This window comes from Semicossyphus pulcher, unplaced genomic scaffold (assembly GCF_022749685.1).
Source record: "Semicossyphus pulcher isolate SPU_LCO1_2020_fin unplaced genomic scaffold, fSemPul1.0.p SCAF_5, whole genome shotgun sequence".
Lineage (NCBI taxonomy): Eukaryota > Metazoa > Chordata > Actinopteri > Labriformes > Labridae > Semicossyphus > Semicossyphus pulcher.
In genome coordinates this window covers 23,005,122-23,065,230 of record NW_027211726.1, presented here as the reverse complement: position 1 = coordinate 23,065,230, position 60,109 = coordinate 23,005,122, and the positions used below count along the sequence as shown (strand labels likewise).

General features: G+C 40.4%; 3 protein-coding genes across 3 annotated transcripts; 2 read left to right on the top strand and 1 right to left on the bottom strand.

Moving 5' to 3' along the window:
* Positions 1 to 19,243: 19,243 nt before the first annotated feature.
* On the bottom strand, positions 19,244 to 30,782 carry nsun2 (NOP2/Sun RNA methyltransferase 2). The gene is made up of 19 exons (XM_069682031.1): positions 30,589 to 30,782; positions 29,722 to 29,879; positions 29,235 to 29,339; positions 29,044 to 29,149; positions 28,820 to 28,891; positions 28,206 to 28,290; positions 27,815 to 28,007; positions 27,185 to 27,259; positions 26,889 to 27,019; positions 25,642 to 25,715; positions 25,321 to 25,451; positions 24,442 to 24,538; positions 24,009 to 24,217; positions 23,566 to 23,658; positions 23,342 to 23,477; positions 21,128 to 21,208; positions 20,548 to 20,686; positions 20,052 to 20,091; positions 19,244 to 19,943 (listed from the first exon to the last, which is right to left on the bottom strand). The coding sequence occupies exons 1-19, from the start codon at positions 30,652 to 30,654 to the stop codon at positions 19,622 to 19,624; spliced, it is 2,313 nt and encodes a 770-aa protein (XP_069538132.1). The 5' UTR covers positions 30,655 to 30,782; the 3' UTR covers positions 19,244 to 19,621.
* A 519-nt stretch (positions 30,783 to 31,301) lies between these two features.
* srd5a1 (steroid-5-alpha-reductase, alpha polypeptide 1 (3-oxo-5 alpha-steroid delta 4-dehydrogenase alpha 1)) lies at positions 31,302 to 39,199 on the top strand. Its single transcript, XM_069681551.1, has 6 exons — positions 31,302 to 31,686; positions 31,795 to 31,961; positions 33,290 to 33,391; positions 36,535 to 36,685; positions 36,807 to 36,903; positions 37,471 to 39,199. Exons 1-5 carry the CDS (start codon positions 31,376 to 31,378, stop codon positions 36,871 to 36,873), a joined length of 798 nt encoding a protein of 265 aa, XP_069537652.1. The 5' UTR covers positions 31,302 to 31,375; the 3' UTR covers positions 36,874 to 36,903; positions 37,471 to 39,199.
* A 2,277-nt stretch (positions 39,200 to 41,476) lies between these two features.
* Positions 41,477 to 59,368, top strand: tent4a (terminal nucleotidyltransferase 4A). Its single transcript, XM_069681639.1, has 13 exons — positions 41,477 to 42,409; positions 45,333 to 45,456; positions 47,472 to 47,518; positions 47,624 to 47,744; positions 48,614 to 48,721; positions 52,178 to 52,306; positions 52,573 to 52,786; positions 53,552 to 53,678; positions 53,766 to 53,863; positions 54,040 to 54,221; positions 54,555 to 54,707; positions 54,879 to 55,052; positions 55,934 to 59,368. Exons 1-13 carry the CDS (start codon positions 41,580 to 41,582, stop codon positions 56,090 to 56,092), a joined length of 2,466 nt encoding a protein of 821 aa, XP_069537740.1. The 5' UTR covers positions 41,477 to 41,579; the 3' UTR covers positions 56,093 to 59,368.
* The last annotated feature ends 741 nt before the right edge of the window (positions 59,369 to 60,109 follow it).

Below are 60,109 nucleotides of genomic sequence, written 5' to 3'. Positions count from 1 at the left end.
TTATCAGTTAGGATCAAAATGTTCACCAATTTCATTGCAGGGAACCATCATTTGATTGAGGTCCAACATGAGCAAGGACAACCAGCTGACTTGCAAGCAAACCTACATTCTAACTACTCAGAATCAGAATCAGAAGTACTTTATTTATCCCTCTGGGAAATTTGGGCGTTACGGTTGCTGTGACAGAGGGAAGCATGGAGAAATATATGGCATAAAATAGAAGTAAGAAGTAAGTATAACTTTAAAATCCTGTCCTGCTGTCATCCACCCACTGTAAATACCAATCAGGATTTTACAGACAGCAATGAACTGGGTTATTTTAAGTGGCATTTCTCGGCTGCTCACTTTTATTTTCAGTAAAAGAAAATTGGTGAAGAAGGCTGCACGGTGGTGCATTGGTTAGCACTGATGCCTCACAGCTAGGTGGTTCTTAGTTTGAACCCCAGTTCGGACGAAGTGGACCTTCCTGAGTGGAGTTTGCTGGTTCTCCCCTTTCATGCGTGGCTTCCCTCTGGGTACTCCGGCTTCGTCCCACGGTCCAAAGACATGCTCGTTAGGTCAATTGGTGACTCTAAATTGACCGTAGGTGTGGAAGGTTGTCCATGTGTCAACCCTGTGATTGACTGTTGATCAGTCCAGGGTGTACCCCGCCTCTCGCCCAATGACAGCTGGGATTGGCTCCAGCCCCCGTTACCCTGAACAGGATAAGCGGGATAACTGATGGATGGAAATTTGGTGAAGAAATTATGGCCTTAAGGCCTATGTTCTGGCCTTGTTGGACTTGGTTAAATGTTATCATGATCATGATCGACAACACACACACACAATTCCTGGGTTTAAAATGGATCCAGCGTGGGTCAATACAGCACCAAGCCAATATTGGGTTAGCTTTACCCAGAACTAGTGGGATGTTTTAAACTAATGTTGGTAACTGGTTTTACCAATTTATACTGAATGAAATTAACATCATAACACTACTGGGATACTGGGTAACAACACGCCATTGGTACTGGGTTAAGTTAACCACAAACTGTGCCAGTTCTCTATTGGCGGGGTTTTTACACAGGGACTTCAGTAAGAAGAAAGACAGAAAATATCTCAGTCAGTAAGTCACTTAGAGTAGTGCAGCCTTTAGCACCGAGTTTGCCTAATCCATGATCTTCCATTAATTCGTTTTTGGATAGTCCAGACAAAAGCCCCAGATCAAATCCAAACCGGCGCTCGGTCCTGTGATTGAGGATCACCTGGGTGTGAATTTTCAAAGTTATTATTTGATGCACTGCAGATGTCGTAGAGATATCCAGCAGGTGAAATATCTGGACCTGCGTGCATGTCCATATCCTTTATTGTGGAATTTTTTTAACTGCAACTGACAGCAGCCACAGCCTAAAGCCATGACAGTGAGATACAGTGAGGATGTCAGGCAGAGGAACTCTTCACACCTTCAGCAGAACATCATATTATTTCGACTGTTGGCAGTTTTCTCACTCTCATCAGATTTGTTTGACCCATTCAGGTACGACAAATGTCACCTCTATCTATTTTAATGCATGGTGACTCACGCAATTCCAGGTTTCAGGACTAATCATGGGTCTGCAGTGAGTTACAGCAAGTTTAAAACCAAGATGATGATGAAGACAGCGTGTTTTTATTTGTACAGTGATGTATTTGAAGTTGAAGCAGATTAAAAAGGCTGATTGTTTTTATCAGAAGGACCTGAAATGATCACACTTCAGTCTGTCAAAATGTCTGCTGTGAAAAAGACCACAACACAAGCTGACAAGCACTCAGCAGTGGATCTGTTTTATCAACACTTCATTCCTACTATCAGGCATCACGTCATCAGAATGGATCCAGATGATTTGATTAATCATAGCACGATCACAGCATTAACAGCACAGATGTCATTAATTACAATGATGATGACTACAATCCATCAAGTAATTCCAGATTCAGGTTGTGTGCATGCTTGCTCACTAATATGACATATTGTGAAAAATGAAGGCATCGTACATTTCAGTTGTTGTGCCTTTTCCTCGTGCTAAGTTTAAATGTCTGTTGTGAAAGTCTATTATATTATATTATAAGGTCTATTATATCCAAGTATCCAACAAACATTATCTACACAGTAACAAAGTTCAGGATTATTCAGAAATACACTTTTTACATTTCTTGCAGATATTCAGATGAGAAGATTGGTGTAGCTTAGCATATTGACTGGAAAGAGGGGAAACAGCTAGCCTGGCCTTGCTAAAACATTTTATCTCCTTGTTTTGTTGTGAAAACTTTTTCACACTTGTAATGTCAAACTTGTCTTTGTCAGCACCTGTTCAGCAGATGTTAGACAACACTTATCTGCTGAACAATGCAAAGTTGCTAAACTAAATGAGCACACATACGCCCACCTTTACACGAGCGCGCACACACAAACACACCGCTATCATCATTGCTGACATATCCCAATTAATTGATCCCTGAGCACTCTTGTTTTTGTCTAGTTGATATTTCCCTGCTGCTCATTAGGCCGGCAGAGAGACCAAGCAGTGTATAGATCAGAGAGAGTGAGCAAGATATTGATGACACCATTCTGAATCCTCTGGGGCACCGGGGCAGGTTGACTGATTAGTTAACACCGTTAGCATACAGAAAAGGCAGTTGTGTTTGTATGTACGCGCATGTGTTTGCGTGTACTCCTGCTTGAGTGGAAGCAACAGACAAAAACATTCATTATTCAATTGTGAGACAACCAAGCTCAATCCCCTGAAGGTTACCTTGACACAGAAAACATCCAAAACAACTTTAGTGAGGCTCAGAGAGACAGAAAAAAACAGGAGGCAGAGTGAGACAGCAATAACAAGCGAAGATGAAGGCGACCGAATCTGTGTTTGTATTCAGGTTATTGCTTTTATTTTAAAAAAATGACAAACCCCCCCACAGAGGAAGCTGTTTATGTGATTTGTAAAAGCAACATGCTGCATGTTGAAACATTCTGAGAGATACGAGCATATGGCACCTGTTTTCCTGGGGCAAGCTTAGCTGGAATGAGATTTAAACAGGGGTGAGGAAATGTTGATAAGCTGTTTTTAATGGGTGGTGTTGTACCTGGAGTACTATTTTATTCAGAATTATGGATATAGTGGAGAGTAAAACCTCTTGCCTTGTTTGTATCAGTAGTTACCTTACTTCCCAGACTGAACGTAAATCTATATGATAAAGACAGATCATAGTACATCACTGTGACTAGCGCACTGTGGTGATAAGAAGGAAAATGTTTGTTTTAGGCAGAACAGCTTAAATAGAGTTGTGTTTATTATTTAATAATCTGTCATTTGTGTTTGTTTTTTTATTTATTCCAAAGGAATCATTGGACAACCTCTGATATTTGCTTTTGGGCATTCAGGTCAAGTGTTAGATGGGAAGACTGTTACCTATGTTATGTCTGTAGCATAGACCGTTAGCTTAGCATAAAGAGTGGAGACTGATCGAAACGGGTAGCATGGCTTTTAAACTTGTATCTGTAGTCATCGATCTGTTCTTTGTTTGTTCAGCCATAGTAGATTACTGTTTACTCACAACACTTGCAGAGACCGGAAAAGCAGCCGCTTAGTTCCACCTACCCTCTCTTGCAGACCAACCACTGCTGGCTGATGGAAAACGCGTCACTAACTGGGCTCCACTTGTGATTTTCTTTTTCGCGAAAGTCGCCACAGACACCCAGTCCATAATACTGCAAATGCAAAGGCTTTCATCAGTGGGCCATAGGCTCAATCCCCAATGTGTTACCTCATTCAGTGATAGATAGTGACTTAACAGACATTTAATTTAAATGAAAATCTTCGAGATTACTTTAAAAAAATCCAAATGACATGACCTCTATCTACACTCATTGGCCACTTAATTAGGTACACCTTGATGGACCCTCTTTTGCCTTCAGAACTGCCGTAATTCTTCATGGCATAGATTCAACAAGGTGCCGGAACATTGCTCAGTGATTTTGCTCCATATTGAAGCGATAGCATCACACAGTTGCTGCAGATTTGTCAGCTGATGTGAATCTCCCGTTCCACCACATCCCAAAGTTGCTCTATTGGATTGAGATCTGGTGACTGTGGAGGCCATTTGAGTACAGTGAACTCATTGTCATGTTAAAGAAACCGGTTTGAGATGATTTGAGCTTTGTGACATGGCGCGTTATCCTGCTGGAGTAGTCATAAGAAGATGGATACACTGTGGTCATAAAGGGATGGACATGAATGTGATAGTGTAGTATAGTGTAGATAGGGTAGTGTAAAAGCAGCTTTGAGTGGTCGCAAAGACTAGAAAAGCGCTATATAAGTACAGTCCATTTACCACATATCATTTACATGGTCAGCAATAATACTCAGGTAGGCTGTGGCGTTAAAACGATGCTCAGTTGGTACTAAGGGGCCCAAGGTGTGCCAAGAAAATATCCCCCACACTATTAAACCACCAGCAGCAGCCTGAACCGTTGATACAAGGCAGGAAGGATCCATGCTTTCATGTTGTTTACGCCAAATTCTGATAAAAGTGAAACTGGTGAATAAACCAACTGATAAACAAATTTCAAAGCAAGATAAAAGGATCAGTATTGATAAAAGGACAGAAGAATCAGTCTGCCAAGAAAGAGAAAGCCTATGGCGCATTCACTGCTCAGATTGCAGGGTGGATGAACGACTTGCATAGTGATTACTTTTACAAGCGGGTGAAAGATAATAACATCCTGATGACAACAGAGAAGATTTCCTCTACGAGAACATGAAAACAGAAAAGGCTAAAATACTTGGTGCTTCGGGATGGATTTGGATTTTAATTTAATAAGTTCTACTTAGATTAATAAATTATCAGCATTTTGTCCATATTTTTGTTATTTGATAAACTGATTAGTCTACTTATCATTTGATTTCTACTGGAAAACATAAACGGAAAAAGGACCCTCAATGAAGCCAGCACACAATGCAAGAGAGGGATTTAGATCAACAGAGGGGATGTAACAAGGCAGTGAAATAAGGCCCCACAGCCCGGAGAGCAGGGGTCAGACTCTCCATCTGAATTAAATTAGCTTCATTAGATAAGATGTGATTTGTGAGCCGCACATTTCCTCTGCCCCATCCTCGCTGAAACACACCATCTTGAGGACATTTCCCAGATTGTCTCCATATGAGATCAACCATTTAGAGACCTGGCCAGAGGACACTTGCTGCTAGCAACAAATGTGAACATACATGCTATTGGAAACACATTCTCACACTAAGATACACCTGCTCAGTTCAGTTGACATACTTATTGTGAAAAGACTCAGCGGAGGCTGGAAAAGACTGTAAAAGGGTCGGAGAAGAAAAACCAGTAGAGTCAGAAACCTCTGGGGAAAAGCCATCAAAAAGCCAGTGTTGAATTATAGATCGTTGCTCCCTCCCCATACATAGGCCAGTACATGATGCATATAGCTGTCATTCAAAATGCATGCAATCCTGGAGGTGCTGATATATGGATCATGTAATATATTATCTGTTGATCATGTTCATTCCGACAGGATGATTTGCATTGATGCTGTCTTGGAAAAATGAGCAGGAGCTGAAGGATGTTTCTCCACAGGATGAGAAATAATAGGAAATATATCGTGGATAAGTGATGCTATAGCTACAGCAGAGAATGCGATGAGGCTTTACTGTTAGCAGTGAGGAGACACTGAAGATGTGATTTCATTCTATACAGACTGTATGCATTATGCATCTATGCCCAATACACTGGTGTCTCACTTGGAAATATGGTGTTAAATAATGAATTTGTTTTCCCTGTTGATACACAGATGTATGGATATGATGCACTGTGTGTATATGTGCCGGATTTGCATGCTGATAATGCATGCATTGTGCATGTGCATGTATTAGAATAACAAGGCGATGTCAAATGTATTTTGCTTCATGAGCAAACGTGCCTGATAAATAATGATGCACTTAAAGCTGTGTGAAGAATGGAAGCTGTTTGCATCATAAGTGAACCTTTATCTAAGCACAGTTAGCATCAAAGATGTTGGTAATTAGTATGCCAGTGTCTCATTTCTCCAGCTAGGAGGCTAACTTGTTTGAATGTCAGGTTTCTAAGTGAAACCCAAACAAGGCAATTTTCTCCCATAGTTCTTTTCAGCATTTACATTTCTGATTGTAGTAAGGTCAGTGAAAGCAACTAACAAATAAAAATGTGCTGCAAAAAAGCTAAATGTATAAATAACCAGCAAACAACCTGCAAATACAGACGTGAACGTTTGAGCCCCAAAACAAATATTGAACAGAAAAATCCTGCAAAATCAGTCAATACAACACGTGAAAGTGAAACAGGATCATATTCATTGGCAGAATATATTCCCTGGTTTCCTTCTGATCCCTCCTGCCTGCTCTGCCTCAACTCTTTGTGATTACCGGAGTTTCCAGGCTAGATAACTTTGCTAAACATGTTGCTAACTGCTCCTACATGTAGCTGCCATCAGCTAGTTATTTCAGTTATTCATGCAGTTAGCTGTCCTATTTGCTGGTAGTCTGGGAACTCGGATTCTGGCACTGGGGTCTGGAAGCTTGGAGCTCCAGGGGGAGTGTTGGCGTTTACTGGGGCAGGTGGGTCGAGGAGGAAGTGGTGGCACTGGATTTGGCACTAAAACCAGAGCTGGTCAGGTGGGCTAAAGAACCACGCTCAGCAGCCATGCTTTGGGCTGTTGAAGAGTATTTACCCTTGGCAGCAAATGTAGGAACACCCACTATCAAAGGCTTTTGTTGTAACTGAGATGGTGTCTTCCAAGATAACACAGCCTCACACAAGTGTACAAGTTTTTCTGCAACTATGGTGTCATAATTGCAGAAAAACTGCACATCAAACATCACATAGCAAGAGCTTTGGATATTGTTTAGAACTGACAACAGATACATGGCATTCCCTATAGACAATTGAAAAATGTTTATATATATATTTACAAGGACTTTTGTGTCATATCTATGTTAAAGTAAACTTGTGATGCCCATTGAAGCTGAGGGGAACGAGCCAGACACAGCGCAATGCAATCTGCTGCATCAAAGCTGCGGGAGATGAAGGCAACCATTTGTGGGTGTGAGTGTGTTGGAGGTGGTAAAATGAGCATCAAACCATTTTTTTAAAGGTGTGAACAAGACATGTAATTAGTAACAAAAACTTGAGCTTTCGAGCTTGTTACCTTTTTGTGAACTGTCAACAACAGTGCATTTTTCCCCATGGACTTGATGACCAATGTGGTGCTACCTCTTATATTACTGTCCAGGCTCAAAAATCCAATACTATTTGTACATATGTTTGCTTGGTCAAAATACTGCATTAATAAATAAATGGGTTCAACAATCCTGACCCAGTAGAGCTCTTCTTAAAGACCTCTCCAGTTTTTAACCTTGTAAACATCTCCATGTGGTGTTTTTCATGGGCTACAAGACATATCAGAGACAACATAAGCAGTCATTGCAATAGCTGGGTCTGTCTGCTTTTAACCTGCAGTGTACCAAGGACAGGCTGAACAACACGTTTTCAGATTGGCAGGTTTGAGACGTCACAAAGCCAAGGAGCCAATCCCGCTAATTTGACGGGGTGACACTATGCATATCATTATTTTCAACCTATGGCAACCACTTCGGCGACGTGCATGCCAGCTGTAACCGTCCACATAATTTTTGCAAACTAACTACTGACTACTAACGTTAACATTACTCCTACTAATTATAAAATTTCAAGCTAGCTAAGTTTCAACAAGTTGCCACTAAATGATGGCAGAGACGTGTTTTGTTTTCAGCTGAAATTTTACGAAAGGAGAAACGTAATACATAGTGGGCAGGGACTGTGCAGATTCAGGAATTTTTAACGAGGGAGACGGAAGAGATGTCTGAAGAGATGATGAACATATCAGACACGGTTTTTTATTTCAAGCAGAGCATTTTATATGTATTAAAACATGACTGGAGCTGGTCTTTTAGTTATACAATTCTATTTAATCTGTGCCTCCTTCAAAAATAGCTGTTAAATTTATATCAAAATCAGATTGTTGATCAGAAGTTATTTGTACATGACTTTCTGTTGGATACAATGACATATCAACGTAAGGAAAAGCTTTCCCTCCATCTCTCTGTCATCATCATGTGTGTATTTGTGACTGAAAATAAAACTGATACCCCTATTAGGAAACAAAACTGAGGCACGTTCTCTGTGACGAATTCGTGGACAGACCAAACCTTTCTACAGGGAGTAAGTGCTTCTGCATTTCCAGTGAAGTTTGTTAAAGGCTTTAACATACCCAGAGTATGGACAGGTAGGTAGCACAATGATGTTTTCACGTCTATGTATTTTTGGTTCAACTGACTACATTGCATAGTAACGCATGGAATGTTATACTTATGCACCACATGATAATTTATTGCTCTTCACTTACGCGTCATGTCCTTGAGTGATGAAAAACACCCACGACTAAGCCTGCTAAAATCAGGACATGCGTAGTGGCGAGTATAGCAGTCCTAAATATAGATTCCTGTAGAAAGAACACAGTAGAATCAGTTCTCTGTCACCCTGTTTGAGCGTGTGTGTGTGTGTGTGTGTGTGTGTGTGTGTGTGTTAAATACAGATAGAGAGTGTAAAGCTCTGTACTACTCTCTTTCAAACTGCAGTTAGCTCTTATGTAAGCTCTGGCACTGAGATGGAAGCTACTGCAAGCTTTGGCAGCTACTTACCTCTCTGTCTCTCTCTCTCTCTCTCTCTCTGTAGCATCTTTGCCATTCTTAGCAGACTGGGGCTCACTATAAATATTTTATATGGCACAGTGCATGTGGGAAAATGTATTTTTAGCCTCTCCAGTGCTTTCACTTGAAGCCAGCTCTCTGTGAAGCCAGACAGCTTTTTTGGTGTGGATTATTGTGGCTCTCCTTGTCTGTGCTTGTGTAAGTGCATGTGCATCAGGGCCAGCCTTGATTCATTTGATCAATTCTGACTGCTGTCCACTGGCAGCAGTTACAGTATTGATTCTCACTGAGTTCTTTTAAGGTAGCATATGCTTTATGAGCTTTAAATTCAATAAAGTTCCACTTTTAGTGACCTGCGTCTCAGCATATGTAGTATTTTACACAAGGTGATCCCTCTCTCCCAAAGGGCAACTGCAAAGATAGAGACTCTGATGCTGTGAGAAGGTTACCGCGAAGGAAAATCAAAGAATAGAAAGAGAGATAAGCCTTTGCAGACGTCGCTAGTGAGCGATGGATGTTAAAATGCAAAGCACACCCTTCCCCCGGCCACCAAGACATGCATGCATGAACATGAGCAGCAGACAGCGGTCACACTCTCAGTTGCAACACTGAAAGCACCCGAGGATGTAGCTTTTTGCATCTGCTTAGACATCAGAGATCATAGATCAAAGATATAAAAACAATAGAGACGCTCATTAGTAGTCCGGGCATTAGACACATCCTTGGATCATTAGCCACATCACTGATGCAACTTGTGTGCATGGCCAGAGGAGGATCTATTTTTTAAGCACAACACAACATCATCATGGGAATTTTGAATGTGGAATCACCACAGGTACAATGTGATTGTTTTACTCTGCTCGTTCTTTTACACCTGAGAAGGCTGGGTCGATTACACACACACTCTCACGCCCAGAGTGCCCTCAGTCTAACCTTGATCAACGCTACAAAGGCTCATTATTGGATGCAGGATACAACGGCACACCAAGTGCTTTATTGAGCCGTATTACTTTATCATTTTAAAAGCGCTCCTGTAAGATCCAAAATATAAATCAGAGTCATAAAAAGCCATCATGGTTGGTTGGATCGTGGCTGTGTGTTCCAACTGCAGAATACCTGTACAAATCAAGCTTTCACTTGTGATAAGAAAGTGTAACGGAGCAACAAATGCTATGGCAACAACCTTGCTGGGTATTATTTTTTCACAGGAGGATTACACTGAATTTCCCCTCCATGTCTACTTTTCCTCCCTAATTCATCTCTCTCCTCCTGCGTCTCCTTGCCCTCCTTTCCTCGTCTTCCTTCTGACAGGAGGACAGCAGCCTTCCTGACTGCTAATGAGGGACAGAGCTTTTGCTATTTGTGTGTGTGTGTGTGTGTGTGTGTGTGTGTGTGTGTGTGTGTGTCTGCGTGTTTGTGTGTGACAGTCTGAGGAAGAAAGACACTGAGAGAGTGTCTTTGTTTGTGTGTAAGTGTGTGCGTGCCTGTAATGGGATTTTGGAAGAGGGTAAGGCCAGAAGCAGAAAGAGAAAGAGTGAGAAAGATAAAGGGAGATGTGCTCTCCAGCTCTCTTCCCTCGATCTGTTTCCTCTCTGTTACTAGGCAACACCTGCAGGCATGCACTAAATAAAGCCTTGTACCCACTATTCAACCTCCCCGCCTCCAACTCCAACTCTAACTCTCTGTCTCTCTCCTCATCAAGCTCATCTATCTCTCCTTCTCTCGTTCATCCCTTAACTCTAAAGGACCTTTACCCTTCACCCCATCATCCGAGCACTCGTTAATGTTCCCTTTACACATCCTGCTCTTTCCTGTGTTCAATTCTTCCTCTTATATCAACCTCTCCAAACAACGAAATACAGGGTTGTGGCACGCAAGGTAAATCTGATGACACACTCCAGTGTTTCAGGTCTTTCTCTCTTTGTTTTGAAAAGTGACTTAAATGTCCTACACTTAAACAAGAATTTAAAGTAACAATCTCAAAGATTTTCATTTAAATAAATGTCTGTTAAATCACTACCCATGGTCGAATGAGGTAACACAATGGTGATTGAGCCTACGGCCCACTGATGAAAGCCCTTGCATTTGCAGAATTACGGGCTGGGAGTCTGGTGCTGCTTTCGTGGAAAAATCACAAGCGGTGCCCAGTTAGTGACGCGTTTCCCATCACCCAGCAGTGGTTGGTCTGCCACAGAGGGTGGGTGAAGCTAAGCGGCTGCTTTTCCGGTCCACTCTGCAAGTGTTGCGAGTAAACAGTTAATACTATGGCTGAACAAACAAAGAAAAGATCGATGACTACAGATATAACTTCAAAAATAAGTGAAAATCCAAAGAAAAAGAAACAAATTTGACGCTCAGATGAAGGCAAACAGTCTAAAAAGGAAAGCGACCATCAGCGAGGATAATCAATAGTTACAACCGTTACAACCAGAACCAACCGTGGACGTCTTCATATCTGGGAAGTGTGCTCCCGCAAATACCATTTACCAAATACCAAAGAGAACGAAACTAAAACCTTCGAGATTATCACTTTAAACAAGAAATTACTATAGGAAACATGTGATGCACACTCAGTAGCTTTCAACTATGTAAACTAAATAACTTGGACAGTGGGTTAACTTTGTTACACTTTACTGCCAATTACTGTAAATATTTGGTCTCATTGAAACGTGTATAAACGTAGAAATGTGTTTTTCAGAGATGCGGTATTTATGCAGTTTGAATGAGAAAACCTGATTATGGTAACCTGGGAGTTATTAGATCATTTAGCAAAACATTCTAAAGTGTGCTGCATTATTTTTATGAAATGCAATTCAAAATCTTCCCTGTTGAAATTGTAATAAAAAAATATTTGAGCAAGCACCATGTTTCATATTATCTCCTTTACTCTCCTGACTCATCGCCATATTGGCTTTTAGCATACGTTTGCATTATAGCTCAGTGAGCGGGCAGTTACTGGAGTAAATATTTAGCCACAATTAATGTGTGCATAATGCAAAAACTGGCTTGTGTGGTGCAACTTTTGATTCAGTGATGCATAAGTCTCCTTTTAGTCGACTCTTATAATTAGGGTTGATCTGTGTCGTTCTGAAGAGGTTATAACCTAAGCATTTCAGACATGCCACTTGTACAAGCAAGCATATTTAGAGCTCTGTAACCCTGCAAATGTGCTTTATGGCACTTCATGACACAACAGGCACAACATGCTTTATTGGTTAATTCAAAAGAAAAGTGAAAGTGGTCTTCATCATGGATAACCAACCCGTAAAGAAAAGAAGGTGTGCAGTGGTCAGTTAGAAGTTTGTTGTATGCTTTTTTATCATTACCATTTTGCATACAATGTTCTTCAGATCTCCTTTGGAGCATCTATAAACAACAGCAACCACATCGACAAACCGCTTCCATGCACATCAACTGAAACACTTCATCCTTCTCTCTTTCAGACACTTTTCTTTTCATACTGTACACGGAGCATTTCATGCATTGTTAATGGCTTCTGCAGAGGTAAAAGCCTTCTACCTTCTTCTAGCACTGTACTTGTTGGAGGCTGTTTCATTTCTTTGAGTAGTAAAGTGCAGAAAAGTTGAGTGGTATGAGCTCATCTAGTAATAAAGATGGATCTAAATGGAGACTTTGCTGCCAATGTGTTGCTGGGGATTCCCAAAAGTATTCCCGTTCAGGGTGAACAAGTGACCTGAGGCTCACCTGGATTCTGCTCTGAACCCTCAATCCACTTGCCATGAGAATATTACTTATGTTTTGGTGCTTTGTCAGCAGAGACAGGATGAGGGCTGAGGTTACACAGACGCAGACAGAGACAGATAGAAAGAGAGAGGCGGTAGTTAAAGACAGCGCACTCAGGGACTCCAGCAGGTAAAAGTAACCCCAAACTGTCATTCTGACATAAAACCCCATCTGTCTCTGCGTGCTGCAGAGGAGGATACATTCTGCATTGTATATGAGATCAGTCAGCCTGACAGATAACACGTACAAGTACAGTTTGCAGGCAACGATCCTGGAAGGTGTTGTGATCTTGGCTTTGACCGATGCAAAGCAATTTGTGCTTTTAGACTACCATGGCCTTCTTCTTAAACCCTGGTTAATATTAAATTTACCAAATACATGTTAAACCCTTTACTCAATTAAAAAACACTATATGATTTTCATATTATTGATTTATTATATTGATTGATGACACACTGATATGGTCCTGATATTTACCCAATGTCTGACCTTTTTTTGCTGCTCACAGGGACACTGATTGGTGTGTACGCAGAGTGATTCATCGTGTTGTTCAGCTGCTGATTACAAATAAGTGTGAACAGGACTCAAGTGTACCTCTTAAGGCTTTCATTTGGCCTAATGCATGAGTGGGTGTTTGCTCACCCATGAGGGATGGTTTTACAACGCATTATGGGTAAATTTAGTTTGAAAACCCTAGACACAGTCCTGTGAGATAGCACATTCACACACACACACACACACACACACACACACACACACATACATATACACCTGTTTAAAGCAGACATGCACGCCTGTTTATCATGAGTCAGTGCTAGAAGAGGTAGAAGAGGATGAGAGCCTGTGAAAGATACAGCATCATGTGCTGGAAAACAGACTGTGTATCAGATAGGAAAAAATAAAATTAAAAATGACTGCCTCTGTGCATGTGTGGAGTGGGAAGGAAGCTGCCTTAAAACTGAGGGTGCACGTGCACACAAGGATACAAACACACAGGCTTTGCACAATAACACTATCAGACAGAGCCAACATCCATAACCAGAGATTTACCCGTGGATTTTAAAAGGGCGAGCGCTTGTGTATGTGTGTGTGTGTAGAGCTGAGTGGGATTTGGTTTAATCCAAACATGAAACACAAGATTCCCCCCACTACACACACACACACACACACACACACACACACACACACACCACCCCTCCTCTCTGTCACTCTCCCTCTAAGTGTGTGTGTGTGTGTGTGTGTGTGTGTGTGTGTGAATTTGCCTCCCTCAGTCTCTTTTAGCGTTGCGTAACAGCTTGATTATATAATCCCAAACATATATGCATGTCCACGAGGCTGAGCGCCGGAGTGCATGAAGCATGCAAGAGCATCAAACTGAGGAGGAGGAGGAGGCGGAGGAGAAGGAGGAGGAGGAAGGAAGGAAAGAAGAGGTGAAGAAGGGACAACATCTACAGCTCTTTGCTACTGAGTACAATTCTTGTCTGGATAAGAGCAGCAGTGACATCACATATTCACTCTTGTAAATCCGTTCATGTTGATGTGAACTCAAAGCGAGGTGAGGAGAGGAGTCTGCCTGTTTTATATCATTAGTTTCCTTTAAAAGTGCAAGTGGCAAGTCAAGGATAATGTGTTATATAAGGATGTAACAGCGTGTCACAATATCATCAAAAATGTCCATCAGGTTGACACAAAATAAAGGCTGTGAATGGATGAAATTTCATACATTAGATCTAAATTTTTATTTTATCTAACGTCTAAAAAGTCACAGCTTACAGAAGGATTTAAGGATTAGAACATTTATAAAACATTAGATCATCAGCAGACATGGAGCTACATAAGCCATCATTTGGAAGTCGGATGTTCACTTTTGTGTCAGCTCGCTTTTGTCTGTTCTTCACAAACTCTGTGTGTGTATGTGTCTGCTTGATTTTTGACTAACTTCATCTGGCCTGTTTGTAGCTGGACTGATTCATTTGGAACCACTAGGGATTGAATATTTGTTTTGTTTATTTTAATAAATCATAATGCAATATTACTTTTAGGTTGAAAAATCCAAGTAAGTTTCCCTATTAAAAAGTGTGTATGTCGTCTTTAATAAGAGGTGATGAGTTTGAATTTTCTGATAGTCCATTAAGTATGCAGCTTTTATAAGTCAATAAATACTATTCTTTTCAATTGTTAAGCTTTTCACTAGAAGGTAAGTGGTTGAACAGTCTGTCCCATACAGTTATTGTTCTGTCCCAATACTGTTACTGATAAAACAAAAGCTAGCAAGAGAAAAGGTTTGATCTTGGCTTATAACTGATGTATACATTTTGTTACAATGTTACAATTTCATTTAGGAGACACTTGTGTCCAAAGCAACGTACATCTGAGAGTTAATACAACACAAGTAGGAATCAAGACAGGATGAAACAAAGTCTGTAAGTGCCAACAAGCAGCTTCAAGTTCAATCGGACACAGGTGTCGACAGGCACAGAATCAGAATCAAGAATCAAGTTTATTGAGTTTATTTAGTAGGAATTTGACTTGGTGTTTAGGTGCAGAATAATTAACGCAGACGTAGAATAAAAATAAGTAAAAAGCTATTAAACAGTTGTACTCCGGCTGTCAGGGAGATAATTTAGTTAAAATTGACAAAAACAATAAAGAATATAAAAAAAGCAATAATACAAAATATGTATACCAGGTGTAATTAAAGAGCTGTACATATGTGCAGGATGATGGTAGTGCAAATATTTCACAGTATAAAAATAAAAACACTGTGGATTGTAAACAGACAATATATAGTTCAGTGTGCGTTAATGTAATCTCTATTTACAAATTCTACATAGCAGAATAGTGTACATAGTAGAATCAGGCAGGGACATAGATTTCCGGGGAAAGCAAGCGTTCTGGTTTCTGTTTGGACTACGCTTGTAGTCCAAGTAACACTGACCAATCGCGTATCAGCAGGCTGCGGCATATGCAAGAAAAACAGTCGGTGAGGAGAGCAAAGGCAGGCAGAACGCAGTCTGCTGTAATGACATCCCGGCTCCCATCAGCGTGATCTGACGACGATTTACCCTCTTATTAATCTTTATAAACAGACATCTGGGGGGAGACAGGAGACAGGAGACAGGTCAACATTAGCAAAAGGTTTATTTAATTAAAGCTCCTGTGAGGAACTTTCAGTTTGTGCCAATTTTGGTGCCCCCTGTGGACAAAGACATATCTATTATCTCTTTGCTGATCTTGTCCTGTACACATGTAAGGTGTGTTTTCTGGTAAAAAATCACATCCAGCTTTTTTTAAACTTTTAAACATATCACTCATCGAGAATCTTTGCCGTGGAAAACATAAACAAAGGCTGTTTCACCTATGTGCTGTTAATCCCCTCGTCGGACACCTACCCCCCCACCAGCAGTTTCAGGCATTCAAAATATCTATATAGAAGTAATCAGTCTTGTCGCTGATGATTTTGCTTGCTGTTGTAGGTCATATACAGTATGTATCATTATTGATTTTAGTCTGTTTCATAACCACCAAAAAACAACACAAACTGAATCTGTGAAAGTTCTACAGTACTAAAAATAATTTCAACTTGAGCTTTCACAATCAGGAGAAGTTAAATGTACTGTAAATGTAGAATATCAAATGTACTGTAAAGAGTTTTTACCTGGTTATAAAACAGTCTGGAATCAATACTGATGCCTATATGATATACAAAAGCAAACAAGACTATTAAGAAGAACACTGACTCTTTCTATATGTTTATTTGTAATGCCTGTCATCTCTGCCAGCGAGCCAGTGTAGGAGGAAGTGATTAGCAGCCCACTGCAGAAACAGCATTTGTTTATATTTCAACAAAGTTAAAAGGAAGTAGGATTAGAAGTGTTCGAAAATTCTACACAGGCAGACAGGATCAGCAAAAAGATAAGAACATGGGCCAACAGGGGCCGCCAGAATTGCAAAAAGTGAAAGTTCATCACAGTTGCTTTAATTTTATTTAATGTATTTTTATCAGGTGTTTCGCAACACCCAGTTATTTTTGTGCATCTCTGAGGCAATGTAGCTGAGGCCTTTGGAAATATCCCAGCGTACCATGTACACATGGAAGGAAGGAACAACAAAGCTCCAATGAAACATTGTATTGAGGGAGAAATAAAAGCAGAGACTTAAATTGAGAAGACAGTTTTAGAACATTTCAGAATCAGAGCTTTGGGAGGCAGTGAGTGCTTTTAAAAAGCTCTTCCAGGGAGAAAGATAATCAAAATGGAAAAAGAAATTGAGTGGTATGAATTGAGTTAGAGACAAGTACTGGACAGAAATGTAAATAAGAGTGTAAAAAACAGAATATAGAGAGAAAAGAAGGGACTGTATGATGGAGAAGACGACAAAGCTAATATATGTGTCCCTGTGCGGAGGTGATGTCATTACTAGTATTAGCTTGGCAGTAAACATTGAAGCTAAAAGGCAGAAGACATCGCTAATAGTGACAAACCAGCACATGCACTTTAAGCACACAAAGACGGGCTTAGCTGAAGCATACACACATATTCACACGCAGGCTTAAGTCAAACACACACTCCCACACACAGACCGGCCTCTGACTCAGTGACAACTTTTGCCTTATCTCCAAAGCTTTCTCTATCTGTCCAATTCAATTTATTGCTCCCCACCCTCTCTGTAACCCTCCACTCATCGCTCTTCATCCTCCCAAGGCTTTTATCATTTTCAACTCCTTCCATTTTCATACACTATCCTCTACTCAGCTTGAAAAAATTGAGCCTTTTTCTTTCTCCTCATTCATCCTTGACTGACTCCACCAGCGAACCCGCACCCATCCACCAACCCACCCTCCTCTACTGTGGCTTCACCTTCACTCTGAAATACCTTTTGAACAATTTCAGAACAATCTCCAACTCTTCTATTCTTTTGGTCTCTCCTTTAAAGTTCAGTCTTTCCACATCCTTACTTATTCATGTTGTTCAATAATCAACCAGTCTTTTATTTCTACCTGCCTCAATCATACAAGCTTGGAAATCAGTATATCATTGGTCACGAAATTGATCTTATTAGTTACGAAAAAAGGCTGGGAAAACATATTATATCTGGGTTAACTCCACTCAATTCTCACATGTAACCCAAGCACTGACTCTTGTCCCAGACTTGTCCCTTTCTGCCTCTGCAAACAGTGCTGTCACTGGCATATCCACAGCCGAGGGAATTGTCATGACAGCCACTCCACTGCATGGTTAATACCCACTGTCATGCACTTTAGAGGTCACAGATCACATTAAAAAAAGAAGGGAACAAGGGACAACGGAGGATAAACAAGGAAAGTGAGGAAAGAGTTGGGAGGAGAGCGGAGGAGTGCAGGATGCTCTCTGTGGTCCCTCTGTCCTCTTATCCCTCCCGTCACCAGAGAGAGGTGAGGGGGCTGGTTGTCATGACGGCTGTTGTCATGGCAGCTGGACTGGGTAATAAACAGGAGATATATCCGTCCATCCATTGCAGTAAAGCTATTGTAGTAACCGCAGACCAGATGCGACAAATATGCTGTTTTCATCTTAAGTCACATTTGGTGTTTCGCAGATTTTGATTGTCACTTCAACACATTTAGGGTTCCCTGTTGTCTGTTGTTATTGATACTTCTGTCTTTAGATAACATTACTTCCATTATGGCAGTGATTCCCCCACTTGTAGCCTGGGACTTGGCTCTGGGATGGTAATGTCAGTCGATCCACCACTTTGGTCAAGACTTAGATGCCTTGGTGACTTTTCGTCAGGTGACAAAAAATATCACAAAAATGTTGGTTCCCAGAGAGCAATTTCAATTGGCTTAGAGAACTTCTTTTGGCAACAGCAGATTTAAGTTGATATTCGTGATTTTGAATTAAATTTCTCAATAACTATAGGATGGATTGACATTCACATTAGGAGGAGACGTTTATGTCTTTCTAGGGATTAATTGTTATAAATTAAAGATTTTAGTTAGACCCATCAAAAAGTCCCATTTGTCCTAGGCTTATTACCAGATACTTGCAAGGATAATGACATAACCATCAGCCTGAGCAGTAATTTGTCTTGCCAAATAGCAAATACTAATGGGCTAAACAAAGATGGTGGACATGATAAACATGAACTTCTAAATGTCACCTTGCCGACACTTAAGTTTGTATCAATAGTCAAAGTATCACTTTACCCAAGTACTGCCTAATATAGCTGTTGGCATAGCTGCGGATTCTGGGGGCTTGTTTAGGATAACCCTTCATTAGGATGTTTTCTATGCTAGTTGGTTTAATTAACTTCCAGCATTTGGTTGAATGTTTTTAACAACAAAAAGACATATTGAATCACGCATTTGTCATTTAGCTTTTGTAATTGTTTTTAGACAAATATATATTTTTTGGCATACTTGGCCTGTATCTGTATCTGACGTATTGACAACCAGGAATCATCTTAGCTACAACAAACTGCAAATGTGTGTTTGTTTTTCTGCCTTTGAAAACGTTATACAGAAATGTAGACATTGAAATTTAAAATATATTTTTGACAACCTTTAGCCTGTCCTAAGGATGCCACTTCAGGAATGAATGTTGTAAAGATGTATACTACCTTAGAAATCTATTGAGTTCCTCTTACAAGAGATATGTCTGTAATTTGCAGAACCTAATCAACCCCTTTTCAAACATGCCTTATACATTTTAACAGGTCCAGAATGAAGTGAAAGTGAAATAATTTCCACATTGACACAGTTGACCTTCAAATGCTTTTAATCAACTCCACATGTCTACTTCATTACAGCTGTAGAAAATGAGATGGCAGTTAATATAAACTTCTCTGAATGAGAGCAACTGAAGCCACTTGGTCAGTGAAATAAATTTGTTAAATCATAAGAAAAAAAATCCTTTATAAAATAAGACAAGCCATTTAACTAAAAAGCTGACTCCTGGATTAAAAAACCCGAGGGAGTCCATCTCTGGGAGGGAATCCTTCTGCGTTGGCAGTGTGGTAACTCGTACAGGCACATCACCCTCCTCTACCACATGATGTGGTATTAGACCTGGTTAATAGCTCTTAGAGCTCTAATAAAACTTCAGTCAATCATCCTCTCCACTGTCTCCTCCATCTCCTCAGCTGCTTGTCACCTGGTTGCCAAAGTCCATCTTTGGTAGTGATGAACTGTTTCCATCACCGTTCTCCAAGTCCAGCTCTCCATCATTTTCCACCGCTCCTTCCTCCTGTGCATCCTTGTCCACCTCGTCCTCCACCTCTCCCTTTCCCTCCTTTTCTCCGTCCTTCTGTTTCTGCCCGAGGCCCTGTTTGTCTCTGAAGACCTCCACGCCTAACATTCGGAGGTAGTGAAACCTTTCGTTGCGGGGGACGAAGGCTCGGATGGATGTCTTTCCCCTCCAACCACACAGCTGGATAGAACACTGAGGCTCGTTTGAGTTACTGACAAAAAGAGGGTAACAGTGGGTGTCAGAAATGACGAAAAAAACAGGACATCACTTCAAAAAGACAATTAGAACATACACATGTGAAATATTTAGAACAACTTACTTTGGGTTGGGAATGTACTTCAGCACAATGCTCCCCATAACTGTTGTAAGAAGAGAAGATTAATAACGTGACAATAGATTATTCCAGAACATTATTTTATTATTTAGATACTCCAGCATCCTCGTCATGTAGCTATTAAGATGAATTTCTGAAAACCACCAGGAAAACTACAGTTTCCTTTTGCTAGGAATGCTCAGTTCCTCTTTCCGTTTTTGGGTCAGTACCTTGCTGAAGGGCAGCTTAACACTGTTGTTGAGGAAGATGCAGCATTACTCATTCATTTTCCTCTTTCATTTTATGCCAGCCAAGCCTGAAACCTTTAACTCGATATCCACTCCTCGAACCTTTATGCTGCTTCCCTGTCAGTATCTAATAGAAGCCCTTGGTAGTAAAAATCTATACTAATATTCATATTCGAGTCTTACTTTTGTGAAAGTGGTTAATTAGATGGAATACATCTCTTATTTTTTGGAATGAGAATATTTTGCCTGTGTACCCATTTTCTTGGCCTGAGCGTGAGCATCTTGCTCCAGCTTGCTGAGGAAGGGGTTCTCCTGGGTCAGCAGCACTTTGATGTCCTCCACACTCACTGTGATTATCCTGGAGCGGATATACGGCTGAAGAGTGTAGATACCCTTGTAGGAAAAAGAACATGTGGTTGAGAATTTGCAGACCAATATAAAACATACGTACACATACTTTTCAGTTACACTGTGGATAAAAAATAAGTTTAAGTGTGAACTCTGCTGTCTGGCTTTCTTGTTGATTAGCTGTTGATTGCATCGCTTATATTTGTAGGATTTCTGTCTGTATGTGAACACATGCAGTAAGTAACAGTTTATCAATGCACAACAACTTCAAATTATGGGGTTTCTTTGCATATAATGGGGAACTAAGGTGTGAAAAGAACGTTTTGTTTCTAAGTAAAACAGCTTTTAATGATTAAGATGCTACTCAAAAAGAACAAGCAGATCCGCAGAAAATTATTTTCTTTTCTTTGAAGACTGAATGTGTGAGGATGAGAAGTGATGTTCAAGTTTTGTCGGTGAGAAAATGTGTGTGTGTGAACGTGCTACCTCCTGAGCTAGTCTGAAGGCACAACCAAACTCCTCTCCATCACTGTTGCGAGACCACACCTTCACCCCCGTGTTAATGACCTGAGAAACAAATAGGAAAACATGCTGACATATTACTCTACAATAACATGGAAATGTCAAATTCCACTGACTTTCACTGCACTAATTAATCTCACCTGAATACATTATCAACGGTAATTTAAACCAAAATAAAGCACTAATCATGTTACTTGTTGTTCAGTAGTATCACTGGTAATGTTTATGTAATTACTGAAGCTCACTAAATTGCCTTGCTCAAGGCATCTAGTGAACAACATAACAACAAAACTGTGGGCAAACACAGTACAACCACTCTTTAGTGTCCCAGCAGGAGTGGGAGGCAACTGTCAGTGATGAGCATAGTAAAATACAACTTCACTTCTGCCAATGAATATGCATGTTGAACTCTTCAATAACCTAAGGGAAGTAGAGCAAATTAAATTAGCTTCAAATTATTATTTTATTGGAGAATATTGTGTATATAAATAATTAAATACTCATGAAATTAATATTAAAAAGGGAATGTTCGCTGAGTTTTATGTGGATGTCCAATCGTTATCGATGGTAAATGTAGTCAATTAAATAAATAAATTCCTTAGAGGCAACGTTTTCCTGCTCAGAGCTATGCTGGCAGTTCCTACATGTCTCTGGATTCATTCCACACACGCATCTGCAGTCAGTTTAACTCTTATACATTTCTTTGGCAAAAATTAAAACTAATACTTCTGAAATAAAAGAGTAAATACAAGCTGAAGATCTGATTCAGCAAAAACACGATAAAATGTATATAAAGGGCGCTGGTGTTGAAAGAGCGGATTTTGATGTTTCAACAAGCTGAGCCCGAAACACACAGACACAGCACAGCTGCAGGTATTTTCATACTATATACTACGAAATAGTCGGCACATTATCGGTATCTGCAAATTATGACTTGAAAATTACATAGACATCATTTTTCTGCTGATATTTTCCAACTAAAAAACAAAGCTTTAATTATACCTTAGTGTTCGATGATTCCCGAAAAAAGCTTGATGTAATGCTACGACAATAACTTTGTGTGAGTGGGCACCACGACACTTCCGTCAAGCGTGAAGAAGGGTGCAAGATGTCTGCGGTATAGCAGTTTTTCAAAGTTTCCAAAACGGACAGCAAAGTTGCTATTTGCAATGGCTGCTCAGCATCGGTCATGCCAGGAGGGGCTAAATCTCATTCATTCAACACTACAAATTTAATCGCCCATCTCAAGAATCTGCCAGTGGGCCACTACAATGAAAGTGGGTATGATATCAATTCCACTACAGGGGAGACTTGATGTTCCCTGCAATTAGGTGGAAAAAAACATGTGCCTAATTTATCAGTATCGAAAACAATATCAATCAGCAAAAAGGGTTGGAAAATATCGCCATATGGGATATCAGCAAGAAATCCAATATCATCCATCCCTTCTATATACCTAAAACAGGTACCTAGAGATAAAGTTAGAATATGCAAAATTGACAATATCATTCACATTGACATTCTGAAGGGCCTTTTTCTTATTTTCTTTGCGAAACTTGGGATCTTATAACAGGAGAAGCGAACATATGCCCTGATCTTCAATCACCACATCCATAATCTGTAATGATGATGGTGAAGACATGCAACTCATTGTGGTTTAGCCCAGTAGTAAGTGACTAAAAAGTAAGATACATCAAATACAAGATGGAGAACAAAGAAACTCAGGCACACAAGCAAACACATACACAGAGACGCACAGAGCCACCTGTGCAGGTGCTGTGGTGTGGGGGACTAGAGGGATTTTTGATAGGAGAGGGTCCCAGCTGTTAGGCTGCTTCCCTCTGAAGGGTACATGCGAGTACATGTACACATAGAAGCACACAAACCACGAAAATAAACTGATGTATCTATGTAAAGTATGCATAGTGTTACTACTAGATGCATTGTCTCCAGGAAAGATCTTAAATTTGTTGGATCACATTTTTTTAACGTTAAAAAGGCGAGGAGAGAGAGTGATGTCATGCAGCAAAGAGCGTTGGTTGGATTTGAACTCTACAAGGTTTTTTACCTGGGGGACTCAAGTTGAATCTATTGGAATCAGATTTCTGTATCATAATTACAGCTAGCTTTAATGTGTGCAATAAGCCAAATTCTCTGTTCCAAACGTAACACACACACCTTCATGCGCTCACTGTTGTTGAGCAGCACGTTGCGGAGCTCTTTGGACACCATGTACAAGTGTCTCTTCTTGCCCTCGTGGGTCCGGGTCAGAACATTGAGCTTGGGGAACTCAGGTGACATATCATAGAAAGATCTAGATAAAGTAGAAAAAAAATGTTTTTAGCTTCACCCAAATGCTGAAAACTATCATTTCTATGTCTGATACACAGAGAGGCACTTACTGTATAGTGGTGAAAACAGGGTCCTCTTCAGTAAGGAAAACAAAGGGGTCTTCTCTATAACCAAACAGCCTCATCTTCTTATTGGGTGGAGGCCTGTTGAACAGAGAGGAGAAATTCCTGACTCAAATATTTTACTCATGTTTATATAATTTCCAAGGACCCAATTTACTTCGATGGAGATGCACATATTTCATCACCATGTCAACAGTTTAAATAAAGCTCTCATGGAGGAAAAAAACATATCATGAACTTTTAATTATACCTTCATATAAATCATAGACATGGCAGATTATAAAGAAATAATGCATAAAGTAGCATATTCTTAAGGACCAGAGATGGGTTTGTTGATGCAATGCGTCATATCTTATTCAAAATAATGTATTTTCATTGACAATGGATCGAGGCCTCTTTGTTTATTAGCTTACAAAACCAACATGACTCACCCACACACTGCTTCTTGTTTAGCAGTGGTCTCTTGAGCTAATGAAGGTCCTTTGGGTGCCTCCTTCTCTACTTTTCCCTCTGAGACTTCTCCCTCCCCCTCCTCCTCCTCCACAGCCCCCTCCGGGAGGCAAGGAGTGTCTGCAGGGGACGAGGGGGCCGGTGGGCCTCCAGTCTGGGTCTCTGAGATGGACGAGACATCCTTCCTCAGCTGGAGAGGATGGGGGGGGGTGAGCAGACAAAAAAGTCCCAGATGTGGTTTGTAAAACAGGTGAGTGATGCGGTGCGTGTATGTGTGGGGTTTGTCTCTACTGGTTCAACAGACATACCCCATACCCACATGTGGGAATTCCGCTCCATTTCCCTCTTTAAGAAAGACTGACAATCTAATCACCCATTAAGTGTGTATGCGTTTGTGTGTTTGTGAGGAAGTACCTTGGGATATCTTTTGTTCCAAGGCATCGGGGCTTTCTTCACCAGCACAGCCACAAAGAAGCCGCCGGTGTTCTGGTGATGTGGCAGAATCCTCATACTGACATTAAAATACAAACATGCATAAATCTTGGATTTGAATTTTATGGTGCCACCTACTGTGAGGATAAACAAGCTTGTTTTCAGCAGTAAAAAAGGGAGCTTGAACAACGTGTGACAATAGCTCCCTCTGGTGTCCAGCTTTGTATCAGACTGTGCATTAAAGTAAACGCTGCAGAGTGGGAATGACATCATCTTTATGTGAGAGTGCAGGTGTGTATATGCATGTTTGACTTTGTGTGAGTGTTTGAGTAATGTGTGTGATTAATGTTGTTGGCTCAGCTTCACACGGATTATGAATTTGGCATCAGTGAAAACAAAGAAGACTGCAAGTGTGTGTGTTTATAGTTCTTTGCTGTCATAAGAACAAAATACTCCCAGGTGGAGGAAAAGAGGAGAATAATTAGCTGAATTAAGATAAAGGTTTAGCGAGTGGTAAATGGTTCTCCCTTTTCTATACACTGAAAGAAAAATCTACACTGGGGAAATTTAATAGATGGATAAAGATTCTTATAGTTCCCACTGGATTCTGAAATAAATTATTATGATTATTTTGGTACGCATTGGGGCGCTAAACTAGGCTTCTCGCTCCCGCTGCTCCAATTTACTTTGGCTAAAAAACGTTTAGCTAAAAACTTTTAGCCAAAGTTATAAAATCCAGCCGACCATACTATACTCAAAGATAACGGTTTGGGGGTATGAGTTCTAGAAAAGAAATAGAAAAGTCATACACAAAAAGCTCTATAATTTAAAAAACCGCTTGGTGTACAAATGTATACATACCATCTCTCCAGATGCATGCTAGATAGTTTCTCTGGATCTATTGGCGGGAACATGGTGGGGCGGATCTGTGTGTGACGACTGCTTGGAACCTCAGACCAGTCTGAGTACCACTGGCCCTCTTTGGTCATCAGCTAAAGAGAAAACAACCGTTTAATTTTGAAATTCAATCAAAGCATTTAACAGTCAAGACATCCACCTACATAATCAGTCTGACTTTGAAGCGTAAGCGCTCTCATGCCTTAAACACTGTTTTCCTTTGTGGTTTGTTGTTGGAGCTATTGGTTTGTCGTAATGACCGCCAAAGACTAAATGTTCCAGTACCTTCCAGGAAGTGACCCCAGGCATCCACTTCAGCCCTGGCAGATCAGCTGAGCTGTCGGCCAGCTCCAAGGCTCCTGCCAATGGGGACGGGAAAAACATTAGAACTTGGCAGAAAAAGACTCGGGTGGTTATATTTAGATATAATTTTCATGTACTATATTCTGAGATACTTAGCATCTCAAAAGAAGATACATGGCAGTTTTTAAAAGTATGCTACCATAACAAACGGTCTGTTTGTACATTCAATCATACCAATACAATATTTATTTGTTCCATCACAATCACTCATGGTATCGTTATAGTCACGCCACATTATAGTAGTATAGTAAGCTAAATAATGTTGTGTTCAACACAGTTTGTACGACAAATGAGACATTTATAATGTGACCATGGGAGGAAATTCAGATGTACATTGCCAATATTTTCTGCCACCTTGTACCAGCCCACAATTGAAAGATAAATGTAATAAAATAATCAACAATTAAAACAATTGTTAACTGCACCCCTAATCCTCGCACTTAAGCTAAAGGGTTAAGGGTTAAAGGGTTTGTGTGACAATTTTCCACCATTTATTTCGATGTCCAAGATATAAAGTATTAAAACACCTGCAGCTGTTGCAAATCAGCTATGTCGCAACTTGTGCAGCAGCAAAATGTGCTGACCCCCAGGCATTCAGGTCATTTGACATGTACAGTGACGTAGTTGGTGGCCAGAAGAACTACATCCGATTTCAGCTCTGATTTCTAGTCTCCCCTTGACTTATGTTGCAAATTGACAAGAAAACAAGGCTAAGAACTGTAAAAATGGTGCAATGAAATAAAAGAAATGCAACAGAGTAAAGCCAAGGCAGCTACAAAACAAAGTTAACGTTGAAGCTAACTTTGTTTTTAATATAATTACAGGGGAGGATGTGATAATGTCAGGCTAAATAAACTTGTCCAATATGTGGATGCATGTTCCCAACTTTAAGATATTTATAGAAGGATAGATATGTATAGTGTGAAATAATCACAGCCAAGGCTTTTGACTCATGTTTAAAGCGGGCATATAAAATATAACAGACAAAATAGGGAGTGAAACAAACACTAAACTAGAACAAAAACTAAGCCACATAAGGTCAATAGAATAGTTGTGAAAGAACATGGTAATAACAGCATATAAAAGTAAAACTAGAGTGCATAAAACAAAACTAAAACTGCGCTCTCTTTTTTGTAGCACTGGGATTGTTTGTTGTGTGTGTTTGTTACCTTCGCTCTTCTCCAGGAGGGCTGCAATGACAGCTTCGTCCTCTATAGGGTTGAGGGAACAGGTGGAGTAGACCATCCTCCCTCCCACAGCCAGCTGTTCTAAACCGCGCACTGCGATACGCAGCTGGAGCCTGGTGAACACAAACACACAAGCTCTATAATAGTGCCAACTTTTTTTTAATTAGCACCAGAGAACACACAACATTCCCTTGCCGTTTAGTCAATTTGGTCTACCACAGGAGCGCATGAATTCTCATGTTTTCTCGAAAGCACAAACGCACTCTCTCCCCACTCACCCGTGGAGATGCAGGCTGTTGCTGGTCGTCCACTTCTTCCAAACATCTATGTTCTTCCTCATGGTGCCATCCCCACTGCAGAACAGAGAGCAGACAGCAGCACCAGTCAGATACATCCCCAGTTTGGCCTGAGGCACTGAAACCACCAGAGATCGCCGACACTTCTCGCAAGGCAAAGATATCTGCCAAGCACAAACAGTCTAAACGCAGGGCTTTAGCTGACTGTTCACATCACTGCTGCCTGCCTGCCCTTTCTCTGTCTTCATTACTTCTTCCCTCTCCCTATGTTTTGTTTGGCCGGGCCTCCTGGCCTCAGCACTACAGCTGGCAAAATGAGGAAGCAATTTGCAAACATTTGTAGTTCTGTTTTGGAAAGAAGAAATATGTTTATCCACTAAGCTTTGAAACATAAAAAAATCATTGATGGCAATTTATAAATGACCTGTTAAAAAACCTGGGGGGGGGGCCCATCCCCGTCTTTCACTATAAGTCTCCTCTCAAGAGAAACAACCAGACATACAGCAACCATGTCTGTCTGTATCTACTTCCCCTCCAGACTTTCAGCCCCTAACTGTCCTGCAGTTCTCAAATATGTGATGGAAACAGAAAGTCCAGCAGTCCTTTGCTGACCTGCAGGGTACGTCACACAAGATGCGGTCGTAGAAGAGGATGTCCTTCTTGCCGTCTGAGTCGATCTTGAGCGTAGGGATGCAGGAGGCGTCATGGTTGACTACCATTATGCAGGGGCTGTTTAGACGCTTAGCTTGGTGCACAAGCAGGTAGCAGCGCTTATTATCCACATCGTTGGCAATGACAAAGCCCTCTGCAGGGTAGAGAAGTGCATTCATGTTAAAATGGGAGACCAGTGGCAGACAGACTGCTGATTTTTGAGCAGTGACTTTGTACAATTTCTTAGTTATATTCACAGATATTCTTCGTGCTTGAAAAAAAAAAAAAAAACCTGGATGAAATTAAAGTTTAATCATATAATCTTCACGGTTTTTAAATGTCAATTTCTGACCTGGAAAGGGCACATCCATGTCAGCATGGAGCATCTCAATCAACTGGGCTGTCTTTGATCCCGGAGCTGCACACATGTCCAAGATCTGTATAAAAATGTGTGTCAACACTTCAAAACAATATCTTTTTCAAAAGACAGCTGTTTTCGAAACACAGGGAAGACATTTTACCAGGGACACAAGGGAGGAAAAAATAGAAAATACAATATGTTCTTCCAGGCCCAATATTTTTGGCTGACCACCGGGGTCAGCCCTACACATGCGTCTGTATGTGACTGACTGACTGACTGTATTTTCAGAGCCGCAGAGAGAGAGTGTTGTGACATCGCAATGGCGGATCATGAAGCATATTGGACCTCCACTGACGCGACCCTCGGTCTATACGGCTCTGGATACTTTGTTCAGGAAGTAGGCGGGGCTGCTCCTCCGCTGCTCCTTCAATGCCCTCACCTACGTTCGCAGCACGCACCTGCTTTCAAACATGTTGTGTTCAGCCTCATAAAGGACAGTCCTTGTGAAACATTGCCCACAAAAGCACACATCTACCTAATGTGGTCAGCCACATACTAGGTTTTGACATAGTCTTGTTAACCTTTGGAGAAGGCATTGTTTTTACCTTGTGGTGGGACTCAATCTTCATGAGGAGAGGAGGGATCATACTGACAGCTTCCTGCCTGCTGATGTTACCCTGCAAGGACAGACAAAGAACATTATTTTTCTGACAAGTTCAGAAATTAAGTCTGTATTTTTTCATATCCTTAGCCAGGGTATAATTGTATGCCTTTAATAAAGCCACAGGTGTTTCTAGCAAGTTTTCTGTTCGGTTTGTTCATGACTTACAGACTCAGTCTCGCTGACTAGAAACTGGTGGAATTTCTCCAATAGGGGAGACTTCCTTATGATCTTTCTGCTCATGTTGGTGTGCCAGGCCTGCTCATCTGGATACCTGGAGGGGATAGGACACAATGTGGAGTGAGTTTTTTCTTTGAATATGCATGTCCTTTAAGCCTTGAAAAACCTTGAGATCTTACCAGCTCAGAGGCTGTGGAGCCTCAATCTTCTGGCCATCGATATCCAGCTCCTGAATATCCTTGAAGTATTTTTCCTTCAAACAGTTGAGGATTTCTTTGGCATGGCTGGGACAAGACAGGAAGGAGGAAAACATAACAGCCAATTAATGAAATCCAAGAGTCGCTAAGCACCCACAGTAAAACCTAAAATAAGGGCTTTTTTCAAGCATATGTGAGGTGAAAGTTGACCATTTTGGGTGTGTTGACAAATCAAAGGTAACCAATATTTTTTTAAAAGTACTACTTTTAACATTTCATTTAACTTAGAAAATTATCTTTACAAGTAATTCTACTGATTCAGGATAGTGCTGAATAATTATGGGGTGCGTCTGCTTTGCCAGACGGAAAAGGTGCATTCATTTTAAAGCATCTTGCACCGGTTAAGTGTGGCTGTTTTTACTAACAGGACAAAGAGCTTGAGTGCTGTTTATGAATCACTTGAGCTTACCTCTTGTATCCTGTGATGCGAATGGTTGCAGGCAGTGGTTCCCTCATTGCATCCATAAACTGTTCAAACTCTCCGCCAGGCACCAAACCTTGTTCCTTGTAGTAGTGCTCAAAGAGCTTATTCTCCTTGACAATGTCAGCATAACCAGCTCCCCAGCCCTGAACCAACAGAAGCATGATTATTAAAATCATTTATATAAACTGAATATTTTGATTGTCTTTCTGTGCAGAACTCACATGAAAAGCACCGTCTATATAGGGATGCAAAATGAGCCAGTATTAAAAGTCTTTTAAAATTCTATTATTGATATATTTTTGATTGTAGTCAATGGTAAATAACTTGTAGAAGGTCTAGAAACTGTTACAATTTAGTATGCTCTAATGGTCAATAAGGCAAGTAATGATTCACAGAAACTTATTTGTTCATTTTTTTGTTCCCTTGTCTTCCCTTTGTGCTGTTTTGGTGTTTCATCAGACTTGTAAGTGTTAGATCAATATCCCATCATGCACGCACTGACGGCCACTTAAAGTCAACACATTTCTAAGCTAAATCTGGTGAAGCCTTAAGTGTCTCACAATACAAAAAGGAATGGATCTAGAATACGGTTAAACGGGACGAACGGTGGTGGTCACACATGGCTTTGAGCTGAGTTAACAGTAGCTAACAGTGACGTTCTCTAATGTTGTAGCTGTGAGTTACTGCAGTGTCATAGCAGCATGACTGTATACGTTTTGTCAAGAAACCTTTTAAGAAGTATAACCATGCTCGCCCACGCTCACGTCGCATTTATTTAAGGAAATGTGGCCTGGCTCTGCAGTTTACACTTAATAGTAGCAAGCGTTGCAGCAGCAAAAGTGCGAATCTTACAGCGTTGTCTCTGTCGTCCCTGCCAGCATTCTGGTTTTTCTGCCGCTGCCTGCTTCTTTTCCCCATCTTTGAAAAGAGACAACTCTGGAGAAACCTGCGAAATGACGTGATGAGTGGATGCCGAGAAAAGTGACCTGCAACTCTGATCAAATTCAAGTGCAGTGAACGCTTAAGGAGGAAGGATGGACTGCTACGCTGTGTATCCTCGAAACGTGTTGCCTCTGACGCACATGAATAAGGACCCTTCTAGGATGCCCCGATCCGCCTGAAGTTAAGTTAAATCTCCTTCGGGGACGTTCGAGGCATTTTGCGCGATTTTAGAAATATTATGATGCCGATATATTGGTTCGATTTTTGTTGCTTTATTGTATTCTTAAATTTATCACAGTGAAAAAAAATGTGCTTAAGAAATCATACGTTATCCATATATGATTTTGCGTGTATTCTAGTTTGATTTGTCTCATTTTAATATGTTGTTAAATTTGTCACGGTGGTGACTATGTCTTATTTACAGCGCACGGTATGTGCAAACTGATCTATAAATACGGGTATTTATTAGTGGCAATATACAACACATGATATTTTGTAACGTGCACTAGCGAGCATTTTGATTGGTTGTTAAGATTCAACGTCATATCTGTTCAGGGATTGTGATTGGTTCTGGATGGGAAACCCATATGTCTGTGGCGTGAGTGTACTACTGGTCCCAATCGTTATGCACGTTGTCTAATAGTTGCAAATTTACATTATTTCTGTTTTTAGTTTTGTAGAGTAGCCTCCCGCCGTGATGGACTCACTTCTCTCCTGGCTTTTCTCATCGGAGGACGAAGAGATGTACATTTTGGACTGCATGGCTTACATTATGGTTTTCATGGCAGCCTGCACTTTTGTTACTTTGCTCTTCGAAAATGTGCCATACGGGCGATATGCTACCAGCAAATACGGATTTCCAGTAAATGTCAGATTTGCTTGGTTCGTTCAGGAGCTGCCTGCGTTCATGGTGCCTTTGTGTCTGGTATTTTGGACGTCCTCTGCAAAAACCTCAGAGCTGCCCAACCAGCTGCTTATTGCCATGTATTTCTGCCACTATGTTCAGAGGTAGGTAGGGCATTAGTAAATAAGGTGCATTATATCTTACGTCGGTCGCATTACGTCAGTAAATTTGAATTAACTATTTTGTGTATGAAACATTTTTCTCTCCTGCAGATCCCTTATTTATCCATTTTTAATTCGGGGAGGTAAACCAACACCATTTGCCTCATTTGCTCTGGCCATTGTTTTCTGCTTGTATAATGGCTACATGCAGATCAGGTACCTGAGCCATTATGCTGTATACCCTGAACATTGGGTTACACATCCGTGTTTCATTGCAGGTAGGTGTCCTATTTCTGCTACCCCTCTTTGTTCAGGGAAACGATTTGCTTTGCTTTTACACAAGATTCTTGGTGACACAATTTTCTGTGCAAAATAGATTGGATTTGTGTCAAATTGGTCTTTGGTACATACACATAGGAGACACAAGGAGTTTGGAATTTATATTTGTAGTTTTTGACATTAAAAACATTTATACATGGTCTACATGGAAAGGGGAGGATGCAGTGGTGTGTTAAGATCAAAAAAGTAATTCTCTGAATAAGGAATACTCAATTTACTCTACATTTGAATATGTATATATAATAACGTACTTAAGGAACTACTCAAAGAAGCCTACATGTCATTGTGTGTTAAGAGATAGTGTTCATTTGCAAATTATGGGGAAATATTGTTTAATTATTAGCACTTGATGAAACTAAATTTAATAAATTAGCACAGAACAGAGTACCTTCGGAGCAGGCATTGTTTTTACCTTGTGGTGGGACTCAATCTTCATGAGGAGAGGAGGGATCATACTGACAGCTTCGTGCCTGAGTAAGATGCACAGTCAGGATAAACATTTTCCCTTCTACACCCTTCATTCTACACTGTGCCTTCTCGTTCCCAACATCGTTATATTAAATAATTAACCTTTCTGTAAAAACACAACTGCATTTATCAGTAAGTAATCATTTGCTCTGTCATTGCTTGGCTTTTGCTTCACCACAGGTGCTTCTCAACCTCTCCAAACCTCAAAGTGCTCAGCAGTTTTTTCTTGGCTGGACACAGGAAGCTGTCAATTCAGAATACATGTTTTTTCAACCATTCAGCCCTCCACTCTCCTTACAAACCCCTTAAAACCCTAATTGTGCAGCAGATAAAATAAAGTGTAACAATCCAAATTCAGTAAATACATGATTGACTTTCTGGAAAGGGGGGCAGTGAAAAGGGGACTATATTAGCTCTTACATGACCTGCTCAGACAGTTTTCATGAAATGTGGCATGTAAGATGTACAAGACACAATGATACAGATGAACACTGTATCATTGCAAATTGATAATTTTCCCTCATTCTGAGAGTTGTATGAGAAAACTGCGCTGAAACTAACTTGTGTCTGTGCACCAAATGAGGACCAGAAGCTGGGAGGTTATCAGCTGCCGTTAAGATTAGAAACCGCTTTGTATTGCTCAAATATGACAGTGGTATTAATCTAATCACACTTTTGATAAGAGAGCAGGTTAGGGTATTTCCCACAGTGTAAAGCATTTCTTTCAAAACACAAGTTGGCTCACTGGCTCTTGGTCAGTAGAATGTTTTGGTAAAGCTTTTGGTTGGTTTGTCTCCAGGGTCTGTGCTGTGGTTGGTCGGTTGGATGATGAATGTGCACTCTGACCACATCCTGAGGAACCTGAGAAAGCCGGGAGAGACTGGTTACAAGATTCCGACAGGTAAGAGCTTTAGTCATGAATGATGGAATAATTTATCTGACCACAGCAACTAGTACAGTACAGCAAACTTTGATGGAGGAAAACATATGTATATATATATAGAACGTATTATATACATAAAGTATATACTTTTGCTGTATATAATTCAGTTGTAAATATTTACCGTAGCCAACCTTGACAACATACTATTAAAATATTTTTATTTGACAAGCTAAATGGAACCATTTATCAGAGTGAGAGCAAGTTTGAATACTGGTCACTAACTGTCAGAAGCACATCTTCCACTGTGATGCTGCTTGAGTTTGATTCCTTTTTCCACCAATGCTGTGGGGTGACAAGAAAGCAGCAATCACATGATGGCACAGAACTCTGTGGTCTTTGCACGCAGCCCTACATTCTAATTTTCCAGTGTGGTTACATGATTATACAGGATCATGCTGTTAGCAGAATCACAGGTTGTCAATAGTTGTCTTTTCCTCTCTGCATTGCTCTCTGTAAACCCTTACATTTGGGTTCTCAAAAGACTCTCGTTGCTGCGACTTTAACATGGTCCAACTCACAATACTTGTAGTGTTTGTGTAGAAAGTGAAATGATCAGTGAGTGTTGATAGTAATTATGCTAAACAGCAAGCAAGCCCTAAACTGTACGTGGCTCTTGATCTTGGACATAACCTGCTCCAGAGCAGGTTATGTCCAAGATAAGAGATCAACCTGAACTAAACACCAACCATTGACCAATCAGGTCTCTTGATTCAGGAGCTTTGTGAGCAGATTGTGAAAGGGAGGAGGGAGAGAGAGCCCTAAAACCCTTTACCGTTTAACTTCATGAAAGATGTTCATCAAGCTTTACTGATGTACATCTACAACATAGACTGATAACAGCACTGAAGCCTGAAGTACTTTTGTACTTATATGAAAGGAATTATTCGTACTGCTTTAAATTGCGGTTTTATATTTATTTTTATTTGCTCCACAGTTTGATACGGCTGGGCTGAGAGAATTTGTCTAAATCTGTCATTGACACAACAAAAATACATTTGTGCAACGTATCAATGTAATGTAACACATGAGAGTTATAATAAATGTATCGTGCTCTAATGATGGAGCAGTGATATTATAATTGCACACTTACACAGTCTGTGTTTTTTTGCTTTGTCCTTCCTGCATTTGGCCACTGCAGCTGCGTGGATTTTAGTCTGGATTATGTGTATTATCTTCATATCTTTATAAAATCATAGTTTGCTCTGAATTTGTAAACAATGTCGATCAGCTGATGGCAGACTTGCCTGTGTTAGGATTGGTCATTTGCTCCAAACAGCGCCCCTTTTATGTGAACCCGCTCATAGAAACCCTGGGTTGACTGGGTTGACCCCTGGTTGACTTATCGAGTTGACAACCAGCATCTTGTGACCACTTAGAGCGATCTCCTTTGTCAGGTCAAGTGAAGCCAGATCAAGAAAAGATTCCTTGGGCATGTTGAACTTGCTTTGTAGTATAGGCCCCAGGTCCTGTTGAGTAAAAAAAAAAAAAACAAGTTGTTTTGTTAAAGACAAGCTAGCTAATATCAGTCTAAGCTTCTGGGTGTCTCCATCTTCATATTAAAGTCGAGGTGAAATTAAAAATGTCATTTTAATCCTTTTAGATCACATCCCCGGTAATATTGTGCATCTATTAGACAATATAGGCCAAAAAAAATACAGAAAATCAATTTCTTCGTATTCTTATATCACAATTCGATCATTATTTCTTCTGGTAAAACTAAATTTCATGCGTGCTTACGTAAGTTAGCACCAAACAATTTCAACCAATCAATCTGCAACATTTAGCTGCAGAGCACCAAGAACGCTCGGTCTGTCTACGCCCACTTCTCAACGATCAAATCAAATCCCTCTAATGATATGTCCCGCCTGCACGTCCTGTTTCACTCGGAAATCCGTCACGATACGGAAGCTAGATACTCTCGAAATGCCATTTCAGCTCGACTTTAAACAGACAAATAGTGTTATCAATGTGGTGTATTTACTAAAATGTTTCTTTGAAATGTTTGCTCTCTGTGTTTATATGTTCTTACAGCTTCTACTGTTTTCAAAAACTGTTTGTCTCATGTCTTTAAACTGCATGTCCTGTTTTTCTGTTTCTTTCTAGGATGTATTTTAGCTAGCCTTTTCAACACCTTGACCAGGGACTGCAGATGAAAAGTAGCCTATTGACTTATTCTAGCATATTTACCAGAGTGTATTTATTAATTTGCACTGTCCCTTCTCCAATAATCTAATTTGAACAAAATGTAGAACTGTTCCTTTAAATTGCTGAGCAATACGGCATATCACTCTAATTGTATCAATGAACAAAAAAACCGATTTCTGATCATATCTGAAACAGGTTGATTAAAAATTAAAAACATTCTTTGACGAAACAGACGACGGAAGGTTTTCTTGGTGGATATTTTTTACAGTGTATGGCCTTTACTGTGTGAAAATGAATGCACATTCTATAAGATCTGACAAGTTAAGGGTTGGGGTTGGGTAAACAAGACTTTGGCCCATCTCCAAATTCCATTGAGAAACTGCCTATGTACTGAGAAAGTAAAATGAAATCCATAAGCCTGCAATTTTTAATCGAATAATGGGCAAATTTAAACCATAGGCTGAATTTTTCCTTCACTAAATGAATCAGTTATCATAACAGGTTCACAGAGAGAGCAGCTCCCCTGACGAAGAACATAGTCACAACAATAGCACCTTGAGCGTGAACTTGCAGTGAACCTGTTAAAACAATCCACGTCGGACCCTAAAGGAAAATAAAAAGGAGAATGCAAGGAGAGAGGAAGCTGTGAGCTGTACTGCTCTAAATTAACTTCCAGGCACGTCTGGAATCCCCTCAGCCAAGAATCTGCCATTTTCACATTAAGGGTAGCAACACTACACATGGCCTGCAGTAAGACAGGGAGTGCTCAGCCATCTATGGTCACTGTGGGGCTAGCTATGTGGATGGTCTTTGAGTGTTTAGCAGCATGCAAACCCAAAATGATATTGTTGAAGTTGTTGAAATGCCAGTGCTTATTCAGCAAAGTATTTGATTTTTATATGAACATATTAATACATGAGCATACCTGTCCTGATTCTTCTGTCTTCCACCCACAGGCGGTATATTTGAATATGTGTCTGGAGCAAACTTCTTAGGAGAGATAACAGAGTGGGCGGGCTTCGCTCTGGCTGGCCACTCAATTCACAGCGCAGCTTTCGCCATCTTTACCACAGTGGTCCTCGCCAGCAGGGCTGTGGCCCACCACAAGTAAGAATGATAACACACACACAGAATAAGAAGGTTTTTCATGGAGTGTATTGCACACTTTGCAGGAACTGTTTTTATTAATAGAAGAAAACATGTCTTAATCATCTCCATATCTCTACAGATGGTACCTCACTAAGTTTGAAGACTACCCTAAAAGTAGAAAGGCACTGATTCCCTTCCTGTTCTGAATACACTTTGGCTACTGGAAGCCTAAAAAGGTACTGATATTACTATGGCTGAGAACAAAACTCCTATAATCATTTTTTTTAAATTCAGGAAAGCTCTGATGTCAGAGCATTCTGAATATAAAGGTTTTTTTTGTTTTTTTACTGAAAACAAATTGAAACACAGGTTGCATAGATATAAATGACCTCATTTGAGCTGCAAGCAATAGTTTAAATGATCTGTAAAAGGTTTTTATCATTGTCATCACTTTGTAACAATGTCAGTGGAACAAAACATAACTTCAACAACCATGAACATTATGTGCTGAAAGTGTTATGTTGCTGAAAAGGCAACATTTAGTGGTCCTCAGAGGAAATTAGATCCTTCAACAGTACCACAGTGGATTTATAACGCCGCTCTACACCAGCAATAAACAGTTTTAAGACTCTCCACTGATCTGCATTTTCCCAGATGGAGCATAAACTTTGAAATGCAAAGCAGACACTTAAAGTTTTCAGTCATTCTCAAGCGTCATCTTTTGCAAAAGCATTTTTTTACACCGTTCTGATAGAATTGATTAAGAGCAACGTTCTGCTACAATTTGCTTTTCGTGTTATCAGAAAGACGTTTCTACTTACCTCATCATCATCAAACTCCAGGAAGAGAAGCCACTTTGGAACCAACGGTAACTTCATCTCACTCCTTGAAAGGCTACGACTGTAGCAGGCCTGTTTGCAGCTACTCTGCTGCAGGGAAATCAAATGGAGATCGAGCATGGCCCTCAATAACTCAGCCATGCCTGAAATGAGAAGAGTAGAGCTTTGCCTCAACGCACCACTGCTGTCAGGTTTCTCAGAGGGAGAAAAGAAGAAAAGCCAAATGCACAAAAGGGAAAAGACACTGTGATATAAAAACAAAGCTTTATATAAGTAAGTAAAAATATACTGTGAGGAACTTTTCATCTTTGCAACCCTTGGGGACAAAGTGGTACTTCTTATGTCTCTGATTGTCCTGTACATGCACCAGAAATGCTTACTGATGAAAAATCTCTGTTGTATTTGAACTGTTCAACACATCACTCGGTATAAATCTTTTCCTTGGAAAATGTTTTTTTTTAAAAAAGGATGTTTCGTTTTATTTGCCTCGTTTGACACTGACCCGGTTACAGTGGCAATTATATTTAAAAATAACTAAATAGATAAAGTCAATCTTCTCACTGACAGTCTTTTTAAAAACTTGTACTGTGATCTGCCTTACTTTAAGTCTACCTCAAAAAAGAATTTTGATTGGCAACATGTGCAATTATCTCATCACTTTGGTAAAAAGGTTAACAACATAACTTAATTTGCAAATGAAAATTATATCGGTCCTAGACATTATAACTCTGAACTGTACGAAGGGATTTATACTGAAGCTTTCCACACTGAACCTATCCTTATAGCGTACCAGCTGCAGTTTCCTCCCATAACTCTTGATCCATTTCCAAGCAGAAGACCTTTACCGACACCAGTCACAGCCAAGATCAAGTCATTATTAGTTTTAAAAATATTTTGAGTTGGAATGCATATCTTTTGTCACTGTTTTTACACATGGTGTAATCAATAAATAACAGGACTGCTGTCTCTTGAGTGTGATGAAGAATGAAGGGTACACGTCGCTGAAGGCTATGCAGAGTGACATCCTTCATGTTCAAGGTCCACACTGTCTCACTCTTCTTCCAGGCTGTTTCCTCTTTGTATCTTCTTTATCCACGCTTCTTGTAATTGCATCAGTATATTACATGGCCACTATTTACTGAGCCTGCCATCTAACTACGGTATAATACCATTTATCTTCAGGCAGACGCCATTGGATTTTCTTTTTATATGCAAAGCGGGTTAGTGAATTGGCTTTTACTCCCAAACTAACATATTCATTCACACAGGCTGAAGTTCCTTCACAATGGCAGCTTCTCTGTAATATTCAATTTACACATGCCAACCTGTGCCATCTAAATAAAAGGAAAGCTGAGCCAGTTTAGACTCCTGGCAACAGAGATTAGAATAGCTGCTTCATTTGTAAAACTTGTGCCACCTGCAGACAAAAAGGGTCACAGCAGCAGGTTTCTTTTTCTGTTTGAGGTTTTGAGAATACAGGATGGGTTTTATAAACATAAATAAATATTGTTTTATCTTTTATTTTTTTGTCTAAACATGTATTTTTGCATGCAAGTTGGAGAAGGTCAAGGAATTAGATCATAAGACATGCGTACAGATAAAACTGATCAAGCCAATAAATCAATATTAAGGGACCAATTACAATGTTAATGTCATTTACCTCTTTGTGTGTGTAACTGTACTTCTGTTTTGGATAAACAACCCCCCACCCCCCTAATTGTGAGCTGGGCCAATTGTTACTCTGTCCTTGTTATACTGTATACTCCATGATCCAGCTTTGGGGCTGACACCATAGGCAGTATGATCATGTGTTAAACTGTGAAATCACTGTTGATATAAATTCAGTTTTACCACTAATGTAGGTTAAATATCTAGAACATGCGGCGGCCTCATTATCATTCAAGCCACATGCAAGCTCAGACTACTGCCTGCCGCCATAATATTTTCTGCTATTACTGTTAAGCCCGAGAGCATACTGTGACTCCTCCAGCCCAGTCTCTGTTTATATGTGTGTGTGTGTGTGTGTGTGTGTGTGTGCGTGTGCGTGCGCGTGCGTGTGTGTGTGTGTGTGTGTGTGTGTGTAAGGCATCTGTCAGCTATGGTCCAGTCATCACCAATGTGGTAATCCCATAAAAGCTGACAATGAAGCAAACCAGCCTTGAAATCACACCCACACACACACTAGCACACAGTCAGTGTTGGCATTAGGCCTGAGCTGAGACTGTGACATGAGATATGAGAGGAATAACCTATTCAATCTGGTGTGTCGCACAGACGCCTGTGTTTCATACAGTGTAAGTCAGAGGGAGAGAGAAAGAAGAGGTTAGATTTCTACAGGCGTACAGTGGGAATGAGCAGCTGTGTGTATGCCTGAGTGTGTTATTCAGAGAGCTACATATCCTAGCTGGCACATAGTTTGCTCTGGGGGGTTTTCCTTGACTCTGTCACATGCTGCACGTGAGTAGCAGGGGTTGGGGGTGGGCATTATGCAAGACGCTCTCTCCCTCAATCTCTCTTTTACATGCATACGCATCCCAGAAGGTGCTGGTTTTTCCTTATCAAGCCTGCCGCTGCTCCATAACGGAGCTTAATGGGCTGGGAGATGGCTGTTACTGGGTCTGGAATGATCAACACCACCTGCTGTGTACAACCCCTGGAAAATGAGTATTTGGATTAAAAGGCCACAGGGTCCAGCTGAAATAATAAACCGGAAAGGAAGGAGCTCAATGTATGCTTACTGAAAAAAAACTTTGTTACCCCGTGGAATGCAGCATATCTGTATTCTATGTGTGAGTAGCATATCGAGGGCCAGAGGTTGTGATTATGCCCCAAGGCAGTATTTGAGATTCCAGCCAACATCCCAATGTGGTCTCCCTCTTTATGTAATGCTAATGTAAATTCTATTTTGTTAAATAGTTAATGCGTTTTATACTTTTCAAGAATTTAAAATGTTTACAAGTGGCTTTTTTCAGTCTGTGCTTTCCTAAACACAGGCACGTGAAGCTTTGGACACATACTCATATTAGCTACAGAGAAGGACAGACAGATTCCCCTGTACACACAATATTATTTGCCAATAGAGATAAGATAAGTTAAGCTTTATTGATCCTGCACAGGGGAAATGTACTCGTTACAGCAGCTCACAAAAAAGGCGAATTAAACAAAGTACTCAAGTAATAAAAATAGACAAAAAGTACAGGTGGCATAAAAGGATAAAAATATGATGATACAAATAATAACTAGCAAGAAATAATATTTTTAAAAATGTACACACTTTTTCTTCAGAAAATTGAACAGCCTTTTTTAATGGTGTGTAGCATGATTAAAACCAGAGATTTTTTTTTAATATTGCACAGAATTATTGCACAGCATTTATGCACTGTTTATGCACATTATAAACTATGCAGCATTCGAATTTCAGTACTCCTTCAGTCCTTTTAATTTTCATATGTATATATTTCATATAATTTCTGATAGCTATTTGAGCTAGGACGTTACCGGTCATTCCTGCCAGATTCAGCCACTATCCAGCCTCATATTGATGGGGGATCCCCTATGAACCCACCCACTGGTTACGGCCGGGAGGTGGAGATAGTAAGTAACACTGGGTTCTCATTCGTTGCCTCCAGACCCAAATGGGCCAAAGGACCCTTATTCGTTATCGACGTTTTACTGTGTTCTTCAGTTGTTTTTCAATTAAATATTTATCAAATGGAAATTCAAATATTTATTCTGTGCAATTCATCAACCGGCCGGAGTGATGAAGGAGTGGGCGGATGGGGGGGCGCAGTCATCGTTTAAGAAACCCCTCGTAAAGCGCATGCGCATGGATTTGAAGAGAATACGCCATATTGAATTCCCGTAGGAAACAGCTAGCTTTTTTTCCCAGCTAGCGGTGTAAAAGGGCCACTTTCTCAATGGTCCTAATTCGGTTTAATGTTTAAATACTCCCCTTTCCGTAACCCCGGACAACGCAGCGACCTTTGAAAGGTCCAGGAAGCGGCGAAGATTCACAACGGGCTCGCTAGTGTTAGTTAGGTACTTGCAGGGGGGTTACCAGAGAAAGAAGTTGAATGGATCCGAGGGTAGCTTGGATTCAGCCCGAACAGAAAGGACCTGCGAACGCCTTATGGATGCACGTCTGGGAGACCTCTCAGGGAGTACGGACACTCTCCAGTCAGCAGCAGCTTCACAATCAAAACCACAACCAGTGCGTGAATTACGCTGCTTTGGATGTTCTAAAAAATGTGGCGACCGCGGTGGCAGCGAGCAAGAGTCTCTGCAGCAGCAACGGTAACGCTGCCTCCAGTTTAAGCAACGGCAGCAGCCATCACAGCATCATGAACGGCACTACTGGTATCAACGGCACTGCGAATTCCTCGCTGGGGATAGCGCTGTCCAACGGGAACGTACATAACTCCTTCACCACGACGAGCCCCCCTGAACCAGGTGATGGAAAAACCATACCCCAGAAGACAGTAACTGTCTCCTCCTCGTCCTCCTCACTGGAATCCGGGACGGATAACCCCCCTTCCAGCAGCTCACTTGATAGGACTATGGGTGGAAATGTAACGGGCAACATAAATAAAAATGTCGGGGGTGCCAATATGCTTTTCAACGTGAGCGACAGCATGGACAATAATGTCAACCTTTACCACCAACATCACCGTCACCTACAGGAGCACCCGGCTTTTAATTTACAGCAGATTTGCGTGAAGCGCCATCAGGTTCAGCCGTCTCTACCTGTAAACCACACACACAATCACCACCCAGGCCGAAGGAAAAGTGACAACAAAGCGAGCACTTATGGGATGAATTACTTGCTTTCAAGCTGCACTAATGGCAATTATGCGAGCACTTGGACGCCCTGGAAGACGAGGAAGTACAACCCGGGGGTCATTGGGTAAGTGATATTATTAACTGTTAACTGTCTTTACACTGAAAAACTTGCGTTAACATTTGTCTTTTTCTGCTGGCTATAATGGTTCCAAGCTGTTGTCAAGTCTTAATTTTGTGTGTTAAGTATTGTGGTACATGCAAGTTGATGTAGCCATTATTTACCCAACGCAGATATACCTAACGTGTGTTAACCGGAGTTGGGCTATTCGCTGGATAGTCAACGTTAGAAAGCTACCGTTGAATATATCTACGTTAGTTGCGTAAAGACTGCGATAGTCAACCGAAGCACGACCGGAAGTGCTGTGTTTTTGTCTGATAAAGTTTGAATTAGGCCGTTAGAAATCGCTTCCGACACACTTTTGTAAGGTACATTTCAAAAACAAAAAAAACACGTAGTGAAAACAGTTTATAATTCAGCGATCACATCTTTAATTTTTCTCTAGTAGTGTTCTCAATAAATTATTTATTTAGAAGTTTTTGACCGGATGTGTTGCTTTGAGTCCGTTTTTAGTTACCGTTAGCATGACAGAGGATCCATAGCTAACTGGGCTAACTGTTTTCCCTTTGACAAAATATTAAAAGAGACACTAGTGAAAAACAAAACAACTCATCTTTCGCCGTCAGACGAACAAAATTGACCCTGGTTCAAAAGTTAAATTTAAACTTTAAATAGCTAACTAAAATTAATGCATATAAAACGAGATGCCCAGGTTTTAGGTAACGGTGTTGGATCACACTTGACTGTTAACTTTTGTAACGTTAATGTTGGGTGAAGTAATTAGCTGCACATTCACTCCAATCGGTTTGAACAATTCCTAATTGCTCGATCATAAAACTAATCCGTCTGCTTACTGTGACATTATGATTTACCATTTGATAGTTTAAAGGGCGAACCTTTATATAGTATTTTTTTTAGATTCCACTGCATTTCACTACACTGAATAAAAGTAAATAAATAGTCATCATTGAATTCTGTATAATTGCCCTTTATACCCATGTAGTTGTCATTGCAGTCAGTCATACTCTCTTAATCCTGGTTATTCTTTGTGTAGCTCAGGATCCATTTGACATGACAGACAGTGGTGGAACTTTATGTCAACACAGTTTAAATACAGCTTAACTGTAGTATAATTTTATAGTTTGATCTCATATTTGTGCTACTTGGTATGTAAGAATGATCAGTAGGTGTCCTAGAGACTTCTGACCCTCACATTGTTAGAGTCGTAAGAGCTATGTAACTAAATATTATTCTATGTTATAACGGTAGTTATTTTACCCTGACAGAAGCCGCCTTCAAAAACAAATGACCAAGGAACTCCCAGATTTGTTGCAGGACCTTGTGATATTTGTAACGACTGGTTGCACTGTTGTGGGAATTTTCTGTACAAGGAATCTGTGTTTGTCATGTCATGAAAGCACTTCCACATGCTTGGTGCTAGTTTCCCCATAACCCAAAGTTGTTAATAACAGTTTTTTCCTGTAAATAGTGAATAGATATCATATTTCCTTTTCTACTTGTGCTTGTGGCTGTGCACATATTTTGATGCAAGTTTTGGCTTGTGCACTGACTTATCTCGCAGTATTTAGCCTTCAGGGGTTCCTTTGAAGTCCCACATAAAGGGCTTTGCAGTCCAAATTAAAATGAATACAATTGTGTATATGTATAGTGCATTGATATTGGGATGATCAGAGATTAAGTTTTTGCATTAAAAATATAGATTTGTCAGTAAGATACATGGAAGTCACTGGTTGTGTAGTCATACTTCTAAGTTGATGTTTGACTCTAAACTTCTTTGTCAAGAAAGGCTGTAGTTATTATTTTGACTGTGGGGGGGGCTAACAATAACCATGCCCTCTGTCAGCGGTGGAATATTGGCATGGGTTTGCACTGGCTTGTTGGCAAAGTGTATTCACCAAACAGTGAGCACATGGGTTGACTGCATTTCCTCCAGGGCTCTGTTAATTGATTCTGACAGTATCCCTGTTCTGTATTTCACACTGACATCATGGCATGCATTCCTAGAAAAATGAATGGCCACAGGGTTGAACAGAGTTGCACTATTCAGTCTTTTAACTGGTCAGAAGTCTTCACTTTATATTCGCCCCAATGTTGCCAAACAAACTATATCAACACAGCCCTCTGTGTTTTACCAAACCTTCTTTCCACATTCCTTTCAGACCTCAAAGGTGTTTGTTGTATCTTTATCTAGATGAGAACCCTATGTCCTCGGTGATACAGAGATAAGAAGAGTTCTGCAATGTCTCCCTCACTCTAAACCACTTTAGGTCTGTCATGTTTTTGGGCTATTGTTTATGTTCACGACTATGGGTACAGTTGCAATCATGGAAAGGTCTAAGCTTTTTTAAATCACAATATTTGATTTTTTTTTCTACCTTAACACGATTACTATTCTAAAATAACAGTTAGCAAAAAATTCAAATCATGTTTGAAGAAAATAAAAATGTCCTACTAGAATAGTAACTCTCTTTTTTCCAACTTTCTTGTCTAACTTCAGTTTTAATGTGGATTGGTCCTTTCTGGTTGATGCTTTATTCATTTAAGTACAATATCAGCACCAACATTGATCCAGTGTATTGCGATGCGTGTTGTTGTTTTAATCTTGACAGGTCAAGTTAAGTAAAGATTACAAAGGAGAAACTGTAGAATATTTTCAGTAGCTGTTGATTGATTTGCTTGCCTGGCTTTGGCATGATGGGGGTTAATAGTGATAAGTAGGAATCATATCTTGGGCCATCTGGAGAGTGTTTTCTTCTTTTTTTTTTGTTTCTCAATGTAAGCCGAATTGCATTGCATATTTCTCATCACACACAGTTCCTTCTCTCAATCCATTTCATACTGGACTGTGTGTGAAGTGATTGTTAATGTGGTTAGAGTAACCCCTATCTGTCATCCTCTTTCTGTCCAGACTCCACGAGGAGGTGATGGACTTCTACAACTTCATGTCCCCTCGGCCAGAGGAAGCAGCTATGAGGAAGGAGGTAGTGAACCGGATAGAGATGATCATCAAGGAGCTGTGGCCCACTGCAGATGTAAGATACACACACATGCCTTTATTTAGTTAGATTAATTCCCCTTTAAAATTGATAATATTTCACAGAACATTCTCTAAAATCATTGTCCATTCATAGAGGAATTATTGACCAACAGGCAAACTGATCTCAAATTGTATATCTTTTAGTTACTCGATTGAGAAAAAAAAAAAAAAAAAATTAAGAAAAGAAAGTTAAAGAAAACTTAAATATGTTTATGCATCTACCTCAACAGCTTAACATGAGTGCAAGTAGATGGGTCAGAAGTTGCAAAATTGCATATTAATGGTGGTTTACATTTCATTAACTGAGTGAGACACTTCTTCTATAGCTGCTTTTGATTCTGCCAGACTTAAAGGAGATGTTCAATATTGGGAAAATATTTGTACACACACTCCCTTGCTCTTCCTGACAACTCTCCTTAGTGAGATGTGTGTTTTTGTATCTGGAAGGAAGCAGGAACAGGTTAGAGCCAGGGGAAGATGACAGAAGCACAGGGTGGAAGTGACAGTTTCAGCATCTGGCCAGATTTCAAAATCTCCCAATCCATTTAAAGTAATGTATTTCACATATTTTTAAGTTGTGTTGAAACAGAGGGCAGGACATGCAATTGGACACATGTTGATACACGCAGGTAGACAGACAGGCAGAGGTGAAAAGTTTTCTAATTGATAGCCATTTTTTTTGTTTCATTGAGTTTTGTTTTTGCTGAGCTTTAGCCATATAGAACTAAGCTTTAGTATCTATAATCACGTAATGCCATTATTTATTTCATTATAACAGCTTATAAAAACCCTCGATTGCAATTGCCTGGTTTGGAAAATTGCTAGGACATATTTTGTGCATCATTATATATCATTATCATTATAATTATATACAGTTTTTCAATATTATTTATAGACTGTTGATGTAACCTAGTTCTACCAACATCAGCTGGCTAACTTTGCATAGCAGAAGAAAGCCATAGAAACAGGGAAAACAGTTAGCTTGGCTAGTCCATAAAAATCTGATTAAAAGCAGATCCACAGCTCACTTATTAAAATGTGATGTCTTGTCTGTTTAATCAATACAGAACCAAAGTGTAAAGATGCCAGTTTGCCAATTTACGACTCAAAAACATACCGTTTTATGCTTTAGGAAAGGAACTTTATGGAGTCTCCAAATGTTGCCTGGCAACTGGTCCTGGCCAAGAACCCGTTAACACACAATGGCATTCTTACTTATGCTACATTTGTTACAAATGTTTTGTTTTGTTATTCCCTCAAAGCTAAGCAGGCAGTGCATTATCCTAATACTAATTCTACTTTGCATATACTGGAAGGTCATAGGGTTTAAAATTATTGTTCTTTAATTATATGTTCATTTATGCTCCCAATTGCACTCAAGTATGTGCAACAAATTTTAGCTGCAGCTGGTTGGGTAGTACAAAATTGTAGGGATGATGTAATGCTCCTCTCATTACTTAACCATGTAAACCACGCGCAATGGTGATTTGTTCACTGCCCTTCCCTCTTCCACTGTGAGCAAGATTGTCAGGTAAATGGATCAAGCCCCTGATTTGTACCAGCCTCCCTTTTCATTTCAACCTATTAATCCTGGCCTGTCTTTGTGCTATTGCCTTGTCGTATTTACCAGACGGAAAGGGAAATAACTCTACGCTGCTTCCTTTGGAGAGCTTTCACTTGCAGCCCACAAACACCGCATTTTATTTCCTAGCTATTGTATACCTAACTTGGCAGCCTACTTAACTTGGCAGGGATTACTGCCTCGGAAGTGGAACCCGGAAATACCTAGTTTCCGGTAGTTTGAATTGTATATAAACATTAAAACATTAAACATTATGATGAATGAGTTGTCGCTCAATGAAGGTTCTGTACTGTCAAAAGCATGTAGCCAAGCCCACTTTAGGCAGAATGTGATAGGAAAGGCTACGTAATATTAGTGTTCTTGCTTTTTGTTGTCACTGATTTTTGGTCAATGTCATCACATTGCTCAACATGCTCATGTTTTTCTAGGTTCAAATATTTGGCAGCTTCAGCACAGGACTGTACCTTCCAACCAGGTAAGACTGTAGTATTAATATTAAACAAAACACAGGCTGTTAATTTGCCTCCTTGTGTGTTATGTTGGGCAGTATTCTAACATTCTGACTGTTTTTTGCTCTCAGTGACATTGACCTGGTTGTGTTTGGGAAGTGGGAGCGCCCCCCATTGCAAGAGCTGGAACAAGCTCTTCGCAAGCATAACGTGGCAGAACCTTTCTCCATCAAAGTGCTGGACAAGGCAACAGTGAGTAGCTGCATGTTTTCAACTAGTTCTTGTTTTCAGACACTTCATGCTGCTCCTGAGATAAAACCTCACTGGTTTGTAAACACAGATGTTCATGAAACACACTAGCATATATTCTCAAATCATAATTCAATACTCCATGTGCACAACAGAATTGTTTGACTGTTAATTTCAGTTGTCCAAAAGGTTTTATTCTTCACTGGAAATGACAAATATTGCAGCCTCAGTAAATGGGAAACAAGTTGGAATGTACCCAGCCAAACCTAAATTTGGCAGCCGATTTTACATTCCTAAAAAAATTCCACTGTACTTCAGTCAGTCAGAAGTATAAAGCTTTGGCTCATTCACTCTTTTATCACCATGGAAATGTGAGGGGGAAAGAAGAAGCTCAATTAGTGTCTTCCATCTGTTTGCGTGACAGGTGGTACACTCCGCCAGTTGTGTGCTCATTTTTCCCATTTAGCTGTAAATACACATTACTGCCAATTTGAGTGTTTAAAGTTTATTTGTATTGTTTTGAAGTTAAAGTATTATTTTGCTGCTAGAAATAAATTTCAGGCCTTAAGGGCTTGTAGTGTGGGTACTTACTCTGGTGGAAGTGTTGATGGCCATATCCCATTTTGGTATAGTGGCACAGTAGCATGCCCTGTCATGCTGTGGCTTGTGCACTCGACTAGGCAAACCACTGCAAGCAGCAACACAGTCTTGACTGACATGATAATAAGTAGTTAATGGCTGAATTTTCATTTTTAGATCAGCTATTCCCTCAAGGAGGGTGTTGGGAAAGATGATTTTTTCCCCTCTGTTTTGACATACAGTGAACCTGTAACGTTTTGCTAATAGATGTTATACAATTTTTCTCCCTTTAGGTGCCAATCATCAAACTGACGGACCAGGAGACTGAGGTCAAGGTAGACATCAGTTTCAATGTGGAGACTGGAGTGAAGGCAGCAAGTTTTATTAAAGATTATGTAAAGGTGAGATATACATATTATATTCTGTCAGGCTTTAAAGTTTACGGTACATTTGTTATCACAGTGTCATTTTATTTAATCATTGAATCAGAGCAGAAGGTGTCAAATGACATACAGAAATGATATTGCACCTTTTGCTACTGCATAAGCCAGATAAGGATTGTGAATTAAAGTCATCATACTAAAGGAAACTCAGCCAGAACACACATTACAAGCTTAGAGGTTGAAAACCGTGCAGGAAGAGGTAATGTTGAGCATTTAAAAATGAAAAAAAAAAACAGCAGAGGAGTTGCATGATTTCCATTTCCAGTGAGATTTACCTTTTGAGAATCAGGCGAGCCAGCAGTTTAAAGCATTACGCTTTACTTCACTGCAATCTTATAGTGGCTCGTCTCATTTCCAAAGTGAAGCTGGAACAGACCCCGGCAACCTTGCTCAGTATAATCCTCACTTACATTTTACTGAGTCTGTGTGTTGCTGAGAACCTCGTTGCCAGATCTACTCAGTGGAGGTGCAATCCACCCCATGGCTCTGACAAAATTCCTGCTGAAGGTGGATCTCTGCCTGCTTTGGTCACGGTTGTAGTAGTTAATGCAGTAGAGGAATTCCAGGTGCTGATGTTCCAGCACGCTGTCAGGTTTTGGCTTTTGTCCTTTGTTGTTGTTACATTTTTTTGTTTTACAGTTCTCTTAGAATACATGTCAGAGCTTGAAGGTTGACAACCACACTCAGTATCAATCCAGTGATAGTTGTTGTTGTTAATGCTTGGGTGTGACAGACTATAGTGCAGTCTTGTCATCAAGAGGTCAACCAAAGTTAATCCTCATATGTCAGGTTCGCAGACAGACAGATGGAGCAGCATACCTCTCACTCTTGTTTTCACTTCTTAAAAGCATACTGTAAAATCTGGAATATAAGCCGCAGTCTTTCTTTAGAATATCCCTGAGGGAAAAAGGTTTTCTATAGCTATTAATTAATAAAAAACGTGTATACAAGTTATTTCAACACTGTTTTAATTTAAAACACATTCAAAAAATTATAGCCTACCATCTGTTTTCATCATGTCATGTTTGCAATCCTGTTAGCTTCCAGTGCGTTAGCTGGCAGCCTACGTTAACGTTGATTGTTGTAAGGGTAGCGGCTGCACTGGCAATCATGACAGTGCATGTCCATGACGAAGCTTTAGCGTAACACAGCAACACAATAAAATAGATAGAAAAAATGTATTGAAAGTGCGTTCTATACACCGAATTTTATGGTATTTGAAAACTGGATTCACGTGTGCACAAACACACTGCTAGAAGCTTGTGCTTCCTATTTATTGGAAAAAGTAATATTTGTAATTCCTATTCTCAGACCCTTTCAGACACTCATGTAGTGCCACACAAGGCCACTAATAAGCTAAGCATTCATACACCACAGGCTATGCCTCCGGGGGCAATTTGGGGCCCAAGGGTACTTTGTTATATAGACTGGAGGGCTGATGGATCGAACCACCAACCAATTGGAGGGCAACTCTCTCCATCTCTGAGCTACAGCTGCCCAATTACTTACAAATTTATTAATTTCAGCACTTGATCAAATCTCTGATTGAACCCAACATATAACTGGACCAGCTGATATCTTAGGTCATACACTTGACTTAATTTAGTTATCTTGTTTTCCTGTTTACAATGTTGAAATAACTGACTGATCTTCAGGTCATTTTTTTGTGCTTTTGCCTATTTTGCCTTCAGAAGCTCTCCTTGTTTGTTGCTGTTGCTACATTAACGCTTTCTTTGCCACTTTTGTTTATGCTGCCCTCATAGTTGCTCCAAGTACTTGTAACATTGATGCTGTCTTTCCCAGCTCAGCACAGATGTTCAATACCATCTGCTGCTCCATTCCTGACTCTGTTGCTTCCCTCAGTGAAAAAGCCTAAGCCTAAATCTCAGCTTTGACTTAATAACACCACAAGAACCCTTAGGAGGGAACACAGAAAAGCTGAGTTTAACTGGAATCAAGAAAAGCTAAACATTTCCTTTGAAATCTTAAGAGATCATCTGTTGAAATACCAACAAGCAGATAAAGCAGTGAAAGCAAAATACTTTCTGATCTCATCTCTAAGAACAGCCAAAATCCGAAGACTTCTTCTGCCCCCTAACCATACCCAGCCTGAAACGTGTCCTCAGATAAATGTGAAGAATTCTTAAAGTTAAAGAATTATGTCAAACCATTTAAAGCACATGTTTTAGTATATAAGCTGTTTGTTTTAAAGCTCCTGCAAAGAGTTTTTGGCTTGTTCGGAAGCAGACTGAAACTAATACTGATGTCTCTATATGACCCACAAACGGACACAATCAGCCTGCAGAAATCAGACAATTCACAATGAATGTTATGTTTGATAGATAAAATAAAGCCTGATGAGATTTTTTGTGACAGAATGCTACTTTCACATTCTGTATACAGTTTTCCGGTATATTCATATAAGATTAGCAAAGAGATGAGACTTACCACTTTGTCCACAAGGGTCGCTAAGATCAACACAAAATGAAAACTCTAGCAGGAACTTCTCCAATCAATTGGAAAAATTGCCTTGTTTGAGGTGTTTGAGGACAATAATGCCCAATGTGAGCCTCTTTCAGGTCAAACATCATTCATTGTGTGGGACAGAGAGACTCTGTTTTATTATGCTTTAGGAAATAAACAGAAGTTGAATTTAAAGCAGATTGTGGAGAAATTTTCGCTTACCAGGACTAACAGAATGTCATCCATTCAGTTTAGACCTCTGACCTTCCGATTGAAAGATGACCGACTCTACCATTGAGCCACAGCCACCCTCGCATTTGTGACGTCCACGGTTGGCTCTGGTTATAACAGTTTTTTCTCGCTGAGGGTCGCTTTTTCTTTTTTAGTCTGCCTTCATCAGAGGGATTTTCACTTATTTTTGAAGTTGTATCTGTAGTCATCGATCTTTTTGTTGTTTGTTCAGCCATAGTAGATTACTGTTTACTCGCAACACTTGCAGAGTCTAGAAAATGCAGCCGTATAGCTCCGCCTACCCTCTCTGGCAGACCAACCACTGCTGGCCGATGGGAAACGCGTCACTAACTGGCCGCCAGTCATTTTTTTCCACCTTGCAGTGGTTGGCAACCAGAGCCAACCGCTGTGTAAAAACACACACTGGGGCGGCTTTATGGCGCTTGGTCCTAAGTAAAATGGCAAAGGCTGCATGATGCCAGAGCTTCTTTGCGGCGCTGAGGCAGAACCGCCTTGTAAAAAGGGCTTCTAACTCATTGAACTCTATACATCTCACAAGAAATCCCTCCTTTCAGTGAGTCATACAAATGGAACATGAGTCAAATTTAAATCTATTTTTTGTCCTTTTTTACAATTCTTTCCTTTGTCCTCTTCCTGTTTCTTAACCCAGAGTTTGATAACTGAATCAACCATTCCCTTTGGCCCTTCTTCTACTTTCAGATGTATCCAGTGCTGCCTTACCTGATCTTTGTGCTGAAGCAGTTTCTGCTGCAGAGAGATCTGAACGAAGTCTTCACAGGGGGAATCAGCTCTTATAGCCTCATCCTCATGGTCATCAGCTTCCTTCAGGTAGAGTAAGATGGAGACAGTGCAGGATGTGGTAACACTTTGGAAGCAGAGCTCTTGAAAGTGTAATGGCAGTAGTAGTATCATGTCTTAAGGTTGTAATATTAATACTGATAGAAGAAACAATAACAAGATACATGGTAGAATTATTAGGAGCAATATGCACTTAACAAGTGTTACGCACAGACATCAAAGGTAATCCTTACTAATGCCTAGTAATACTTGACTTAAATGAACACTAATCCAGCCTCTTTGTTGTTTCTCTTCAGCTCCATCCTCGGATTGATGCTAGAAACCCCAATGAGAATTTGGGTGTGTTGCTGATCGAGTTCTTTGAGTTGTACGGCCGCCATTTCAACTACTTGAAAACAGGGATTCGAATCAAAAATGGAGGTGCATACATAGCCAAAGAGGAGATCATGAAGGCCATGACAAATGGGTACAGGCCATCCATGCTCTGCATAGAGGACCCACTGCTTCCAGGTGTGTGTTTCTTACGTCTGCAATGATCAAAGTAAATAAAAGGTTGCTTGAATATACTGAATCTTAATTTTAGTGTTAAATGTGTATTTGTATTCACTTGCTAGTTAAAAGCAGCTAGGTGCAATGAGCTGCTTAGATTCACCAGCCAGAACCAAAAGCAATAAGATAAAAACTTGAACTATAATAATATTTCTTAAGAAAGTAGATCAGGTATTCAAAAGCCTTAAAATAATGCTTTCATTATAATTAATTGTACTGTCTCTGAAGGTAAGTGACCAAAAAGTTGAAGTAACTTTATAGAAGAACTCCTTATTATAGTGCCACCTTGTGGTAGTTTTAAGAGTGATAACACTGCACGCAGTAATAGGGCAGTGGGTAACTGGGCTAAAAGCAACACATAGAGAGCAATTTCCACCTATTTTTTTAGTTTCTGTAAACACAAACGACAACATCCCAGTGATTTGAAATATTCTATAAATGCATGGAAAATCCTTTATGTTCCATTGTTCTTACAGTGTGGCACATTTATAGACATTTAACCTCTGACTCTAATATAATAGCAACACTATTCAATCACACCTTACGATAGAAAATGAACTTTGACTTTGTATTTTTTTACATGCTCCCCACATATGAGCATGTTATATTCTACAGCACAGGGAGAGTTTATAAATAGTAAAAAAAGAGGAATGTATATGGAAGGATATCAAAGGGCTTACTTGGCATTCACTATTTTTTTGTTGTGTTTGTCATTACTCCATGCAGGTAATGATGTAGGGAGGGGTTCCTATGGTGCCATGCATGTCAAGCAGGTGCTTGACTATGCCTACACTGTCCTGAGTCATGCCGTATCCCCACTTGCACGGTCATATCCCAACAAAGACTCTGAAAGGTAAACATTCGGTCCATTTGACAGTATGAAAGGTAATCTTTGTAAAAGCGGCAGTATTTTTTAAACCCTTGTCTCTCTTCCTTGCAGCACCCTGGGCAGGATAATCAGGTTGACACAGGAAGTGATCGACTACAGGGAATGGATCATTAAGAAGTGGGGGGGCAGGGATCGAACAGACAACAGAGGTATGATTCCAAAAAAGAGTTCTATTATAATGAAGAAAAACTGCTTGTTCTTTCAGTCTGTCTAATGTCAAAAGTCAGTCAAAAACTATTCTAATCGTATTAAAAGAAGAACAATCCAGTGAGCAAAGTGTTTAAAATTTGTGAATTACTGAACCTTTTGTATGTGTTTTTTGTAGTTTCACCTCCCAAGGAGCCAGTGTCAGAGCAAGAGGCCTGTGTGCTGGGAGGTGGTGTCGGGTCCGAGGAGCAGCAAAGGGACTCTGTGTCGCCACACAGCGCAGACTCCCCCATGTCCATCTCCAGCCCCCAGCAGCACTCTTCAGCCTCCTCCGTCTCCTCACTGTCTGGATCAGACAACGTAAGAAAACACACACATGCAGGATGAGCAGATAGACACACTATGTAAAAGCTTTTGTGGAGGGAGGAAGATCTTATAATTTAAATGGCAACAGGAAACATACAGCATCAAGTAAATTCTGACATGGCAAAGAGGCCCTGAACACACTCTGATACTACAAAGATATAGAGATAAAAAAAATAGCCTTAAGGGAAACATCCTAACTGCTACATTATGGAAACACACCTAATTTAGATCTGTTTTTTTTTAACATTGTCAAGTTGGAAAGTTTCGAGTATCTGCAAGTAACTGTCAACTTTGTTCATTTTTTTCTTTTTACGGATGATTTGCCAGGACTCTGATTCAGCGCTGCCGTGTCCCGTCCCTCAACCAGCCCTGCCACCATACCCGTCTTTTCCGCCTCTTGGCCTCGCTTTACCACCAGGTCTCAACATGGGCAAGCCCGGCATTGCAGGACACCATCTCCTTATGCCTCCAGGCTCACAGGTAGTCAGCATCAGTAATGGAAATTATGAACTGGACATTTTTTTTACTGGTCATATTTTGAAAGTACGGATGTTTAGTAACCAGATAATTACAACATTTAATAAAAACAAAACAACAACTGGATGTGTCATTTTGGCTTGTAAATAATTGTATTAACCATCTGTTCTCCAGGCTCGTGTATCACTGCCCGGTGGTCTAACAATGCACTCCATACCTGGCAGACAGGTGTGTATAGACACCGGGCTCCCCCCCTTCTTCCACATGCCCCCCTCAGCCCATGCTCATCCCCCTGCCCCCTCCAGCCCCCAGCCTCCGCCCAGCCCCCACTCCAGCCACACACACAAGGTAGGCGCCGGCTGCCTCAAACACACTGTCAAGGCAAACTTTTCTCTCTCACACACACGTTTACACGCTTCCATCTCATATTTTCTATTTCTACTCTGGAGTCTGAACTCTGTCAAGTGTCTGATTTCTCTCTCACGTTCAGTTCTTCTCGTTTTGTGAGACTTGTCCTACAACAGGTTACATAAAAAATGAAATTGCGCACTGTTTCTTATGACCGATGAATAAACAACAACATAATCACTGCTGCTCTGAGGCCTGATCATGATCTATAACTGTTTCATGCAAGTTTTAGTTCCTACAACCTTATGGATTATTAAAGTAATAGTCCAACATTTTATTAGTTTATTCATGTTCTTGGCCACAGTCACACAAGAAGATCAGCATTGCTCTCCTGTCTACATTACTCATGAAGCTACAGCCAGCAGGCATTAAGCTTTGCTTAGCATACACATGGAAAGCAGGGGTTTACCAACAACCAGTGCTTGTAGTCTTTATTGTTGTTTCTTCAACTGATTAAAACACTAACTCTTAGCAAGAAAATGAATGAGCATGATTTCCTTTATTCAAACTATATCTTTAAACAACTGATTAAATGTACTGCATTCACATTTAAAAAGCTAAAAATGTTCACATGCCTGGATTTAACTGGTTAAGTCAGTGCGTTACCAAATGAGATAGCAAGTCAGGTTCGACTTTTTTACTGGACGATGCTGCATGAGGTTTGTCTAAATGTTTTGTTTTGTTTTAGACAGTGTTTGCTTAGCTCAAACTGCATTTCAAAGGTGTAGAACTCAATCTACAGGGTTGAATTGGATTGTATTAATTAATTTAATGTGCATCACCACTAAAGAAATGTTCTCTCTCTTCTCTCATCTCCACAGAATGGAGTTAAGTTTAACATGAAGGGCTCCCACATCCCGCCACTGGTCAACAACCCTGTGCTGGCTAACCGCGGACACACTCACACGCACACACAGTATCACCGCAACACCTGGCGGCGCAGAAAGAGGGACAGCCTACCGGTTAGCCTCAGCAGATAGAAACCACTCCTTTTCCCCGACTTTTCCTCCCTCTCCTCTCTGGCTGTGAGACCCTGGCTCTTCATTCGTCTCGAACGAGAGGGACAGGCAGGCAGAGGACCAGAGACCAGCAGTTTTCACTCTGGGGCTGCCGCCACGTGGATCAACAGCCCTCAGCTCTGCATCTTTCTCCTACTATGTCTACCTTTCCATTTTTGCATGACATTTGATCACAGTTCAGTAGATTCAGTATTATGTTACTTTCAGTATTTCATTTTCCTCATCTTCGTTTCAGGTCAGTTCTGTTTTTTGTTTTTTTTTGACTTGGTGAAGATGCCATTGCTCAGTTCACTTGACCTCGTCTTGACCCTTGCAGCCAAGCTGCCTGTGGCTCAGTGTTACTTATTTTTCATAGTTTATACACTTAAGAACAAACGGTTTTTCATTTTGTGCAATAATGTTATTTTGCTTATTTAATTTTGTGTCTGTATATGTAAAAGCCTTTTTATACTGTTTTATTTTTGTAGAATTTTAAATTTTGTTTACGAAACTTTTCCCCAGGCAGCATCTCTGGAGTGTGTGTGTGTGTTCATCCGTTTCTGTGTGTTTGAGGGAGTGTATGTGCCTGTCTGTCTGTCAGTTTAAGATGGACCTCAGTTCAAGCTCCACCTCCTCCTTCTCGTCTTCTCTCCCACTTGTGTTATTTTGTTTCATAAAGAGAAGCAGGATCAGAAAGGGATACAGAGTTCTTAACTTGATATTCCTTCCATTTTTCTTCACCCGTCTTGTGCCAATGGGCGAGGTTAACATGAAATTCCTCTGGAAGTCTTGTTCCTTAGTCCAGTTAGTCCAAGGTAGGGATGGACATGGCACCCTGGGATATCCTGAGAAAAAAAGGGGAGAGGATGAACTTCTGTTTCGGCCTGAAAGAGGTAGCTCTTGAGCAGATAGGGCTTAAGCAGTGATTGCAGAGATTGTATGTATGTGTATAACTCCCAGTGTGTGTGTGTGTGTGTGTGTGTGTGTGTGTGTGTGTGTGTGTGTGTGTGTGTGTGTGTGTGTGTGTGTGTGTGTGTGTGTGTGTGTGTGTGTGTGTGTGTGTGTGTGTGTGTGTGTGTGTCCCTTTGTGGGACTGTGCTGTTGCCATATTTTGTCAGTCAGGGGAAGGCTGGCATTGGCCTGCTAGTTTTTTTTTTCTTGGCCATTTTCTCTACACTGGAGGTGATTTTAAAAGAAAAGCCTCCAGACGATGCAGGATTTTGGTCTGAAAGAGCCTATTCTGTTCAACATATATGCTAGTGTGTTTTCATTTTAGTGCTTGTCTATTTTTATAACATGTTATAGGAAGGTTGGGGCTTATCTGACTTGAATTTGAAGATCAAGATTAGGGTTAGATGGCAGAAAGCCACTGATTTCATGTCAGAGAAATCCTCTTACTCTCTCTTTAGTCGAGGAACGTGGTTGTGGAAACCTGATCCCAGGGCTGAGGTTAATTTTCTCTTGCAGTGGTAAAATCTGTGCAGGCTAAGATGCTCAGCGATAAGTTTTCTCCTTTGTCATCCTGGACAAAGGAGATGAGGGGGAGAGAGGGGGGAGTCTTCCTGAACCAAGGACCCTAGTGAAAGGGAATTATATTTTGATTCCATTCAGGAATCTCGTGTATATTTGATTGCCAGGTACTTCCGCTAATTGTTTGCAATGCCTTTCTTTGTGTTTACTTGTAGTGTGTGTACATCGTTTCAGCGAGCACACCGTGTCACAGAAATACACTCACAGACAGGACTGTCGAGGGCTGTGACTCGCCCAGAACACTACACACGCTGGTGTTATTACTATGCAAGTGGATTATTGAAATTATTGTGTCAACTCTGTTGTCCCTCCAGTTTTTTTCCAAATGACACAGTGCTTGTCGGACAGCAACGTTGCTCACTGTCAGACTCGCAAGCCAACTCATGTGAACTACAAACCCCATCCTCTGACACCCCTGTGTTTGTATGAAGGTCCTGACATGTTTCAAAATCTAGTTTTCTACATGTATCTGTCAAATGTAAAGAATGGGGGATGTTTATGTCAATGGTTGGGTCTGGTCTGTGTAGTATGTGACATAGTGAAACTTGTGTGAGAAAGTATTGAGACTCATGACTTGCCACCAATCAGACGCTCAACAGTTTATGAGCCAGTGATCCCAGAGAGCGACTTGCACTCTGCAGGAGCACTTCAGAAGTGTCCACCAACAATTCTTTCCTTTTTTACTGAGACTCTGTTCCGAACTGTTACACTATTTATTGTTTACTTTTCCTGAAACCATGGCAACTCTGACCCTTTAGTTAAACGACATCTGGCATCAATTCAGTCTCCGATGAAGGGTTTCTGTCTTGACTGGTAGCTTACAGGCTGTTGATGAGCTGATAGTCACCTCCAACAAGAGAAACTCTCGCATTTAATGATTTGGCTGGAAAACGGCAGACTGGCAGGAAGGCATTTTTTGGAGATATGCTCTGCCATACTGTCTTACCCTTTCATGGTTTTATTCCCCATTGGTGATTATTTTCCAAACAACTATTCCCATCCAGAGGGATGTGATCACATTGATGCATGAAATGCTCAGTAACATGCAGTCCGAGCCCAATATACATTATATAAAAATGTGGATGTAGTAAATTCAAACTATCCCTGACAGCCATTTCTGCTTTTAGAGATTAGAACCAGTAATGACAAGAGGCTGAAAATGAAATTGGTAATGGATTGTTGTTGACTGGGTTAGAGTTGCCTACATCTTCAAAACAATGACTTGACATGCAGTATCTTAGGAAGTCTGTATGGATTAAAATCTCTGTGCATCTCTGCGGTCCTACACAGTTTACTTTCCTTGTTCACCTTTCTCTCAATCAGATTGTGGTGGAAATGGTTAAATAAAGATCTCGGTTGTGCGCTGCCACATTGCCTTCACTTCCACAGATGAGGTGTGAGTGACAGGAAAGAGAGGCAACAGAGAGGAGCTAGGACCGCTGAGATTTTGGCGTACACATGTACATGTAGATGCAAAGTAATATTACCCCCATTGGGATACAATGAGGGATTTTAAACTAGCGGCTGCTGTTTAAAGAAAAGTGGCAGCCCCTTTATGTCCTGGCTGATTCATGTCAGCAGTGGCCCTCTGAATGGACACCTAGCTCCGGGTGGCCGGAGGGAACCACTGCCCAGCTTTTGTTTTTGTTTAGTTTTGGTTTTTTTGACATTTTTATGTAAATATATTTTTTTCTATTTTATTTTTTAATAAACATTTTAAAACTGCCAGTCCATGTGTCTTTTTTTGTTTGTTTTAAAGCTGCATTCATAGAATTCTGGTGACTTTCTGGCAGCTAAACAAAATGTAAACAAAGCAATATAAGGCTATTTAGCTGCTAAATGTGGTGTAATGCTGGTCATACAGGGTTTATCAGAGCGTTATTTGTAGCTATTGTCTACTGTTACCAAAAAACAGGATAAAGAGAAACTTAAGGCCAAATCAAATCAGTGATGGTACAGGCCATAAACCAAAAACAGTAAGGGAAAGATACGAATACGCTATGCAGGGCCGAGTGGACCTGCAGAGTCTGGAGTATATGCGCAGTGTTGTTGCTACAGGGACACCTTTCACATTACACACAGTCATTCAACCCATTGTTCTTACAAAAAAAATAATGTTTGGTTCAATTTTAACTTGCCATAACTTCCCACTTCTTCTAAGTGGCTCTGATATCCACAGTCAACGTGTGATTCTTCTCATCAACACTGGGTGGTGCTCATGTACTTCTGTAGCTGCTGATATAGATGAATCTCTTGAGGCTTCTCTACATTGTTGTGTTCCCTGGTGTCTTTAGTACACTTAAACCCTCAAACCAAATATAGAGTTGTTAACCCCATGTTGCCAGACTTTGTCCACAAGCTGTACATTGTGTCCCACCAGGCCTTTAGTGGATGTCAGGTGTTCGTATGTGTGTGGTTTTGTGCAGGATTAGGTGTACTGTTTGTGCTTGCGATAAAGAAGATAAGCTA

Excerpts from the sequence above, each read along its gene's own strand:
- srd5a1 (XM_069681551.1), top strand. The coding sequence starts at position 31,376 with ATGGACTCACTTCTCTCCTGGCTTTTCTCATCGGAGGACGAAGAGATG. Across the intron at positions 31,687-31,794 it reads TTCTGCCACTATGTTCAGAG|ATCCCTTATTTATCCATTTT; the intron begins GTAGGTAGGGCA and ends TCTCTCCTGCAG. Across the intron at positions 31,962-33,289 it reads ACATCCGTGTTTCATTGCAG|GGTCTGTGCTGTGGTTGGTC; the intron begins GTAGGTGTCCTA and ends GTTTGTCTCCAG.
- tent4a (XM_069681639.1), top strand. The coding sequence starts at position 41,580 with ATGGATCCGAGGGTAGCTTGGATTCAGCCCGAACAGAAAGGACCTGCG. Across the intron at positions 47,745-48,613 it reads AAGTGCTGGACAAGGCAACA|GTGCCAATCATCAAACTGAC; the intron begins GTGAGTAGCTGC and ends TTCTCCCTTTAG. Across the intron at positions 54,708-54,878 it reads TTATGCCTCCAGGCTCACAG|GCTCGTGTATCACTGCCCGG; the intron begins GTAGTCAGCATC and ends TCTGTTCTCCAG.
- nsun2 (XM_069682031.1), bottom strand. The coding sequence starts at position 30,654 with ATGGGGAAAAGAAGCAGGCAGCGGCAGAAAAACCAGAATGCTGGCAGG. Across the intron at positions 28,291-28,819 it reads AGATTGAGTCCCACCACAAG|ATCTTGGACATGTGTGCAGC; the intron begins GTAAAAACAATG and ends ATTTTTATACAG. Across the intron at positions 27,020-27,184 it reads AACAGCCTGCATCTCCACGG|GCTCCAGCTGCGTATCGCAG; the intron begins GTGAGTGGGGAG and ends TGTGTTCACCAG.